At 40.3% G+C, this 72,089-nt stretch overlaps 1 protein-coding gene across 1 annotated transcript; it reads left to right on the top strand.

Annotated features, from left to right (window-relative positions):
- Nucleotides 1–34,895: 34,895 nt before the first annotated feature.
- On the top strand, nucleotides 34,896–61,873 carry NRL (neural retina leucine zipper; the record flags this gene model as incomplete). Its single annotated transcript, XM_082274224.1, has 2 exons — nucleotides 34,896–35,327; nucleotides 60,930–61,873. 2 exons carry the CDS (start codon nucleotides 34,896–34,898, stop codon nucleotides 61,305–61,307), a joined length of 810 nt encoding a protein of 269 aa, XP_082130350.1. The 3' UTR covers nucleotides 61,308–61,873.
- Between the last annotated feature and the right edge of the window lie 10,216 nt (nucleotides 61,874–72,089).

The following is a 72,089-nucleotide window of genomic DNA, read 5'->3' as shown; positions in this document are numbered from 1 at the left end:
TAGTCAGCAAATCCTGGCTGTCATTTTAAAAGCTGGGAACTGCTAGTAAAAGCAGCAGGAGGAGCGGCAGCAGGGGGAAAAGGACAGGGCATGCTACATATGAACTTTATTTGGATGTATGTAGCAAACTTTAAAGGGTAACTCCACTTTCGTGGGTAAAAAAATTTAGCAAATAAAGAAAAAATAATATAGCATATAAAATTGCGACACAAATCATATTGTAATTGAATGTTATTAAAAATTACCTTTCCTTTTCAATCTTCAACCATTGCAATGTTCTGAAAATGCAATGCAATATGGCTTCCTGGAGTTGTTCTGTACACAGTATGTGGTACTGGCCAATTTTCCCAGAAGTCTGCCTAAGATACAAGTCAGATTTCAGGCATCCCCTGCAACAAAAATGTCATTTTTGGTGAGATACTCCTAATAGAAATATGACTAAAGGGATGCAGGCCCAGCAGCTTTTCTCATTAGAGTCCTGCAGCTGCCACAGCTGATAGATAATTATGAAACCACTCCCATTTGACCCACTCAGCATAGAGGAACAAACAATGATTTCTTTAGAATAACAAAAGGTAGGAATCTGCAACAACGTTCGTTAAAATCCTTGTGAATTAAATAGATCACCCAGAGGGGAATGTTTTTTCTCAACAAAAGTGGAGTTACGCTTTAAGTATTGGTGAAAATCCCCACAAGTAACCCCAGATTTGGAGACCTGGTATGCAAATTTTCATGTAACAATCATTCCACATACATTGAAGAGCTCTGGTGATAGACATCACTCCTTACTCTGAAATAAGGTGCCAGAATGCTTGCTTGTATGTGTGGCTGAGTTGGCATTCTGGTGACCAGAAATACAGGATGGGGGATTGCTATGGATATGTCAAAACACACTGGACTACCAGAATCAAGTTCATTGTTTTCCCAACCTCCTGAACTTGAGCTAATGGTGGCTTACTTGGGGCTAGAAATGGTTCTAGGTTTGTTGGATCCACAGAGAGAGTTAACTACTTAAGCCCCGGAAGATTTTACCCCCTTCCTGACCAGGCCCTATTTTGCGATTCTGCACTGCGTGACTTTAACGGACAATTGCGCGGTTGTGCGACGCTGTACCTAAAAGAATTTGATGTCCTTTTTTTCCCACAAACAGAGCTTTTTTTTGGTGGTATTTGATCACCTGTGCGATTTTTTTGATCATGCGCTATAAACAAAAAAAGAGTGACAATTTTGCGAAAATAACAATATTTTTTACATTTTTTATATGAAATTCCCCCCCAAAAAAACGTAAAAATCAAAATTTGTTAACATTTTTGGCCAATTTGTATTCTGCTACATATGTTTGGTAAAAAAAATTGCAATAAGCATATTTTGATTGGTTTGCGCAAAAGTTATTGTATTTACTAACTAAGGAAAAGATTTTTGTAATTTTTGTTGTTTTTTTTTTAACAAGTAATGGCGGCGATCTGCAATTTGTTTTGCGGGACTGCGACATTGCGGCGGACAGATCGGACCCCTTACTGAAGTTTTCGACACTTTTGGCGGTACCATTGACATTACTACAGTAATCAGTGCTATACATATGCACTGTTACTGTAAAAATGACACTGGCAGGGAAGGGGTTAACTTTATTGGAGAAGGAGGGGTTAAGTGTGTCCCTAGGGGCGTGCTTCTAACTGTGAAGGGATGTGGCTGTTTGTGTAACTACAGAGATATACGATCCTACATAGCAGGACCGTATGATCTCTGCACTTACACCAGGGAGAATGACAGGCGGCTTTGTTCACATTAGCCGCCTGCCTTTCTCCCTCTGTAACGGAAGATCGCGAGTGGCCGGCGGACATCGGGTCCTCCGGGCACACGCGTGGGGGGGGGGCGCTAAAGAGCGGGGGCGGGAGTGCGCCTCTGGCGGCGCACGCTCGCCCCCTATTGGCTCGCAGGCAAGTGACGTACCCATACGTCACTTTGCCTGCACGGGGCTGACCGCCGCAGCATATGTACTTGCGGTGGTTGGCAAGCGGTTAACTTAGCACCTTACTGCACCTGGAACCCAGGCTACCACATCTGCAGCTGATGCCTTGCTATTATGTGACTTTCAATCTTCACAAAGCGTTCTAGGGACGGAACCAAAGAACTTGAAGCAGATGGGAACATTTTTAAAGAAGGCTAGCTAGATGTACAAAACAGATCCCCTATTCAGTCATAGATCACATTGAGTCATCCAGATCTAAAAAGACTGGAATGAATAGGAGTTCAAACTATCAGGTTGTTGATCTGCTGTATCAACAGTCTATCAAAATCAAGAATACTTTGCTTGACATCGTCAGATTAAATCAGAAAAGTGGAAAAAAAATATATTCTATGATTTATATCATTTAATTCAAAAGATAACCGTGTACATTTTTTGTTCACTTGAACTAGCCTACTGTAGGTGCAAATTCCATACCTGCCTCACATAATCCTGTTTGTGCACGCTTCTCATGTATACAGTGCAGTAAATATTCCACCTTTGTTTATGAACCTCACTTTATATCAGTTTACGACCTACTAAACTTGTATGAAGGTATGCACATATAATCACCCATGCCCATTGTACAAAGTGGAATTACATGAACATGAACATCTATGTCTAGTAAATTCTCATGTGATCAGCCCACATGTCTTTTGTCTCCCATTTTCCTGTAAAAAGTTCAGAATCAAATCATATTTGAACACTATTCAGGGTCGATTTAGGAGAACACTCTAAAACAGGTAAAACGAAAAAGTATATGTCACAGTGCTAAACTTGAAAAGAAGCCCCCTTAAACTGTGTTGCCTCAACAACCATTGTGTTATTGGTGGGTCATGTGGTTTAAAATCATGGCTCATAAATGTTACAGCCTCATCAGCTGGATGAGTCATGGTTTTATTAGATGCTACATTTCCTTCAAGACAACTGTAAGGCCCCTTTCACACGAACGATCCGATCAAATCCGCCTGTCAGTTTTTTAGACGGACCTGATCGGATCCTCCATGCATCCCTATGGGGCAGCAGATGTCAGCGGTGACATGTCCGCTGACACCTGCTGTCATCCGCATCCGATCCTGTCCGTGAAATCCGGATGGATGGAAACCCAATTTTCCATCCGTCCAGCAGATCAGATCGGATGGGATCGGATGAGAACAGACAGGCCGTCCGCTCTCATCGGATTCCCCCATAGAGAGCAGCGGGGCTCTGACAGCTCCGTCTCAGCACACAGAGCGGAGAGGGAGCTGTTACCTGCCTGCTCAGCGGGGATCGGCTGATCAATCCCCCGCTGAGCAGCAGAGAGTCCGCCAACGGAGGCGGACCGTGTGAAAGAGCCCTAAGGACCATGCTTAAATCTGGAGTGTCCATAACTAAATGTAGTGCTTGCAGCAAGGCTGTAGCCAGATTGTTTATGTTCTCTGAGTACATTTGGGTTTTCTCCTAAGTCAAGGACATTGATTGCTTCTGTCTGCTGCTGTTGCATGTCCTCCAGTAGTTAGGAGTGAGAAGAGACAATGTGTTGGGTTATTAATATTTATTATACCTTGGCCAGTCACTGAGAGGTATATTCCAGTGATGTGGGCTGGAGAAATAAATAAATATTTGAGGGGAGCTTCTAGAAGGGTCCTTTCAGGCTTTTCCCGGGGAGGATATGTAGAGAGGTCAAGTCTTTGAGTTAGTAAGGTTGTGAGTATGGAGATCTTTGCCTCCCAGGCCCTTTGCCTGGGGAGGAAGCTAAAGGAAAAAGGGTATTGCTCTTTTAGATGCCTGCTGGGCCTGAATATACCAAACTTGCCTCTGGCAGAGACCTAAAGTGTGTGAAACTGACCTCTGGCAGAAGTCTAAAGCTGGATACACACTATACAACTTTTGTTGTTAGATTTCCTTTAGATTTACCCCCAAATATGTAGTTCTGGGGCCTTCCTGATTGCATACAAATTGAAAGTGTTTAGATTTGACCTTATATTATATGGTTTTGGTAAATCTAAAGGAAAAAATCTAAAGACAATTGTATAGTGTGTATGGCCCATAAGAAACAGGATGTTAGCTTTCCATCTAGGTATAAAGAATCTAAGCTTGCCTGTGGTAGAACCTAAAGTTTACCTAGGGGCCCAGGAAGCTGCAAGATAGCTGCCTGTCTAGACGTAAAGAATTCTTGGAGAAGTCTGGTGAGCTAATTAATTTTTTGTTGCTGTTTTCTGTTATCATGTACCTCTGACCTTCTATCCCTAAGATATTTGAGTCAATAAAATTGCCATAGAAGACTGAAGGACTGAAGCCTGTGTGTCGCCTTCAATGGGTAAGTGAGTTCTATAGGGTGGGTCAGTCTCTACTGCCTATTTTTTTATTAGATCAATTATTTCTATGGAATAACACATATAATGATAAATGCTCATGTCCACTTTTAATGCAGTCATATTTCCAAAGTGAAATTGGTGAAATCAATATTTATGAAACAGCTTGATTCAGTGTTGGGAGTTTTTCCAGGACTGTTATCATTCAGTACTGATACTTTCAGTGCCCAGCAGTGTTAATTTCGTCAACTAAAACCGACTAAAACGTTTTCGTCGGCTAAATTAACACAATTTTAGTCGACTAAAATATGACTAAAACTAAAACAATTCAGATGACTAAAATACGACTAAAACTTAAATGGCATTTTAGTCTTAAGACTAAAATACAACTAAAACTAAAATGGCATTTTAGTCAAAAGACTATAACTAAAACGAAATTGAAATTTGCTGCCAAAATTAACACTGGTGCATGCTCAAAGCTTAATACTATAAATAATAACATATTCGATTTTTCACTCCGGGACCAGCAGTAGTATATAATGAGTTTGGAAATTGTAGAGAAATGCTTAAATAATGCAATACAAATTACAATTGAACTACCCCCATTCGATTATAGATAACTAAAAAGAGTTTTAGTCGACTAAAATGTAGGACGTTTTTGTCGACTAAAATGAATAAACTAAAATACGACTAAAACTAAAACACTTGCAGAAGACTAAAATGGGACTAAAATTAAATGCCATTTTAGTCCTAAGACTAAGACTAAAACTAAATTGAAATTTGCTGCCAAAATTAACACTGGTGCCCAGTAAGGTAACTGTTCTTAAAGCAGAAGTAAAGGCTACATTTATATCTCCTAAAATCACTACTTCCCCCCTATACTGCTGGGTAAAAAAAAGATGTGTGTAAATACCTTTTTTAATGTGCTCCGGTGCAGTAATGTGTTGCAGACACTCTGGCTCCCCTGTGTCATGGAGCGGCCGGTGCAGTAATGTGTTGCAGAAGCTCTGGCTCCCCTGTGTCATGGAGCGGCCGGTGCAGTAATGTGTTGCAGAAGCTCTGGCTCCCTTGTGTCATGGAGTGGCCAGTGCAGTAATGTGTTGCAGAAGCTCTGGCTCCCCTGTGTCATGGAGCGGCCGGTGCAGTAATGTGTTGCAGAAGCTCTGGCTCCCCTGTGTCATGGAGCGGCCGGTGCAGTAATGTGTTGCAGAAGCTCTGGCTCCCTTGTGTCATGGAGCGGCCGGTGCAGTAATGTGTTGCAGAAGCTCTGGCTCCCCTGTGTCATGGAGCGGCCGGTGCAGTAATGTGTTGCAGAAGCTCTGGCTCCCCTGTGTCATGGAGCGGCCGGTGCAGTAATGTGTTGCAGAAGCTCTGGCTCCCCTGTGTCATGGAGCGGCCGGTGCAGTAATGTGTTGCAGAAGCTCTGGCTCCCCTGTGTCATGGAGCGGCCGGTGCAGTAATGTGTTGCAGAAGCTCTGGCTCCCCTGTGTCATGGAGTGGCCGGTGCAGTAATGTGTTGCAGAAGCTCTGGCTCCCCTGTGTCATGGAGCGGCCGGTGCAGTTATGTGTTGCAGAAGCTCTGGCTCCCCTGTGTCATGGAGCGGCCGGTGCAGTAATGTGTTGCAGAAGCTCTGGCTCCCCTGTGTCATGGAGCGGCCAGTGCAGTAATGTGTTGCAGAAGCTCTGGCTCCCCTGTGTCATGGAGCGGCCGGTGCAGTAATGTGTTGCAGAAGCTCTGGCTCCCCTGTGTCATGGAGCGGCCGGTGCAGTAATGTGTTGCAGAAGCTCTGGCTCCCCTGTGTCATGGAGTGGCCGGTGCGTCAGTGTGTTGCAGAAGCTCTGGCTCCCCTGTGTCATGGAGTGGCCAGTGCAGTAATGTGTTGCAGAAGCTCTGGCTCCCCTGTGTCATGGAGTGGCCAGTGCAGTAATGTGTTGCAGAAGCTCTGGCTCCCCTGTGTCATGGAGCGGCCGGTGCAGTAATGTGTTGCAGAAGCTCTGGCTCCCCTGTGTCATGGAGCGGCCGGTGCAGTAATGTGTTGCAGAAGCTCTGGCTCCCCTGTGTCATGGAGTGGCCAGTGCAGTAATGAGCAGGGAATTCTGACAACTGATGGTCATTGGAAGTCAGCAGGTGATGTCACAGCTCCCAGAATTCAGCCCCATTATGGAGTGTTTAATGACACAGGGGAGCCCAAAGCTTTTGTATCACGTGACTGCATTGGGGCAAATTGAAAAATGGTATTTACACAGATCTTTTTTACCAGCAATATACAGCATAGGTAGGAGGAGTGTTTTCAAGCAGACTTACTGTAAATGTAGACTTGATAGAAAGTATATCTAAATCCCAATTTTACACTCCTATCTGTATTTGAAGAAAGGACTAAATCAGGGGTGTCCAAACTATGGCCCTCCATCTGTTAAGGAACTACAATTCCCATGAGGCATTGTGAATCTCTGGCATTCACAGACATACAGTAACTAGGCATGATGGGAATTGTAGTTCATGATCAGCTGAAGGGCCATTGTTGGACATAGCTGGACTAAAGCTCTGTGTGTCAAAGATTTAGTCTATGGGCAATCTGCATCTTCCGCAGCCACCATCCTAATGACCCGTCATCCACAATGGATCATAATAACTACCTAAGAAGAACTATACAGATTTTTGATACGTCTCCCAAGATTAGTCTGCCCAGGGGTTTCTGCATAGGCTTAAAGTGACCCAAAGACATTCAATTCCCATTCTATCCAAAAAGACTAGACCAGGTGACCATTAACTTATGTCTGTGAATATGTGTATCATCTGAATATTTGCTGGAAACCTTTGAGAAAGGTGTGATCCCTTCACTGGCTTCTGATTGCCCAACTAATAAAGTTAATAATACTAGCAATATACAAAGCCATTCACAACTCTACTCTGAGCTTCATCGCCAACCTTGTCTCACAATATCAAGGAAACTGCCTTCTTGGCTCCTTCCAAGACCTCCTTCTCTCTAGCTCACTTGTCTCCTCATCCTATGCTGACATCCAGGACTTCTCCAGAGCCTCTCCTATCCTGTGGAACTCCCAACTCCAATCTGTCCAGCTATCTCCTACTCTATCCACCTTTAGGGGATCCCTGAAAGCTCATCTCTTCAGGGAAGCCTATCCCACGAGTCTGCTTAACAACTGAACTTTTATTTTCTCCGCTAAATCATCCATCATAGTTTTTACCTTTTGTATTGCTTGCCCTCCCTATTAGATTGTAAGCTCTCTGGAGCAGGGCCTTCCTAACCCTCTTGTATTGTATTGTACCTGTTCAGTCCCCCTTTGTTTTGTAAAGCACTTCACAAGCTGTTGATGCTATACAGTATATACTGTATATCCTGTATAATAATAATAACAATTTGGAAGGTGAAGTTGTTTCAGATCCAGAGAGGCCATAATTGAGTCAGGGACAGTCAGGATTACAGTTCTTACTTTGAAAGTGATGAAAAATCTGCATGCATGTACTTAGACTTAGTATATCGTAACAGTATACAGTATAATGATCATAATGACTAATGGAAATACTTAAAAGTCAACAAGTTGTAGCTTCTAAGGCTTTGCACATGGCTATTTTTATTTGTAACAATTTCCCTTTAAATGTTTTGATGGAACCAAAGATTGAAGTGCTTCTCTGCTTTTCAAATGACAAACCCAAAATCTAGGGTGACCAATCAAAATGTGAATTGCATTTGTCCACCTTCATATCTTCTAAATGGCCCACATTTCGTATACCCACCACTTTCTACTTTTTTTAGTTGTCTGTCTGTCTCTGTCCCCCAGGCCTTCCCTTGTGCCTCTGTCTTTCTCTGGCTCTGTGTGTGTCTCTCTCTACCCCCTCTTGCTGTATATACACGCTGTCTGTGTGTCACTGCGTGTGTTTAATCCCATCTCTCTTTAAAGGATTGTTTTGTGTAATCCCTTTAACACTTCATTCTGCTAATTATCCGGAGAACGAGGTGCAGCATGGGGAGGGGAGAGGACAGGCACCATTACATCATGGTGGTGCTGGGGGGGTAGTACGTTTGACCCGAGTATAACCACACTAACACAACAATAGACGCAAAGCTTGTCACTAACACACTGTGACAAGGGGATTAGTGATGGATTCACACACAGTGACAAACCGACAACTATTACACACTGACAGACTAACATCTATAACACTAGGTGACAGGCAACCACCTGTAATGCATGGTGAGCCCACAGGTACAACACCCGGCTCCAAGTCCTTTTCTCCCTTTTCTCTGCGCTGTACATCTTATGATGTCTTTTCCATGTTATTGCTTATATCTGTATCTTTATTATCTATCTAGGATATCTATGTAGTGTATCTGTCAGTCTTTCACTTTGGTTTATCTAATGTTATATTCATTTTTATATTACCCTATCATCTGTCTGCCATTGTCTTTTATCTATCTTATCTATCTATCTATCTATCTATCTATCTATCTATCTGTCTGTCTGTCTGTCTGTCTGTCTGTCTGTCTGTCTGTCTGTCTATCTATCTATCTATCTATCTATCTATCTATCTATCTATCTATCTATCTATCTATCTGTCTGTCTATCTATCTATTGCCTTTTATCTATCTATCTATCTATCTATCTATCTATCTATCTATCTATCTATCTATCTATCTATCTATCTATCTATCTATCTATCTGTCTGTCTATCTATCTATTGCCTTTTATCTATCTATCTATCTATCTATCTATCTATCTATCTATCTATCTATCTATCTATCTATCTATCTATCTATCTATCTATCTATCTATCTATCTGTCTGTCTATCTATCTATTGCCTTTTATCTATCTATCTATCTATCTATCTATCTATCTATCTATCTATCTATCTATCTGTCTGTCTATCTATTGCCTTTTATCTATCTATCTATCTATCTATCTATCTATCTATCTATCTATCTATCTATCTATCTATCTATCTATCTATCTATCTATCTATCTATCTCAGTCTTCGCATAATCAATTATCTATCTATCTATCTATCTATCTATCTATCTATCTATCTATCTATCTATCTATCTATCTATCTATCTATCTATCTATCTATCTATCTATTTATCTATCTATCTATCTATCTATCTATCTATCTATCTATCTATCTATCTATCTATCTATCTATCTGTCTGTCTGTCTGTCTGTCTGTCTGTCTGTCTGTCTATCTATCTATCTATCTATCTATCTATCTATCTATCTATCTATCTCAGTCTTCGCATAATCAATTATCTATCTATCTATCTATCTATCTATCTATCTATCTATCTATCTATCTATCTATCTATCTATCTATGTCTATTTGGCATTGTCTTTTATCTATCTATCTATCTATCTATCTATCTATCTATCTATCTATCTATCTATCTATCTGTCTGTCTGTCTATCTATCTATTGCCTTTTATCTATCTATCTATCTATCTATCTATCTATCTATCTATCTATCTATCTATCTATCTATCTATCTATCTATCTATCTATCTGTCTGTCTGTCTGTCTATCTATCTATTGCCTTTTATCTATCTATCTATCTATCTATCTATCTATCTATCTATCTATCTATCTATCTATCTGTCTATCTATTGCCTTTTATCTATCTATCTATCTATCTATCTATCTATCTATCTATCTATCTATCTATCTATCTATCTATCTATCTATCTATCTATCTATCTGTCTATCTATCTATCACCTTCTATCTATCTATCTATCTATCTATCTATCTATCTATCTATCTATCTATCTGTCTGTCTGTCTGTCTATCTATCTATTGCCTTCTATCTATCTATCTATCTATCTATCTATCTATCTATCTATCTATCTATCTATCTATCTATCTATCTATCTATCTATCTATCTATCTATCTATCTATCTATCTATCTGTCTATGTATCTATCTGTCTATCTATCTATCTATCTATCTATCTATCTATCTATCTATCTATCTATCTATCTATCTATCTATCTATCTATCTATCTATCTATCTATCTATCTATCTATCTATCTATCTATCTATATGTCTGTCTATCTATCTATCTATCTATCTATCTATCTATCTATCTATCTATCTATCTATCTATCTATCTATCGCCTTTTATCTATCTATCTATCTATCTATCTATCTATCTATCTATCTATCTGTCTGTCTGTCTGTCTGTCTGTCTGTCTGTCTGTCTGTCTGTCTGTCTGTCTGTCTATCTATCTATCTATCTATCTATCTCTTCTCTTAATCAATTATCTATCTATCTATCTATCTATCTATCTATCTATCTATCTATCTATCTATCTATCTATCTATCTATCTATCTATCTGTCTGTCTGTCTGTCTGTCTGTCTGTCTGTCTGTCTATCTATCTATCTATCTATCTATCTATCTATCTATCTATCTCTTCTCTTAATCAATTATCTATCTATCTATCTATCTATCTATCTATCTATCTATCTATCTATCTATCTATCTATCTATCTATCTATCTATCTATCTATCTGTCTGTCTGTCTGTCTGTCTGTCTGTCTGTCTGTCTGTCTGTCTGTCTATCTATCTATCTATCTATCTATCTCTTCTCTTAATCAATTATCTATCTATCTATCTATCTATCTATCTATCTATCTATCTATCTATCTATCTATCTATCTATCTATCTATCTATCTATCTATCTATCTATCTATCTATCTATCTATCTATCTATCTATCTATCTATCTATGACTAGAACTGTCAATCTATATATCTATCATAGTTTTTTTTCTATCTATCTTGTTACTGGGCAGAACTTGTTGAATGGGTAAGGACGGACGGTGCCAGACTCTCCCACACCCCCTTACCTCCTGCCCCTCCACCCCTCTCCTGCTACCTTAGTGGAGAGATTTAGCCCTGGATCTGACAGATCCAACACTCTGTGAATAATTTTCCAGCACCCCCTCCCTTTCCATTGCCCTCTGCCCTCTCCCTCCCTATCTTTCCCCGGCTGCAGCTATTGGAGAGCCCATAATGAGATAAGTGTGAGCTCACAGGCCCGCTATTTAACCCCTGCACCCAGGGCACAGGCAGCAGACAGGGGCAGTTGGGAGACACAAGGGCAGGCAGATTGGCACGTAGGGGCAGAGCAGGCTTTGCCCAGGATTTGCATGGGGATTTGTGAAAAGAGAGAACACAGGAAGAGCTGACCACAGTGTTACAGAGTAAGTTAGACTCCTGTCTGTCTTGTGTGCTCTGGACTTTGTCACTTTGTGTCATTCGTTTACTGTCACCCTTCTGTGGCACAACCTGTTTCAGTCTGTATCTCCCACTCACCTGCTGTCCCACAATACTGCAGCTAATTAAAGATCATTATAGCATTAGATAAGTGTGCTTCCATGTGGTGATTGTGCTGTGTCAAGGAATTCACTATTGCAGACCGCAATCTCAAATGTCAAATTCATGAAAGCAATAAAGGTCACAAATAACTCCTTATTCACCTTACCTAATATATCTAGGTGTGAATGATCACAGACTAAATGTTTGATCTGCTTGGCTATACAGGTTATTCAAACCAGATTTGTGTTTTCTGTTTCCTAATTTCCAGCCTGATGAAGGGTAACTAAAATGCTAAAAGTAGTAAGATAAATAAGCCTAATGACCAGCTTCACCGCTGCTGTATCTGTATACTGTGATAAGAAAGGTGAAAGTGTGATGAATAATATTATACAGTAGTACTGCTATGAAAACTCTGGGTTTCTAGTTATACGTTGTGGAATAATGTGTGTTGTAAAGGTAGTCTTCGGGAAAGGGCTTTCTACATTTATGAAATGCCAATAGACTTGCACTTGTTTCATTCTGGCACACGGGAAGAATTCTAGGCTTATCTTTATATGGGTAATGTTACATCAGTTTGTTTAATTGTTGTCCCAAGATTTTTTTTTTTTTGTCGATATTCATACCGGTACTAGGGTCTTAATTGTACCATACTGCTATTGAGGTTGTTTCCCTAATTTTAACTTGGGCCTGGAGCGATGGCTCGTTAGGGAGTGGTGAGAAAGACAGCTAGCTCTGAAAACGTTTGTATGTACTCTGTACATGTCAAAATGTCTGTGATAAAATGGAAAAATGTAGTCTTCGTTTGTGTTTTCTATTAAAATTAGGATAGTTAAAGTAATTGGTTTGATCTAGAACATCATATAAATGTTTAAATAGATAAAAGCTTACTTATATTGTCCGGAACTTACTGCTGTGTAGGAAGTACAAGTCTTATAACTTTTAACCATTCATTCAAGGATGCATTGTAGACCACAATTCCTGTATAACATGTACGGGCAACCTTTGGTCCTACGGGTGCTGGGAGGACTACAAGCCCAGCAGAAGCTACCAGCTACCATCATGCTATGGTTGAAACCAAAGAAGCTTCTCTATCACAGGACATGATGGGGGCTTGTAGTTGCTGCAACATGAAAGGGAAGAACAAGTTACAAATCAATATTTTTCTATAAAGTGATTGGGGCCTACCGGTAATTGTGCCAGATAAAAAAGAAATATAGAAAAAGCTCCTGAAAAGACAACATAAACTGGAAAATGCAATTTGCAAAGTGTTACTGGTAGAATACAGGCATGCCTTTGGAACAAACTTCATAACTGATTTAGAGAAAGTATCAAACTTTCTTTTCCACATAGACATAATCATTGTTACATAATATAACTGGATACTAACATTTTAATAAGTAAAGTTGATCAAGGGAATTTCTGATTGCCCCTCGGGGATCCGAAATAATTTTTTTTCCCTGCTAGAGCAAATTGGATCATGTTTTGTTGGGGTTTTTTTTTGCCTTCCTCTGGCTCAACTATGAGTATAGGATTGTGTATATAGGATTATAGGATTGTATATATATATATATATATATATATATATATATATATATATATTTTTATACTTTCTATTGGTTGAACTAGATGGACTTGTGCCTTTTTTAACCAGACTAACCAGATTAACCAGATGTAACTATGTAATTGTTGCATACTTAACAATTAAAATTTATATTATTTAAATTAATATTTTTAGTTACATAGTTAGCCAGGCTGAAAAAGACACCAGTCCAACTAGTTCATCCAATAAAAAAAAAATAAAATAAAATAGAAAACCTCCATATACACTATCCTATACCCAAAGTTGATCCAGAGGAAGGCAATCCCAATAAAGCACAGGCATGCTGATTTATATTTTTTATTTTGTCTCATAAATCCCTCTTCTCTTCCGTATAGTTTAAACTTTCTATGTAAAAGTTTTGAAGAACAGAACATTAGATAGTAAACCTGCTGCAGTATGTGCCGCATAACAAAATTATTTTATTTAATAACCTATGAATGAACATATACCATTTATTAAATATACAAGTGGTAAAAAAGAAAAAAAAAATGAGTGCGAATAAAATAAAAATGCAAACCCTTCTCCGTTTCATGGTTTTTATAAAAAAAAAAAAAAACTTGGTAATTGTAAAATTGTAGCTAGATGCTATCTAATTTGAAAGATAATGAATTTATTTAAAATATTTGACCGTTTTTTTTTTTCTGTATCATATCCCCTTACTTTTCTCTGATCTATTTATTTGATTATCCCCTTTAACTTTTTCATCCCTTTACACCAGTGTCTACATGATGTGGGCGGTATTATATAAAAAACGTGGTAATTGTAAAATTGTAGCTAGATGCTATCTAATTAGAAAGCTAATGAATTTATTTAAAATATTTCACCATTTTTTTTCTGTATCACATCCCCTTACTTTTCTCTGATCTATTTATTTGATTATCCCCTTTAACTTTTTTATCCCTTTACACCAGTGTCTACATGATGTGGGCTGTATTATATTGTAAGGCGCGGTGTGGGATAAATGCAGGAACTGTCAGACAGTATCACTCAAATCTGAACACTAAATCCGGGATAAGATGGAGCTCAGAGACGGAATTATCTGCACGTTATAGGACAAGTGAGGTCTTGAAATATATATCCTAGTAGATAACCTGATCCTGTGGAGAAATTGAAGTTCTAGGAATTATATAATAATAAAAAGCCAGTGAACAAGGCAAATATTATAACTTTAGAACATAAATTATTCTCCTAGACTGACGATCATGCCAATATTGGTAATCTAATGGCTCTGATATTTTATGGTCTGATAGCATTTGTGTGCTGCTGTGAACTTCTGCAGGCTACTGACTTTCAAACAAGCCAGTTTTAATAAAACTGCACATTTCTTAATATGCCTACAGTTATTAGAAAAGTTTGCCCAGTCAAGCTTATTTATGGATATGCCTATAGACTTCCTGATGCCTGATGAATGAGTTAGTTCTGCTGAGGGAGAATGAATCAGATTGGATGGAAATGCTGTTGTGTTCCTTTTCCCTTCATTATAGGTATCAACATGCAAGTTTGCCTAATGCATACTTGCATACTTGAATAAAGATTGTTTATAGCAAGGATCATTGAATGTAGACCACCATAGACCACCATCAGTGGTATAGTGTCTGTAGGCACCTTTCATTTACATAGCAGTAGCCTGTATTACATGTGGCAAAATGGCTATTTGCATGAATTTAGCTCATTAAATAAATTAATTTTGCATCCAGCATGGCCAACAAGTTCCCTTTTAATAGAGTACCCTTAGTAAGAACTAGATATGCCAAGTACATTTAGGTTAGGGAAAAACTATCCTAATCTGTCCAAATGTAACAACATCTGAGATGTGTGGGGAGTGATAAAGGCAGTAATTGATAGCCACATACATGAACACGTCTTTGTATGAAAAACATTTACCATCCTATGTCATTATTCCATTTGTTAGTGTATCTTGATGAAATTGGATTGACAAGCTTTGTTATACTGTATAGACAGGCAATTAACAGATTAAGGTTTTACACAGCCTAATTAAGTAGATATGTAGGCTGTATATGGACATTTTAAGAAACATATAGTTGAATAAACACAGGGTAAAGGCCCGTACACACGATAAGAAAATCTGAAGGGAAATTTAGTCCGACGACCGATCTGCCGATTTTCGGATTGTTAGTATGTTGCTTTCGACACCCGACTCCAACTTTTCGGCTGGCAAAATCCTGATGTGCAGGCTATAAAATTTTTGTTGTCCGTAATACAACGTCCGATTTTCATCTCATTAGTACAGATTTCGACGGAAAAAAATCTTAAGAGCAAGACTAGGCATGCTCAGAGACAAAAGAACATATACAAAGCAATCCAACACATGACATCACTTCTGAAGTAGAATTCTGTCGTACGGGAAAATTCGTATTAAAATAACCTCTTCACTTTCCACATCAGACCAGCATGCCACAAAAAACGGACGACAGATCATTCGATAATCTGATCGTGTGTACGGGGCTTAAGACTTCTTTTCCACCATATCAGAGCACGTGGAACAATCTAGGCTCAGTACGCCAGGTGATCTGCTAACCACCCTTCCTAAACCCAGGGCTTTGCTTAATCTGCCTTCTTACACCCCTGACACTTATTAACAAAATCTCATGTCCCTCTGTAACAGAAAGTAAAGTACATTTAAGTACTATTTGGTTTGGTGCAAAAGACACTTTGAAGCGTCTTAACTTTTGGTGTGAGGGCCCAAACTAAAGGTTGATGCTCCAATCAGTTATAATTGTAAGACTGCACACTTAGCACTTCAAAGTCTATTTTGCCTTAGCAGTAATAAGTCTTGTTGTCTATTACCTACTATTACTAGACATTAATCTATGTTACATGTCTGCATATTTGACCAATATACATGTTTTTTGAAAACTATAATCCTAGGAACATACATTTTTAGAGCAACAAAGTGTCTTCCAAACTGATTGTTTGACTGACGTTTTTTTGTATAAGGCTACCAAGTTCTGGTTATTAGCAGCACAGTCATTTATGTTTAGCCTATGCTGACTGGAAGGTAAAGCGACTTGCAGCAGCGTCTATAGCACTGGCTGATCAGAGGAAAAATAATGGTGATTGGACAAGGTTTTCTATCGTGTAGATCAATATTCTCCCAGGAAGCCTCGACCAGTGTTGTCTTTGGTTGCATCATGGGCATTACATCATCATCTAAGCGCAGGGGTCTTCAAACTATGGCCCTCAAGTTGTTCAGGAACTACAATTCCCATCATGCTTAGTCATGTCTGTGAATGTCAGAGTTTTACAATGCCTCATGGGATGTGTAGTTCCACAACAGCTGGAGGACCATAGTTTGAGGATCCCTAATCTAAGGTCTATGAGCCCCTTCATATAACTTCATAGAGTTATGTTTCCTCTGATTTATCCAGTCAATTATATCTAATAACAGCATGCTTTAGTATAATAAAATAACATATGAGGCAAATGTAATACCTCAACATGGAATTCTGAATCCAGTTGGCTATGCTCAGGCCAGCTATACACATCCTAATATTTTCAATTACAGGCAGCTTACAAGCAAAAAAGCATACTTGCAAGTTGTGGAAGAACTGAGATATCTTAGTGTGTTATCATTGACTGCCGACATTTTTTCTAAAAAATCTTGTTCTAGGTGAGAAGTAAAGTAACCATGGACCTTAGCTGGACAGGCCCGATCTTCCACCTTTTTCTTGGAAATTATGTAGTCAAAATAGTAGTCAAAAAATAGCGAGTCAAAATATTGCCTAAGGCTAATAATCACCCAAAAAAGAAAACTGACATCATTCAGACAATAAATATTCAGAAACGCAACATACCTTGCTCCAATATTTTTCCTGACCTTATAGGTCTTGTTTTAATATGCAGTCATTTTCCGGCATAATATAATTAGTTATAGTTGATTAGGGTAAAATAAGACCCAGGGAATCCCACCACCTCTTCAAATATCACCTTTTAGTTAGGTCCAAATAAGAATAGATACTTTGGACCAGAGTTGGAGAGTATAACCCAGGGATCTCCGAACTACGGCCCTCCAGCTGTTGGGAAACTACACGTCCCATGAGGCATTGGGAAACTCTGACATTCATAGACATGACTAGGCATGATGGAAATTGTAGTTCCTGAACAACTGGAGGGCCATAGTTTGAAGACCCCTAGTATAACCTAACTTTAACTAGTCTTTTATTAACATCTACTAGCCATATATGTTTTTCCATTCACAGGAAAGAGGAAATTTTGTTTTGATTATTGCACTCTGATGCTGGCCATACACTAGCCGAAAAATTGTTTGAAAATCTGTCGATTGGTCCATTCCTTCGTTTTTCATCCAGTTAATGGGCACAAATAGAAAATCAGTTTCAACTCTTCAGAGCTGAAAGATCGAAGGAGTGGTTTGGAAAATTCTGCCGAACGAACAATGAATTGAAAGGTTAATGTGTTTCTCGCCCGAACTGTGTGCACTAAGCATATGTGAAAAAATTAACGAAAAACTGATTCATTTACTGTATGTCCATTGATTGATTTATCTATCAAAATTCAGTCATTACATGATGGCATGATTGTCTGCTCTCATGGCCGAGTTTGAACGATTTTTCATATAGTGTATGGCCAGCATTACACTGTGTACAGACAGGCCTAATGGAAGGGAGAGGACCCTAGGAAGGCCATAGACAGAGCAATTTGAAACTTGAAAGAAAATCGCTTAATTACCAAATCAAGACAGACAGTGTTGATGGAGGAATCCCTGCCGCAAAGCCATTGTGTTCTCCTGGCGGTGGGTGCGGGCGAAGCCGTCCCCGCTGGGAGAACACAGTGATTATTGCTAGCGGCATAATCACATGTAAAATCCGACAGGTTGGTTGTCAATCAACTTGGGTACATTGGGTACATTCAGCCTGCCCATATAAGGTTATTTCCATTTTTTTTTTCTATTATTTAATCACTCCAATAACACTGACAGGATCATCTATGGTCAGTTTAAGGCCTATGGTCTCAGAAAGGACTCGCTCCACTTTAGGCCACAAACAGTGTCCACACTATTTACTTTATTTTAATGATCTTCGATATTGTTGGCTGCCATCTTGAACTGTTGTGTTGACGGTATGATTTGTAGTGCTGATAGCCTGGTGGTGCTATCATTTACTGCTCAGTCTTTCCATCTTCCTCGCTGTGCCCTTACTTTGGTATGAAAGGAAGAAGTTAAAGGTCTGTCAAGACTATAGCTGGAACAACAAGAGGAAGTACACTTTACAGGAAAGAGACTCAGGAGCTAAAAGAAGTGAAAGAATTCAGTGAAACTATAATTGAGATTGTTTTAACCTGATTATCTCATGCATGCTTAGATTACTATCTCTGAGTTTATTACTAGTGTACCTGTAATTCTGAGAGTGCATTCAAGGTTGTTAGTGTTGTAATCTTCAATTGCTTGCCTATATTACAACACATTGGATATTATTAGCAAAGTCTTGGCACTTTCAAACAAGAGAGTTTTATGGTTGGCATACAGAAGTGATGAAATCAATTTCTAAGGCCTGTTTTACACAGGTTTTAGCTTGTATAAGAGCAGTGTGAACAGTAATCATTGACAAAGCATTTGCAGAGCTTTTAGCAAGCGTTGTTGAAGCTTTTACAGTACCATTCAGCTCCAGTTTGTAAATGTTGAACACAGATTCTTATAGGAGTGCTGATTGACACTTTAAAGAAGCTGCTAGCAGGCTTCAGCACATCTTGAAGCATGTTAAAAGCTTGCTGAAGCCTGCTTAAAGTGGTAGTAAACTCCTTTTTTAAACTTGTATCTTTAGGTAAGCCTATAATAGGGCTTACTTGTAGGTACAGTGAATGCCTCCTAAACTTAGGAGATACAGTGGGTATAGAAAAGTGTCTCCCCCCCTGACCAGCTGCCGTAGTTTTACTGTGGCAGGTTGGCTCTATTACGTGAAACAACGTACCTGTACGTCGCTTCATGTAATAGACAGTAGGGGTGCCGAAGGCGCGTGCGCCAATTGGCCAGAGGGGGGAACCAATCAGCAGGTCCGGAGGACGCGATGTTCCCTGGCCACCCGCGATCGCTCCCCACGGAGACAGAATGAACACAGGAATCCTGTGTTCCTACTATTTAGGAACACAGGTCTCTGTGTTCATTTATTGAGTCCATCCCCCACACAGTTAGAAAGCACTCCCTAGGAGCACATGTAAGCCTTTTATTGCCCCTGGTGTTAACCCCTTCCCTGCCAGTGTCATTAGTAAAGTAACAGTGTATATTTTTAGCACTGATTACTGTAGTAATGTCACTGGTCCCCTCAAAAGTGTCAGCTAGGTGTCCGATCTGTCTGCCGCAATTTCGCCGCCATTACTAGTAAAAAAAAATGAAATAATAAAAATGGCATAAATCTATCTCCTAGTTTGTAGACGATAACTTTTGTGCAAATCAATCAATATACATTTATTGGGATTTTGTTTTACCAAAAATTTGTGTCAGAATACATATCGGCCTAAATTGATGAAAAAGTTAATTTTTTTTTTATTGGATATGTTTTGAAGCAGAGTAAAAAATATTTCATTTTTTTTTTTTCCAGGATTGTCGCTCTTTTTTTGTTTATAACGCAAAAAATAAGAACCCCAGAGGTGATCAAATACCATCAATAGAAGGCTCTATTTGTGGGGAAAAAAAGGACATCAGTTTTATTTAGGTACAGCAGCGCAATTGTCAGTTAAAGCAACGCAGTGCCGTATTGCAAAAAATGGGCTGGTCATTAACCACTTGCTGCGGCAATATTACTGCGGCAGTGCGGCTCCCCTGGGTCCAGTCACGTAGTACTATGTGACTGGAGGGGAAGGGGTTTTGGCGGCGAGCTCCCGCTGTGTTTAGACAAAGCGGGAGTGGGGCCTGTGGAGGAGAGGCGGCGATTGCCGCCTTCCTCCCCCGATTGTCCGGGAAACGGTGAGAAGACCCACCTGCTTATGTAAACAAAGCAGGCGGATCTTCTCGCTGACAGGCAGGGACAGATCAGCGATCTCTGTGCCTGTCACAGAACCCCCCCCCCCCCACACACACACACACACAAGTCAGTAAGCATTAGACATACATTTAACCCTTTGATCACCCGCAGTGTTAACCCCTTCCCTGCCAGTGTCATTATTACAGTAACGGTGCATATTTTTAGCACTGATTACTGTAGTAATGTCACTGGTCCCCCCAAAAGTGTCAAAAAATGTCAGTTAGGGGTCAGATCTGTCCGCCGCAATGTCGCATTCCTGCAAAAAATCGCAGACCGCCGCCATTACTAGTAAAAATAAAAAAACAATAAAAAGGACATAAATCTTTCCTGTAGTTAGTAGACGCAATAACATTTGCACAAACCAATCAAAATACGCTTATTGCAATTTTCTTTACCAAAAATATGTAGCAGAAAACAAATTGGCCTAAAAAGTAAAAAATTTAGATTTTTTTTGAGAATGTCATATAGCAGAATGTGAAAAATATTGTTTTTTTTTTTTTTTTCAAAATTGTTGCTATTTTTTTTGTTTATAACGCAAAAAATAAAAATCGTACAGGTGCTCAAATACCACCAAAAGAAAGCTCTATTTGTGGGAAAAAAAGGACGTAAATTTTGTTTTGGTACAGCGTCATACGACCGCGCAATTGTTTGTTAAAATAATGCAGTGCAGAATCGCAAAATAGGGCCTGGTCAGGAAGGGGGCAAATCCTTCCGGGGCTAAAGTGGTTAAGGGGGTAAAACCTTCCAGTCCTTAAGTGGGTAAAATAAGCACATTTTGTTGGTTTGCAGCCTGAAATAAAGACAGACACGTTTTTGTTTTATCCAGCGGTATTTACTAATGCAACATCCAAGTGAAAGATATACTGTAACATCAACATGTCAGAAAAATTAAAAAACAAATCAAAAACAGAATCACTGAGTTAAAAAAAGGATCACCCCCTTGTGTCAGTATTTTGTTGGACCACCTTCTGCTTTAATTACAGCCTTTAGTCTGTTGGGATTTGTCTCTACTAACTTTGCACAACTAGACTTTGCAATTTTTGCCCACTCTTCGTTGCAGAACTGCTCAAGTTCAGTTAAATTTGGTGGTGACTGTTTGTGGACTGCAGTCTTCAAGTCATTCCACAGATTTTCAATGGGGTTTTAGGCCTGGTTAACACCTATGCATTTTCAGAAACACACTACAGTCCATTTAACATGGTTTACTATGGGTCAAGTTCACATCTGTGCATTTTTTGGAAAGGACCAAGAACCGGCAGATTTGTTTTTGGTTCCATAGACTTGAATGGATCAAAACTGTGTATTGAAAAATGCAAAAGGCATCCGGACTATGTATCAGCTACAACCTGCAAAGGTGTGAACCAGGCTTTGGTCTGGGCTCTGACTAAGCCATGCAAGGACATTCACCTTTTTCCCCTTCAACCACTGTGTGGTAATTTTTGCTGTGTGCTTTGGGTCATTGTCATGTTGGAAGTTAAAGCGGAGTTACGGCCACAAAAAAAATTTTCAATGAAAATACCCCGGGACAGTCAGGGCTAGTACATTCCACAATGGATAGCCTCTGATCTGTCCCAGTTCGCACTTACCTTTTAGAAGAAATACTTACCTTGAAAATTTCTTCTCCAGCGCTGCCATCTCGAATGTGGGCAGCTGAAGCCAGCGCGTCCTCTTCTGCGTCCTCTTCTCCCAGAATGCCCTGCACCGGCCCCGCTCGTCACTTCCGGTGCGCGCGCGTCATCCCTCCACAGCTTCTGGGCATGCCCAGAAGCTGTTTAGCAGGGAATAAGGCGCCGCACCGGAAGTGACGAGCGGGGCCGGTGCAGGCGCATTGATTCCTGGGAGCGATGACGTTCAGCTCCCAGGAATCAATGCAAAGAGGAAGCGACGACGCGGGCCGCTGCCGCAGAGGGAGGAAGTGGAAGAAAGGTGAGTATATTTTTCTGCAATAACAAGGTAAGTAAAAAAAAATCTTAATTATCCATTTCTTTTTCATAGTCACACTTTTTGCCAAAAGATTAAATAAAAAAAAAAAAAAAAAAATACATTGCTGTAAGTGCTTAAAGCAGACCTTTCTCCCCTTTCACTAAAAATCACATCTGCATGCAGCTCTGGCTCTGCATGCTGATATGAGATCATCTTTCATTTATTAGTTATACAAATAATTTTAGCTTTTTACAATATTTTTTAATTACAATGACTGTTTCTCCACTTCCTGGTTGATTGAGGCACTGGTGATGCCACCCTGGACTCACAACTGCATCCTAGTAAGTTCCTGTCACATGTGCCAGAAGGTAGACCAAGTGTTCTAGGCAAATTTCCGGGACGTATAGGGAGATAGAATCATCCGCCCTTATTGAAAATGGCCACTGTGAGAAGAATGGGGAGAAAAAGAAAAAAGGTATAAAAAGAAAGTATCTGTTTTTGATTGGCATGGCTAAACATTTATAAATGTGACTTATGGACAAAACAGTTTTTTTCATTTTGGATAAGTAAGGGAGGCTTATAACCCTGACATGACAGATTTTTTGTTCACCATCTGTGTGCTATTGCAGAAATTTGGCTTCACTTCCCGTCCCATAGCCAAACAGGAAAGACAGGAAATCCCTGCAAATTAACTACTTCTTGACCGAAAGATTTTGCTGCTTAACGACCAGGCCCTATTTTGTGATTCAGCACTGCATTAATTTAACTGACAATTTTGCGGTCATGCAAACCTGTACCCAAACTAAATTGGTGTTTCTTTTTTCCCCACAAATAGAGCTTTCTTTTGGTGGTATTTGATCACCTGTGGGATTTTTATTTTTTGCGCTATAAACAAAAAAAAAGAGCGACAATTTTGAAAAAATAAAAAAAATATTTTTCACTTTCTGCTATATAACATTCCCAAAAATAAAATTTAAAAATCAAAATTTTTTAACATTTTAGGCCAATTTGTTTTCTGCTACATATTTTTGGTAAACAAAATCGCCATAAGCGTATTTTGATTTGTTTGCGCAAAATTTATTGCGATTATTAACTATGGGAACGATTTATGTCATTTTTTTTTTTTTTTACTAGTAATGGCGGCGATCTGCGATTTTTTGCGGGACTGCGACATTGCGGCGGATAGATTGGACCCCTGACTGACATTTTTGACAATTTTGGGGGTACCAGTGACATTACTACAGTAATCAGTGCTAAAAATATGCACTATACTATAATAATGCCATTGGCAGGGAAGGGGTTAATGCTATTGGTGATCAAGGGGTTAAATGTGACCCTAGGGGAGTGATTCTAACTGTGGGTGGGTTGGGCTTTTGAAATGATCATAGAGACATGTGATCCTATATAGCAGGATCACATAGCCCCTGTGATCACTTCAGGGAGAATGACAGACGGCTGTGCTTAAATCAGCCGTCTGTCCTTCTCTGTCAGCGGGGGTCGGGGGGGGGACAGATCGCTGGTGTCAGACGGCAATCGGAGTCGCCTGACACCCGCACTGGCTTCCCCACTGACGATCGGGGGCGGGAGCACGCCTCCGGAGGCGCACACGTGCCCCCTAGTGGCCTTCCAAGCAAAGACGTTTATTAACGTGATTTTGCCTAGGAGAGCCACACTGCCGACGTAAAAAGGCAGTGCCACGACGGGAAGTGGTTAAAGGAATTCCCTGGGGGTCTCCTGGTCACCAGAACTAGTATCCCTATTGTAAGATTTCCCCTCTATTATTTTTCTAGGGACAACCCAATATTTAGGGATTTTCTTCAATGATAATGGTAAACAGGACAAATAGAGAGGGTAAATCTCCCTAACAGGGGCACAGACAGTAATAAAAACCTGTTCTAATCCTTCTCCACTCCATCCAAAACATATACAAACGTTTTGCCTTTTGTTGATTCAGCTTTGTTGTGTTAATGATTACAGCAATATTATTAATGTGGATAGAATTAGCTTGAAAGAAAGCTAGCTACAGCGGTTGATGGTGAATAGTATAGGAATGATACCAAGTGTATATTCCAATGATTCAGGTAGTGGTAAAAATAAATAAATATCATTAAGGATATAGCAATATTAAAAATAACCAAATATAAATAAATAAATCGTGACTGTTGGTAAATAAAAGTCCAATATATATAAAGTGACTTGGTGCTCAAGAAGATCAAAAATAAGTCCTTAAAATGGTTCAAATGCAATTCAAGGTGCAGGTGCTTTAAACGTGATTGTCCTTAATATTCTGTGACATCAATCCGTTTCGCCGTGATTTGTGGATAGATAAAATCACTTACCAGAACTAGTGGGTCCTATGTGCGTTCCAGCTGACCCAACATGATGATGCTATGCGTTCCAAACTGACGCGTTTCGTCACTTCCGGTGATGGAATCCATCCCAGCCCAGGGGGCACCTAAGCGCGAATGGTCCTAGTGCTGTAAATTTGTACTGGTTCTGGTAAGTGATTTTTTCTAGCCACAAATCACGGCGAAACGGATTGATGTCACAGAATATTAAGGACAATCACGTTTAAAGCACCTGCACCTTGAATTGCATTTGAACCACTTTAAGGACTTATTTTTGATCTTCTTGAGCACCAAGTCACTTTATATATATTGGACTTTTATTTACCAACAGTCACAATTTATTTATTTATATTTGGTTATTTTTAATATTGCTATATCCTTAAGGCTGCATTCACATGTCAGCTTATAATCGCGGGCAGAACCGCCGCGGTTCTGCCCGCGATTCGGAGATTTATTGCAAATCGCGGGACGCCTAGCGTTGCCCGTTGATTTGCAATAGCCCCCCAAACGCCGAGCGATGTTGCCGCGATTTACGCCCGCCGAATCGCGGCAACATCGCGCAAACAAAATCGCGGGACGCAATACGCTCCAAAGAAGCTCTTGTACTTTTTTGGAGCGTATTGCGTCCCGCGATTTTGTTTGCGCGATGTTGCCGCGATTCGGCGGGCGTAAATCGCGGCAACATCGCTCGGCGTTTGGGGGGCTATTGCAAATCAACGGGCAACGCTAGGCATCCCGCGATTTGCAATAAATCTCCGAATCGCGGGCGGAACCGCGGCGGTTCTGCCCGCGATTATAAGCTGACATGTGAATGCAGCCTAATACTGTATGATATTTATTTATTTTTACCACTACCTGAATCATTGAAATATACACTTGGTATCATTCCTATACTATTCACCAGCAAGCGCTGTAGTTAGCTTTCTTTAAAGCTAATTCTATCCATCTCCTGTAGTACCTATAGCGGCTGCTGCAATTATCCATTTATTATACACATATTTATTTAATTTACTTAATTTGTTAATCTTCGATGCGAGGAATATACTTTGTATATTTTTTTACAATATTATTAATGTGACTAATCACAAATTATCCATAAGGCCTCGTTCACACTACGCATAGCAGGAACTTGTGTTCCTGCTCGCAATTTTGTTAGCTCAATTCTCACATGGAAATGTGTATCGCGCATAGGGCAATCCATATACATGAATGGGCTACCCTATGCGCAGCTGTTGCTCCAAAGACACTCAGGGACCACATTTTGGCCCTGAGCAAGAATCGATTTTGCAATTGCATTTTGCAGCTATTCTTGCAAATTTTGTTGCTTGACAACCACGGGAAAACGCTACTCTACATGTGGATGGATGTCATGCTTTAACTTTACAAATTTTTTGTATATTAATTGTATTGTGGTGCTGTCATGAGTTATATGGCTCGTGCAAGCATGACATAGTAATAAAGTTTAAAAGTTTATTAACATCTTTTCACTGGCACACACAATTACCTCCAATATTCTGCCCTATTTTGTTTAGTTTGATGTCATTTACTTGCACGTAGTCAAGAAATTCACAATCGTCCCATCAACATGGTCATTTATATTATTTTCACATTATTCGCCTTGCCAATTACAAGGCGAGTGTGGAGCTGATAGGGAACCAGTGTCACAGCTTCCCCTTGAGGCTTCTCTAACTGAAGCATCACTGGTTGCTAAGAGGTTGCTAGGAGGCTGTCGGCTATGAAACGGACAGTGTCCTTAACTACAAGTGACAGGGAGAGTGTAGTGGTGGCACATATGCTGTTCTTGGCACATATGCTGTTCTTCTTCACTGCATACAGGGACAGGTACACTGCCTCTCTGTACACCAAATTGCAGTTGGTCTTTATTACCTCCAGTTTTGTTATCTATAAACTGGAGGTAATTTTTTTACATTTTATGCATTATTAGCGCCTCTTTGTAAAAGTGGCGCTGTTTAGAACTACCTGAATTTGCAATCTGCTGCACATGTCAATAAAGTGTAACGGGTGGTGGAGATTTTTTAATTTGACACAGGCCAATTTAATGGGCCATAGCGCAAAAAAAAAAAGAGCCCTTATTTTCTATTGAATTCACCCCTTTGTCTCTGTCTGGGAGATTTTTCTGTACTTGTCCTGGTGACCATTATCACTGAGACGGAAAATGACGGGAACTGCAAAATTTTAGAAATATCACCAGAACAAAACACATTCTGGTAATTTAAATTCACCACTGAAGAATAGAACCGAGAAAGGGTCTATTTTCTCTTAGATGTGTAAATACCATTTTTGATTAAAGTTGAATTGAAGTTGAAGTTGATTAAATAAAGAATATTTGAATAGAAAAGGAACAGTTGGGGAAAATGTGCTATAATACTCTGTGGGTTTATTTTCTTTTCTTACATAAATATTACCAGTCTATTAATTTCTTATCTGTCAGCGGATCAAGCATTCTATAAAGGCAATTATTAACCTTCATGAAAAAATGATGTATTTTGAGACGTATTGGAAATTCAGCTCTTACTGAGGTCAGCAGTGAGCGTTGTATATTTAAGTGGAAACTATTAAAACTTTGAGACGTTCTTGCTTATGTTTTTTTTTTTATCTCGAAAAGAAGTTTATTGAGAAACATAATGCATAGAACAAAAGTTACAGGTTCCAGAGTTCTTGTTTATTTTTAACCCACCTACCGACCTTGGCATGTTACATTTCCTTCCTGTCCAGACCATTTTTTTTAGTGTTGATAGTTTATAGTGCTTATAGTTTGACTGACAATAACTCATGCAACACTGTACCCAGATTAATGAGACAGATAGAGCTTTTGTTTAGTGGTATTTGTTAACCTTTGTCTTCTTATTATATAAAGTTGAAAAGACTGAAAAATTTGAATCCAAAAGTCTTGATTTTACCAACTGGCTGTATCCACCACAAATCTACTTAAAGGCCCTAAGCCGCAACTGACTTGAGGACAATTTAAAGCGGAGTTTCACCCTCAAAAATAACTTTTCCCCATCCGCTTGCTCTAAATTACCTGAAAATGAATTGGATAATTAAATTTTTTCTTTAATTTACTGAAATGTTTTTTAAAGAAAATATACTTACCTTCCTTCCTCTTCCTCCCTCTGCGGACACGGCCGCCGCTATCACTTCCTGCTTGCATTGATTCCTGGGAGATGAGCGTCATCGATCCCAGGAGTCAATGCACCTGCACCGGTGTCCTTCGTCACTTCCAGGGCAGGCATGTCATTCCCTGCTAAACAGCTTCTGGGCATGCCCAGAAGCTGTGCAGGGATGATGCGCCTGCACCGGAAGTGACGAGCAGGGCCGGTGCAGGGCATTCTGGGACTCCGAAGTCACTGAAGAGGACATGGAAGAGGACGCTCCGGCTTCAGCTGCCCACACCTGAGATGGCAGCGCTGGACAAGACATTTTCAAGGTAAGTATTTCTTCTAAAATGTAAGTGAAACAGGGGACAGTTCAGAGGTTATCGTTGCTTAAATGCCCTAGCCCTGACTGTCTGGGGGGGGTATTTTTTATCTAAAAAAACATTTTCAGGCTGGAACTCCGCTTTAACTATCCATATATATCCTCAATATAGCCGCATAGCCATTAGTACCTTATTGTCTAAGCTTAAATAGGATAGGTACACCAATACCTGCGATGAGCCCAACCCATTATTGTCCAAATTTTAACAACGATCTGCTGCCTTCGTAGACCCTAAGACCCCTGCCAGCTGCTACGACAATATCAGCAAGGAAATAAAGTTCAGTCTGAACTTGTAACGTAGTGCTGATGAGCCTCCACTGTCGACAACGGGATGCCTCAAAGCATATGACTAAACAAGAAAAAAAGTCCATTCGAAAAGGGGAAGAAAGAAGGCCAAAGCGGTCAAAATGGAGGGAGGGAGCAAGAACCTTGTCTGTCGCTGTAACTGCTCCAACTGACCATGAGGCAAAGTGACCACCCCTTCTAACTCCACTATAGTTCCACCCTATCACACCCTGCCCCACCCCTGCTTTCTCCAGTTGGGTAAGACCCTGTAACTTTGAAAAAAATCAGTTTTTAACCTTACTTAAACTCCAGCCTAACTGCAAACCTAGTCATGTATGCCATCGACTTAAGGTACGTCTCCAGCTCCAGGCGTTCCTCTTTCCTGAAATTACCTTTTTTGGAAAATGTGGACAACCAAATTTTTTTAAAAATGAAGAAACATTCTGTGTTGAGTATTGAGGTGGTTGTGTGCAATGGCTATGTCATGTCATGTCATGGATAAACCCAAAACACTTTAAACCCTCCCACAGTAAATGAAGTTCACTTAAACCCCCCCCCCCCAAAAAAAAAAAAAACCCATTATCGATGGTCAGCAACAATTTAGGCACCCAAAACAATGATGCATAATTGGTGGTCAATTCACATTTTAATTCCCCCCACCACTCCCCCATCATCGGGCATGTTAATCCTTCCCAAACAATCTCAAAACATTAATGGTTAGTGCCCCCCCCCCCCCCCACCTTTGATCGCTAGATCCTCCTCACAGCCAGCAGGATTTCCACTTGAGCTCTGGAAGGTTTTATGCCCTTCATTACCAGGGCATTTTTTGCTATTCAGCACTGTTCTATTTTATCTGCCAATTGCTCGGTCATGCAACACTGTACCCAAATGAAATTTAGATAATTTGTTTCACACAAATAGAGTTTTCCTTTGGTGGTATTTAATCACCACTGGGTTTTTTTATTTTTTGCTATATAGATAAAAAAATACCAAAAAAACCCCAAACAAACAAGTTTTTCTTAGTTTCTGTTATAACAGTTTGCAAACAAATCATTTTTCTGCATAAATGTAGGCCAAAATATAGTTTGCTACATTTCTTTGGTAACAATAACCCAAATCATTGTATATTATTTAGTCTGTGTGTGTACAAACTATGGTATATACAATATCTGAAAATTTATCAATACTGATGTACAGTAAACCCCCCTCCATTGCGGGGGTTACGTTCCGGACCCAGGCGCGAAAAGTGAAAATCCGCGAAATAGAAAAACCCTATTAAAATGCATTGTAGGCATGTTTTTTTTACTGTCACTGTAGGTGTAAAAGCATTTTAAGGTCTTTAAACACACTTTTAAAACAATAGAAACTCATTTAAACACATAAAAGATACTAAGAGACAGAGCAAGAGCTATGGAAAACACAAAAATATTTCATTTTTAATGATTTATATAGTAAAATAACATTACAAAAAAAAACGCAATATACCGGGACCGCAAAAACTGAACCGCGATGGAGCGGGGGTTTACTGTACTAACTGCCTAGCTAATTTCTTGAGGCCCTAAAATGGCAGGACAGTAGAAATACCCCCCCCCCCCCCAAATGAACCCATTTGGAAATTAGACATCCCAAGATATTTAGTAAGAGGCATGATTAGTTTTTTTAAGTTGTAATTTTTTGTCACAAATTTTTGGAAAACTAGGAAATTAAATAAAATTAGTTTTTTTTTTCAATTTTTTTTTTAATACAGCATCATCATATGACTAGTGTGGCAGTGATCAGAGATACTGACTGGTTACACTATGTACAAAAAAATGTAAATCAATTTTATTCAATTTTTTTTTAAAGATTTTTTTCTTATTTTCCTTTACCTTTTTTTTTTTTTTTTACATACTCTTATCCAAGTACTTCGTGTCACCAACCATAGTTTCTTCATTGTCACACAAACATCTATGCAAAAAGTACTGCAGGAACTACTTTCGAAATCGGTGCGACTTTAACCACTTTACGACCGGCTCACAAGGATTTACTGCATCACTCTGCCGCTTACAGGCAAAGCGACATAGACCTACGTCGCTCGCCCACGAGCCTGTAGGGGGTGAGCGCGCGCTGCCGGCAGCGTTCTCCCATCCACGCTTGTTTCCTGGGGAGCCAGCGCGTGGGACCGGTGGCTCCGATGGCCGCAGGCCACTCGCAAACTGCCACAGGAGAGAGAGAAAGACAGACGGCTGATGTAAACACAGCCGTCTGTCATTCTCCCTGAAGTAAGCACAGAGGCTATGCGATCCTGTCATATAGGATTGCATGTCTCTGTGGTTACTTCACTAGCCACACCCCCTGACAGTTAGAATCCCGCCCCTAGGGACACACTTAACCCCTTGATCACAAATAAAGTTAACCCCTTCCCTGCCAGTGTCATTTTTACAGTAACAGTGCATATTTATAGCACTGATTATTGTAGTAATGTCACTGGTACCCCCAAAAGTGTCAAAAATGTCAGTCAGGGATCCGATCCGTCCGCCGCAATGTCGCAGTCCCGCAAAAAAAATCGCAGATTGCCGCCATTACTAGTTAAAAAAAAACAATAAAAATTACATAAATATTTCCCGTAGTTAGTAAACGCAATAACTTTTGCGCAAACCAATCAAAATACTCTTTTTGCGATTTTTTTACCAAAAATATGTAGCAGAAAACACATTGGCCTAAAATGTTAAAAAATTTCGATTTTTACATTTTTGTTTTGAGAATTTAATATAAAAAAATGTGAAAAATACATATTTTTTCAAAATTGTCGCTCTTTTTTTGTTTATAGCACAAAAAATAAAAATCGCACAGGTGATCAAATACCACCAAAAGAAAGCTCTTCATTCCATTGCAGACAAGAGGGTGAGACTTATCATGTGATTTTAAACTACCAAATCACATGACAAGTCGCACCGGTGTGACCGGGGGCTAAAGAACTAGTGGAAATACACTGTAATAATATTATTACAATGTATTTATCAGTGACGTGAGTAAATAATGTTTACAGCGGCTCCTGAGACATAAAGCAGGACCGCGCTGTCATTTGCCAATTATGAGACATTTTCAACATTAGAACAGCTGTGGGAAAGGGGGAATAACAAATTTATCAGTGAATCCTTAAAACACTGTTTGCAGGCATCACCCACAATAGAACCACTGCAGCGCCTAATGAGAATCAAAGTGGGACTTGGCTGTCATTTTGCTGATATTACTAACAGAAAAGCCACATTGGAGAATAAAGATTAGGGTATACAAGGTGTTTCCTAGAAATATAGATAGTTATCTTTTAGGGCTTACCTGGCATGCCCAAGTCCCATAAGTACTTACATTTGTCCCTGCAATAAACTTAACATTATTATTCATCTGGTGTACTTTTTCAAATGCTTCATTGTGTCATATGCATAATAAAACTCCAGTATGAATGGGGTTTTTCTATAAACTGTCAAGAAATCAAGTCTAAACACAATGGGGGAGATTTACTAAAACGGTTACAATCAGAATCTGGTACAACTGTGCCTATTAACCAATCAGCTTCTAACTTCTGCTTGTTCAAAAAGGGTTTGACCATGAAACCTGGAAGCTGATTGGCTTCCATGCACGGCTGCACCATATTCTGTATGCACCAGTTTAAATAAATCTTCCCCATATTGCCTAAATACAAGAGGTATGTGTATTCTCACTTGAATAATGATGGCATTATTATTAAGCAGTGAATGTGACTTTCACCAAACATTCCATGGTTGTGAATCAATTACTGCCATTTAAAATGCATGGACCCAGAAGATTCAGCTGCAGTGAATGTTTGGTGAATGTCAGATACAATGCTTTATAAATATGCCCCGTGGTGTCCTTTGTGTAGTTCTTCCAGATAGGTGCCCAATCTAGTATGAAACAACTCCTGCATTTGGCCTGTGTGCAGGAGTTTCCGGTAATACCGACCGGTCTGTGCTGCTCTCCTTCCTTGTGCAGGGCGACCGGTCTTGAATTGGCCTCCGTAGTTTTCTTCAGGCATTCTGTAGTTGGAGGACCTTCTGGGCCCCTCTCTAGGACCTCCAGAGCCTTTACCCAGTGATGATATCACCACTACTTTTGAAATTAAAGTTTTTGTGGCCGGAGTTTAGCCTTAATATTTATTTTTTCACTGTTTAGTTATCTACATTTTTTAATTTTTTAAATAACATTTTAACCAATAATGGCTACAATGTGGCTCTCATGTGTCGGGAGGACGTCTATGGATGTCCTCCCAGAAAACAACCACCAACCCCCCCCCCCCCCTGCACGGCCCCTGGGGGCGCGTATCCAGCACACTCCGTGATCGCTGTGTCCTTTGGACCCAGCTGAATATAGATCACAGTAAAGGGCCAATCACATTGGGTCCTTTACCATGTAATCAGCTGTGTCTAATCACAGCTGATCACATGTAAACCAAATTCCTTTCCTTATGCGCTGTGTCTGTGTGAGGAGAGGAGAGCCAGTAATTAGCAAGTGTGAAAGGGAACATTTACACAGATAATCAGGGCACTGATCATCAGTGCAGCCCCATCAGTGAAAATCGCTGCCTATGAGTGCCGCCTATCAGTGCCTCCTCATGAGTGCTGTCTCTCAGTGCCCAACAGTGCTGCCTACCAGTGCCTCCTCATCAGTGCCCATCAGTGCCACCTATTAGTGCACCCTCAGTAGTAGCACCTCATGAAGGCAGCCTCATCAGTGTCTCTTCATCTGTGCTTTGTCATCAGTGCCCATCAGTGTAGCCCCATCAGTGAAAATCACTGCCTATGAGCAGTGCCATCTTAAGAGGCTTAAAGGCCCCTGGGCAATGCAGTGCACTGGGGCCCCCTGCCTACACAATCACCCACGAGAATAAAAATGCAAATTATCGATAAGGCGATATTTGTTTTTATTGGTACCTGGAGGATATACCTTACTATATACATACTATAGGGACCAATATATACTACAAGAGAGTACAACTACCTGGAGGATATACCTTACTATATACATATTACAGGGACCAATATATACTATAGGGCAGGAAAAGGATGGCACAGTCTGACAGTCGATCATCGACTGTCAGACTGTGCCATCCTTTTCCTGCCCTATAGTATATATTGGCCCCTGTAGTATGTACTGTATATAGTAAGGTATATACTCCAGGTAGTTGTACTCTCTTGTAGTATATAGTGTGTTCCCTGTAATATGTATATAGTAAGGTATATCCGTCCTCCAGGTAGTTGTACTCTCTTGTGTCGATGGAGAGAGAGTGAAAAAAAAAAAAAGAAAATCAAGCAGCCTGGGCTGGCTGCCTTACCTTTCACAACGGCTGCTCGAGTCATGCTGCACATGAAGGGAGGAGGTGGGTGGAGCCAGTCTTCTAGGCACGGAGAGGACGAGCCGACGAGGAGGATCCTCCTCCGCTGTGCATGATGGGTCTGCTCTCCAACGTCACTGGTTACTAGATGCCAATCGGCTGGCCTTCCTAGCAACCAGTGTGCAGTGGAGACTCAGAGCCACCGGCGGACAACGGGGGGCCCGGCGGACAACGGGGGGGCTCTAGAGCACCAGGTAAACTAAGTAATCTGGCCTGTTGGGGGACAGTAATTGCCAGCCCTGTGTGTGGGGCCCCTTGGCAAGTGGGGCCCCCGGGCAACCGCCGGGCATGCCCAATGGAAAAGACGGCCCTGCCTATGAGTGCCGCCTATCAGTGCCTCCTCATCAGTGCTGTCTCTCAGTGCCCAACAGTGCTGCCTATCAGTGCCTCCTCATCAGTGCCCATCAGTGCCACCTATTAGTGTACCCTCAGTAGTGGCACCTCATGAAGGCAGCCTCTTCAGTGTCTCTTCATCAGTGCTGCCTCATCAGTGCCCATCAGTGCTGCCTCATCAGTGCCCATCAGTGCTGCCTCATCAGTGCCCATCAGTGCAGCCTATCAGTGCTGCCTCATCAGTGCCCCTCAGTGCAGCCTATCAGTGCTCATAAGGGCAGGGCAGCCCCATCAGCGCACATCAGTGAATAAGAAAAATGACTTATTTGCTAAAAAAAATTCCCGTTTGTTTAGCAAAAAATAAAAAACTCAGTGGTGGTTAAATACCACCAAAAGAAAGCTCTATCTGTCTCAAAAAATATATAAAAATGTAATTTGTGTACAGTGCTGCATGACCGCACAATTGTCATTCAAAGTGCAACAGCACTGAAAACTGAAAATTGGCCTGGGCAGGAAGGGGGTGAAAATGCCCCAGTATTGAAGCGGTTAAACAACAGCTTTGTAAGCTAAAAATATTGAATAACATAATACTTGCTAATTTACATGAAGGTAAGGATTCTTTTACACCGGCAGCCATGGAGTAGTAAAAATAGGCTGTTGAGCCGCGTTTCTAACTCCTCCTGATCACCCAGCTACAAATGAACATGGCTGGCGTCCATGTCAATACACATCACTGTAGTTCTGTGTCAATATACACAAATGCAATAAATGGTGCAAGAAGCATTTTGGTTAGTCCTGCTCGTACTTGCATATAACATCTTTGCATCCTATGTTAATATCTCACCTATAATACACCCTCTTCTTAATTTTTTATCCTTTTTTTTTTTTCTACAGATGGCTCTGTCAGATCTTCCCAGCACCCCTTTGGCGCTTGAATACCTTAATGACTTTGACTTAATGAAGTTTGAGGTAAAGAGGGAGCCACCTGAGCCAAGGGCTACACGCTTAGCCCCTCCTCCATCTCTCGGCTCTACTCCATGCAGCTCAGTACCACCTTCACCTACCTTCAGTGACCCCTCTGAATCAGCAGGACCACCACGTCCAAGTCTAGAAGAGCTTTATTGGATGGCAGCATTACAGCAACAGATGGGTGGGGAGGGACTACCGCTAACCCCAGAAGATGCTGTGGAGGTGTTGATGGGTGGAGCTGCACCTTCTCTACAAGGGATGGAGGGAGGATACAGGACTGGGGGGCAACATCCTCACAATACCCATCCTGCTAGTTACTTGCTAAGTCCAGAAGATATGAATTCACAGCAGCATCAGGTGAGGAATCACGAAAGTGGTACTAAGAGGTCACATTTCTACATTTCTGAAGAAAATCCATATATCTCTGTGATAGCGCTGAGCAAATTACTGCTTAGGCCAAAACTTAACTTAACATACCTTGTTAGCCTATACTGCTACTGTCAATATAAAAGTAGAAGATCACTCCAAAATTACTCTAAGAACAATAAACAGCCATAAAACACACGTACCTTAATAAATGCATTTAACCTTTGTCTTCTGTCTGCAGTCTGTAAAGTGCTGGCCATTTGTCAGCGGTACCTAGGGTTGCCACTTCATCCTTTTAATCCAGGACACTTATTAATTGCACAGGTTCTGAGGTTAATATAATGCACATAAGGCACTAATGCCTCGTTTCGACTGAGCGGTACGGTTCGGTTTGGTACAGTTCAGTATGGTTCGGAACGGTGCACCTCGATCAGGCTTGTGTTTCCACCGCCAACAGTACCTCAACTCAACAGTACCTTAACCACTTTACCACCGGAGGATTTTCCTGCTTTACGTCCAGGCCACTTTTTGTGATTTGGAACTGTGCGACTTTAACTGACAATTGCGCGGTCATGCAACGCCGTACCCAAACAAAATTTACGTCCTTTTTTTCCTAAAAACAGAACTTTCTTTTGGTGGTATTTGATCACCTTGACGCTTTTCATTTTTTGTGATATTAATAAAAAAATGCGACAATTTTGAAGAAATAACAATATTTTTCTACTTTGACAGTTAAAAAATATCCAATATATTAAATATTTGTCATATATTTAGGCCAAAATGTATTTAGCTACATGACTTTGACAAAAAAATTCTCAATGATCGTATTTTTAACCGCTTTAAGACCGGAAGATTTTACCCCATTCCTGACCAGGCCATATTTTGCGATTCGGCACTGCATTATTTTAACGGACAATTGCATGGTCATGTGACACTGTACCCAAATTAAATTGATGTCCTTTTTTTCCCCACAAATAGAGCTTTCTTTTGGTGGTATTTGATCACCTGTGCGATTTTTACTTTTTGAGCTATAAACAAAAAAATAGCAACAATTTTGAAAAAATAACAATATTTTTCAATTTTTTTTATATGAAATCCCCCCCCCCCCCCAAAATTTAAAAATCTAAATTTTTTAACATTTTAGGCCAATTTGTTTTCTGCTACATATGTTTGGTAAAAAAAAATTGCAATAAGCGTATTTTGATTGGTTTGCGCAAAAGTTATCGCAGCTACTAACTACGGGAAATGTATGTCATTTTTATTGTTTTTTTTTTTAACTAGTAATGGCGGCAATCTGGTGGCGATCTGCAATTTTTTTTTGACTGCAACATTGCGGCAGACAGATCGGACCCCTAACTGACATTTTTGACACTTTTGGGGATACCAGTGAGACATTACTACAGTAATCAGTGCTATAAATAAGCACTGTTACTGTAAAAATGACACTGGCAGGGAAGGGGTTAACTTTTATTGGTGATCAAGGGGTTAATGTATGCCTGGTGCTTACTGACGTGTGTGGGGGAAGGGGACTTTGTGACACAGGCACAGATCGCAGGTTCAGCTATGCTGAATCCTGTAATCTGTCCCTGCCTGTCACTTAGGAGTTCCGCCCGCTTTTTTTACACAAGCGGGCGGATCTCCTCACTCGATCGCCGACAATCGGGGAAGAGCGGCGGTGATCACCACCTCTCCTCCCCTGGCCCGACTCCCGCTGTGTCTGAATACAGCGGGAGCGAGCCCCCGGCGGCGCGGGAGCGAGCCCCCCGCGGCGCGGGCGCCGCCCACAAAGGGAGGAGTCCAGTGACGTAGACCTACGTCGCTGGACGATATCGAACCACTTTGCCGCAGTACGCTCCATGTGAGCGGTCGGCAAGTGGTTAACAGTGTAGCTCCACCCTGTTGGTACAGTACTAATGTGCTTGGTACCCCAACGAAAGGATCCCAAAAAAGTGGTACAGTACGGTTCGGAATTAGGGTACCATTCACAACTTTTGACAATGGAAACGGCAAAAATTGCGTACCGTACTGAACCGAACCGTACCGCTCAGTGGAATTGAGGCATAAGTGAGTTTAATTACCACATTAATCAGCCACAGAACCTGTAAATTAATGTGTGTCCTGGTTTAAAGGGATGAGGTGGCAACCCTAGCGGCACCATGTAACCCATAGTGTTGCTCAGCCCCCCTTCCCATGCTATCAACTTCTTGTGATTGCAAAACCTGAGTGTAAAACTCTTACTGTGAGCTCTGATGCTGTAAAGATGTAGAAGTATAAGGGGGACTGAGTGACACCATGGGTTGCATAGTGTCACTGGTAAATAGCTGGAACTTTCTAATGCTGATTGCTGGACAGGTGCACTGAAGTCATACCTGGTGTTATGCCTTTATTAGGTGCTTGTGTTATATGGCTGCTTAATGATCTTTGAGAGATTCTAGGGTGAAGTTCCACTTTAACCACTCTGCAACCGCTCACAGTAATACTACTGCGGCAGAGTGGTTCGTTATCGGGACTCAAGTGTTGTTTGGATTGCCTTTGATGTGTAAGACATTGCTGCTGTTTATCACTCAGGTCACGGTGTGGTTATGCCCCAAGTAAGGACATGTGACACTGCTTGTTGCCACTGTATGAGACAGGATTTGTGAGTACAGTTATATCCATAAAGACGGATATGTCACTGATCACTTAATCTGCTAATACTAGGACTGAGACGGAATAGAGACAGACAGATGACGATAAACAGAAGTGAAACAATGGCTGATACAAAGAACATTCATCTGAAAAAAGATCATTCTGATGTCACAGAAAATGTAAATATGGACCAGAAATCCTCATGTATGAAAAAAAAATGATTTTACCCCTTTATTAAAGAGGAAGTAAACTTCCATTTAAAGTTTTACCTATACAGTAGGTAAGCCTATAATAAGGCTTACCTATAGTTCAGTGATGGTGAACCTTGACACCTCAGATGTTTTGGAACTACATTTCCCATGATGCTCATGCACTCTGCAGTGTAGTTTGGCATCATGGGAAATGTAGTTCCAAAACATCTGGGGTGCCAAGGTTCACCATCACTGCTATAGTTAGTGTAAATATCTCCTAAACATGCACCGTTTAGGAGATTTTGACTGTAGATGCAGCCAGTGAAATCACTGGCACATGCGTTCTGAAGGAACGGCCACCCGTGCCACAGCCCTGGGCCGTGACCAGCGGCTCCCACTCGCATGCACGGGAGTGACGTCATTGAGGCTCTGGCCAGTCACAGAGCCGGAGTCCGCAAACTCAGAAGGAAGACCTGGTGAAGATGGACGCCATCACCAGCGATACATTGCATCGCTGTAATGCTTTGTTTTGAGGTAAGTTTCACATACCTTCTAGATTGTAAGCTCTAACGAGCAGGGCCCTCTGATTCCTCCTGTATTGAATTGTAACTCTATTGTCTGCCCTCATGTTGTAAAGTGTTGCGTAAACTGTTGGCACTATATAAATTCTGAATATTAATAATGTGCTAGTATGTGATGCATAGTAGCACATTATGCCCTTGCCTTGCAGGCAAGAAAAAAAAGAAGAAAAGTGCAGCGCTTTTCGAACGTTTTAAGGCTAACCATTCACAAGCAGTTCTCTCATGCATGTTATCAGGCCATCCACATGTGGGTTGAATTTTGGCTGCTGAATCAGACAAAATTCAAGCTGTGGGTGGCCCTGTTGGCACCACCTGGATGGACAAATTTATTTGAAAAATCGAAGGAGCTGGGTGGAAAATGTCGCCTTCACTGTTCGGGTATCCAGATAGCTGCAGGTGCGATGGCTGTCAAAATACAATAGGCAACAGGGGAGATTTATCCATCCATGCTATTTGGCGTGGATGGGGGGGGGAATTGATTGATTTAAATTGTTCATTCCACAGGGCCGAGCAAGAGAAATCCAAACATGTATGGCTGGCCTTAAAGTGGTACTAAACTCATCGACAGTTTTAGAAACGGTTACATTCACGGCATGCTGTGAATGCTAACTGTCATATTTGCATGTGCCCTCAACCAAACTGTCAAGCCATCAAATGGCTGGTGTCATAACTGATCACTCCTGCAGCACCATGTTGAGGGCATGTGAATTGACGGTTTCCGGATCACAAGCGGGATTTAGGGAAAATGTGTCTGGATATCTTCATTCGCATGCAATCTGGTTCTGGGAATAGAGCCCTTTGTCAGATGCTGAAGCGTTAACCCACCTGACAGTGTATCACATTTCTCAGGCACTATTCCTTGCACCTATATGCCCGTGCACACTATTATAGGCTAGAGGCATTTTTCAAGCTTCAGCATTTAGGAGCAGAAAAAAAAATTGTTTTTGTAGCGTTTTTGGGAGCCTTTTCCTATTAGAAAAAAAAGTTTATTTTTATTTTTTTTAATTTGCAAATACTGTAAAAATACTTATAAAATGCTAGTTCTCCTAAACACTCCTAAAAGCTATTAAAATGCAAATACAAGCCGGCAAAAAAAATGATTTTATTATCATTTTTCATCCAGCATTTTTTGAGCTTATAAAAAAACGCTAGTGTAAATGGGAGACTTAAGCCCCATACACACGGGCTGAATATTGGGTGGTTTTGGCTGATTCAATAGAAACCAACCAACATTTGGCCCCTGTGTACAGCAGCCAGTCCGACAGAAGCCAACTGAACATCCAAAAAAGGTCTACCAATCAGCATCTGATTAGCACTCGCCCCCTATCAAAACACAATAACTCGGAGATCGCTGTACTAACATTGATTTGTTAGTACAGCCGCTCCTCCCGAGCTCTTCAGTTTTTTTTTTTTGTTCTTCTGATGTGTACCAGGCTTTATTGGGAAGATTTCTCATGCTGGTGCTCAGAGGTCTGCACACCTACTATGACCAATATGAGCGGGACCCACACTCCCTGACTTACCTTATATTTTATATTATGGAGAATTCAGCAGAATGAGCTGGAACCTGCTAAGGTGGCCAAGAACATCTTAAACTCCCAGGTGGGCAGGAACAGAGTCAAGCACTATGATCATTGGATCTCATTGTTGGCCAAAGCAGTACACCAGTAATAAGCATCCAATTCATTTGGGGGCGTGTTGAAAAGAGCTTCTGAAAATAAGATGCTAGTGAACTAGCTGCTGAAGCCTGTGTTTAAAGAACATATTACATTTGCCTCTTTTGAGTCCAGAATGATCTCATTTTAAGAAGTACATTTTAAGCCCTGATGAAGGAAGCCCTTCAGAATCTCCAAAACGCATTGGTTTACTTTTCAGGATTTTTTATGATGAAATAAACACACTTGGATTCTCAACTGTTGGTGTAATCCCCTTCTCTTTCTTATTTATTGAATTTTACCCAAAGTGCCCTCTAGAGATTATTTAATGCATGAAAGGTGCCTAACCAGAGCTACTCTATTTCAGACCATTGTCCATACTTAACACTGCAAATTCAATCTGACTTTGGATCCAGCACTTCTCACCTACATCATTCTAATATAAAAATCCAGAGGCTAACTCAGCCAACTTCATCTTTTCCATTTTAGTTATTACTGTTGGTCACTTTTTGGCATATTTTTCTTTTTTTGGGCGGGGGGGGGGGGGGGGATAACTAGGGAAAAATGGCACAGATATGTAATACAGATAAGGCAAACCCATCGCCTAGTGCACACATGCGAATGTAGGTGTACACATTGGGTGTGCACATGTTATTGCGCCACACGTGAGGTTTCACTGCGAACATCAGAACGAGAACAAAAGTTCTAGGGTAATTTTTTATGGTTACCTCTAAATTGGTAACCCTAAAGGCTTTTAAAGAGGTTGTATACCCCCCTGTGGTGTTTGTACCTTTAGGTAAGCCTATAACAAGGCTTACCTATAGGTAATTGTAAATATCTCCTAAACTTGCAGCTTATAGGAGATATTTACATTGCATGCAGCCGCTGACGTCATCGGCACATGCGCTCTGAAGGAATGGCCACCCGTGCCCTTTCTTTACAGCCCAGTGCCATGACCGGCGGCTCCCACGAGCATGCGCTGGAGTGACGTCATGGGGCTTCGGCCAGTAGCACATCTGGAGTCCACAGACCAGGAAGGAAAACGGGCGATGATGGATGCGGCTTCAAGCGGGGACGACGCGGGTTAGTTTGCAGATAAGTGTCACATAATGTGCTAGTATGCGTTGCATACTAGCACGTTATGCATTTACTTTGCAGGTAACAAAAAATAATTTTTTTTTTTTAGGCTTTACTTTCTCTTTAAGGCTCCTTTCACACACTCCGTCCGTTTTTCTCAGCGGGGGATCGAGCCGCCGATCCCCCGCTGAGCAGGAGGATGACAGCTGTGTCTCCGCGCTGTGTGCGGAGACACAGCTGTCAGTTCCCCATACATCTCTATGGGGGAAATCGGATGGGAACGGACCGTTTGTCCATTCCCATCCGATGCCATCCGATCCGATCCGCTGGACGGATGGAAAATAGGGTTTCCATCCGTCCAGATTTGACGGATCGGATCGGGTCGGATGTCAGCGGACATGTCTCTGCTGACATCCAATGCCCCATAGGAATGCATGGGGGGACCGACCGTTCAGATCCGCCAAAAAAACGGACAGGCGGAACTGAACGGTCCGCCTGTGTGAAAGGGGCCTAAAGCATTGCCTATGGACATTTTTGTCTCCCATAGTTGTACACTATTTCACAGGCGCATACAATTTTAAGGTTTGACATATTTAGTATCTATTTACTCAATGAAGACCTCACTTTTAACATTTTACCAAAAAAAATTTGTAGTATATTGTGTTTATATTCACCCACATTCATTTTACTGTATTTTCCCTGAAAATAAAAATGTAATAAACAGTTGCGCAAATATCATGCAACAAAAAAATATTGCAAATGCTAATATTTTATTCCACAGGGCCTCATAAAATATATAATTTTGAGGGGGGGGGGGGGGTTGTCGTTTTCTAGCAAAAAAGGCAGATTTTACATGTGTGCAAAAAATGTAAATTTGTTTCTGGAAGTAAAGTGGTTAAATGGTGCTTAGCTTTCTATGACTGCAAAATCTCTGCAATGGATTATGAGAAGATCAGTTTACACATCCTCCTTATTGTTTAAATAGATAGCCATATCTCTGGGGATTATCTGAACATGTGTATTTGTACTAATTTAAGAATCAATCTGGGATTATTGCACAATATTGAACTTAAAAAAAGAGATAAGGTTACCAATGCAGTGGCCAATTTTTTTATGGCAAATTACAAATTTGGGCATTGCTTGTGACATCTGTGTTGTGTATAGTTTAGCCCCAATGCTAGCAGTCAGCATTTCTAAACTTTTGAATTTCACTTTGTCAAAGGCACAGGTTTACCAGCATTTTGGGAAAATCTCCTCATATCAACAGCTGTAAAACACTTCAACTTGCACAAATTTGGGAGAAAACTTTGTATGAACGCTTATGACCAGCATTGTATTATTACCTAAAGGGGGTTTGTTTAAATAGGCAAGTTTAGGCAACAAATTAAACTAAGCAATTAACGATCAAGCACTTAATTTTTTGCTAATGTCAGAAAGTGAGCAATTTGTCTTTGACTGAGTTCTGTGTAGCAAGAGTTCAAACAGCTGCCTTAAAGTGGAGTTCCACCCATTTTAACAAGTTGAGATGTACGTAATCCCCTTTAAATATGCTTTTACCAATGCGAACATTTTTTTTTTTTTGTAAGGAAATACCGTTTTTCTTCTTTCTTCATCTGCTCTTCCGGGTCCTGCTGCCTTTCGGTGATTACGTCACTCGGCGATTCACAAGGGCTCCTGGGATATCGACGTAGTGTATCCCAGCAGCCCTTGCGAATCGCCTAATGACGAAATCTCGTGTTATTTCAAGTTCTCAGGGATGTATTGCATTCAGTCCGCGCTCCGCCCCCCTCTGCCCCACCTCCACCTTGCCTCCTCTCAGTGAGCTCTATGGGATATAATGCTTTCAGTCACTGAGAGGAGGAGGGGCGGAGCTCGTACTGAATACATCCCTGAGAACTGGAAATAACATGAGATTTCCTCATTAGGCGATTCGCAAGGGCTGCTGGAATACACTACGCCGATATCCCAGGAGCTCTTGCGAATCGCAGAGTGACGTAATCACCTATAGGCAGCAGGACCCGGAAGTGAAGATGAATAAAGAAGAAAAATGGTATTTCCTTACAAAAAAACAAAAAAATTGTTTGCATTGGTAAAAGCATATTTAAAGGGGTTACGTACATCTCAACTTGTTAAAATGGGTGGAACTCCACTTTAGGAAACCTATTACTACTGACTCTTTACTATATTAGGCTTGCCGTATGTGACAAACAGCCATGAGCTTACAGTGGGAAAGATGGATAGATGGTGTTGGGACCTTACAACAGTTTTCATGTCCACATGGTAGAGTAAAAGTGATGTAGAACATTTTAACACTGGCCTAGCAGCTCTCTCAAACAAAGGGCTTTCAAAGCCCTTTGGTTGGTTATTTTGATTGAACCGTTTATAGAAATCAACCTATTTTGAAATTTACCAATCTGGTGTGGCATTACCTTCTCACCTTTTTTTAAAAAAAGATGGTCTGGACTGAAGAACTACAGCAATATCTTGGTGAAAATCTGTAGCCCTAAGCAGGTAGTCTGTGCCTTTGTATGCATACCAAGGTCTTATTTCAAATGTTAATTGAAATGGGCTTTTAAGTTGGACATATTTAGGATGATCTTTCATTGAACATGACTAATTATTTTTTTATGTATTTATTTATTATATATGCATATAACCATCATTGTTGTTTGCCGCTTCTGGTAACAGAGTAAAAAAGTAGAGAGGTCTTCAAATATAGAGTAGAGGGCCTCCAAAACTGTTGGTGGAAAAAACTGGGACCTTTGCATGTTTGCCATCTAAGCTTGGTCAGAGTTTGATGGATTCACTGTGTATGAAAGCAAAAAAGCAAAAGCAAAGTTGGGACTTTAAATGAGGTGGGACCAGACCATAATAGACATATATGTAATGAAAGGGACACAGGATAATGTAAAATCGTATGTTTAATGGCAGTCTATAGACCAGATACTAATATAGCCAAATGTTCACTGAAACCGTGTAGCCCATAGTATTGGGGTACACCTAAATGAAACAAAGGTAAGTATACAAGGTCCAAGACAGAGGTACATGGTAATACATTATTATCCTGGTACATACAAATAGGTATATAGAGCATAAAACAGGGGTCATTAATGCACAGTATAACAACAATAACTTGTAAAAGCTGACATAGCCTGTGTTGAACTCAACGCGTTTCGTGAAAAAATATATCACTTCATCAGGCGGAGGCATGTTGCAAGGTCTAAAGAGAATATACATGAATAAGTAAAATGAAATAAAATAAAAATAAAAATAATAAACAAGTAGAACTACATAACCCTGTTGGGGGGGTAAAGCTTACACTGGGGTGGCGTGGAGTCCAGGGAATTGGTCTCACCCGGGAACTGAGGGGGCAAAGCCTGCGTGCGCCGCACAGTCATATCAATAAGTGCTAAGTAAAGTGAGATCCTCCAGAAGGGGTCGTAATATAGCCTCCACTGATAGAAAAGTATACATCTGTAGGAGGAATAAGGGTAATATAGGTATATGAGAATAATAATGAAATAATAATAATAATTGTTGTACAAGGGAGCTGTTAATGAGATCCAGAGGAGCCAAGGGAACAAGGAAAGTGTAGCCAGTGATGATTATAAGGTAATGCAGAGTGCCACCAAGTAATAAGGGAATATGTAAGTAAACCACTTATGGTGTAAAGAATAGTATATATCATAGTGGACCACCAGATAATGACGGGTGTGATAAAGAAAAAGTGTGAACAACTGAAATAATGATGAAAGGGATTCACTGTGTAACCAGCTTACTAATAGGCAGGACAGATGCAGAAGTGATACAGTGAGCAAAAATTAAGTCCAACGGCTGGTTGCCTTAGCAGACAGTAGAAAACAGTAGAGTTAAGGCTGATGAACAGGACAGATACAGAAACAGACATCTACAGTCCAAAACACAGGAGTGATCTTGTGTAGTGCACACAGACAGCAATCCAACAGAAACTGTCTCCTGGAATCTCCTCCATGCTCTTGAGACTGTGCTAGGAGACACGGCAAACTTTCTGGTGATGGCACGTATTGATGTGCCATCTTGAAGGAGTTGGACTGCCTGTGCAACCTCTATAGGGTCCAGGTATCGCCTCATGCTACCAGTGCTGACACTGATCCTAGCCAAATGCAAAACTAGTGAAAAACAGTCAGAAAAGATGAGTAGGGGAAATTAATGTCAATGGCCTCAACTTGTAAAACCATTCCTGTTTTGGAGGTCATCTCATTGTTGTCCATCTAGTGAACCTGTTGTTAATTTTATTAACACCAAAGCAGCTGAAACTGATTAATAACCACCTCTGCTACTTAACTGACCAGATCAATATCCCAGGATTTTAACTGACTTGATGCTATACTCTGATTAAAAAGTGTTTCCAATTTTTTTTGAGCAGTGTATGACAAAATGTCCACATTGGTTTGAAATAATCATGCAATGTGAGTGCTCTCATGGTGAATATTAAACAAAACCAGAAATAAAGTCCAACAGTGATATTCCAAAGTATGCAAAAAAATCTCCTTTGATCCTTTAGTGACAGAAACACCCGGTGCTCCCCTTTATAGATTAAACAGGCATAGAACAAGAACAAAGAGGCACACTAGTGCAAGGAACAAGATGTATGATCAGTAATGATCAAAGGAGGGAGTTAATGTATAAGAATAATGTGATCTTTACTGATTCCTACATCATAGTGTATGATAATAATACTTTTATAAACACATTTATGATGAAACCTATATAGTGTTATTAATAAAATTTATGATAAATTATGGTGATATACTAACCCGATTCCAAAAAAGTTGGGACACTGTACAAATTGTGAATAAAAACAGAATGCAATGATGTGGAAGTTTCAAATTTCAATATTTTATTTAGAATACAGCATAGATGACATATCAAATGTTTAAACTGAGAAAATGTATAAATTTAAGGGAAAAATAAGTTGATTTTAAATTTCATGGCATCAACACATCTCAAAAAAGTTGGGACAAAGCCATGTTTACCACTGTGTGGCATCCCCTCTTTTTTTTATAACAGTCTGCAAACGTCTGGGGACTGAGGAGACAAGTTGCTCAAGTTTATGAATAGGAATGTCGTCCTATTCTTGTCTAATACAGGCTTCTAGTTGCTCAACTGTCTTAGGTCTTCTTTGTCGCATCTTCCTCTTTATGATGCGCCAAATGCTTTCTATAGGTGAAAGATCTGGACTGCAGGCTGGCCATTTCAGTACCCTGATCCTTCTACGCAGCCATGATGTTGTAATTGATGCAGTATGTGGTCTGGCATTGTCATGTTGGAAAATGCAAGGTCTTCCCTGAAAGAGACGACGTCTGGATGGGAGCATATGTTGTTCTAGAACTTGGATATACCTTTCACCATTGATGGTGCCTTTCCAGATGTGTAAGCTGCCCATGCCACACACACTCATGCAACCCCATACCATCAGAGATGCAGGCATCTGAACTGAGCGCTGAGAACAACTTGGGTTGTCCTTGTCCTCTTTAGTCCGGATGACATGGCGTCCCAGTTTTCCAAAAAGAACTTAAAATTTTGATTAGTCTGACCACAGAACAGTTTTCCACTTTGCCACAATCCATTTTAAATGATCCTTGGTCCTGTAAGAATATTTAATAATAAATATCTCGCGCTCGTACTTAATTATATCAGAATATTTATACTGCTCTGAATATAGCAGTGTATTTATGGTTAATAAGCAAAGATCTGTGAAAAAGGAGAGTCTTCACCTATTGCCATAAATCAATGTCTTGAATTATTTTTAATTGATTAATTTCTTTTTAAAAGCATATACCAATCTTAGTGAGTACAGTCTACAGTATGGAATATATATAAAAATATTTATTCGCCAGACATGTAAACACAATATATGATCAAACAAGAAATGACACAAAAAGATAACTTCTACAGAAAAATACTAACTTCAAATAATCCATGCAATGTGATGTTTAGCTCAATAATGAAAGTGAAACAAAATGAAAGTGAAAGCAAAACGAAAGCAAGATTACCATTTCTGCCCAGGTATAGTATAAGCCATAAATTAATGTTCTATATAAACAGACTACAATGGTCTGCGAATCACAGGGCCCAAAGTCATTCCACTGCAGAAGGAATGAGAATAAGCCATGCAAAACGGAAGACTTAAAATTGCAAATAATGCACTTATTCTGATATTAATAAAAATGTATAAAAACAAAAATCAGCTTTTTAGAGAAAAATATACTATGGCTTATACGGCTGGGATTGTAATCGTATTACCCTTAAATATGCAATATAAAACATATAAGGAAAGAATAAACAATTGTTGAATAAAATCAAATAATACAGCAAGGCATAATTACCACACTTATGGCTGCTAGCTTCAAATCGTTACCAGAGTCCTAAGATGGATGCCTTTCTTAAGATGGTGGCTTCCCTTCAAGTTTCAGATGAATGATGGACCAGGAAGTATGTCTGGATGAGTCTATTGAAAAATGTAATAGCGTGTGTGGTGTAAGTGTGAGGTGTGCTGTCAGTAGTGTAATGTGTGTGTCTATCTCATATCTGGGTTGGTCTTTTATATGGTAAGAACAAAGAGCTATAAAAATTACCATAAGTAAAACCCAGAGGGATGAAACATTATCCCAATTGGTCGGAATATTCTATACCTAAACTAGTGAGGTCAGAGACACACCCCTTTTGATAATTAACCCCATACTTGGATAATAAAGTTAAATGATGATTTCTCTATATGCAAGATTAATCATATAACACATATAAAACTTTGTCTAGACTCCCAGCACATACATAAATGTCCACCTGTATCTCCATAATTCACCTGGGCAAGTAATGCCATTCCAATAATTATATTATTTAACACAATATAATATTTTTATATTGGAATATCTCAAATTATCTCAAGACTGCACCTGGTATTTCGCCTCCAGAGGGCAGTATCGTACCGTTCATTAGATTTTGTATTTAACATAATAATTACCACCATGTTATCTGATGACCTACTGACCTCCTAGCTAGTGAATAGCCATTACTTCTTTGACCATGTCTTACACTGTCAATTAGGATGTCTGGCCTGTAGGATTTACAACACCTTGAGCACTTAGACTAGACTTCTCTGAAATGAGGCAACTAGTGACGAGATACATATGTCCTTACACTTATTAGAAAAAGAATTCTAAGTAAGATTATTACTGAGAATATAAACCCAAAATGTGATACAATATTCCTAAATATATATGTATATGCCTTACATAATATAATAACATAATTATAGCTAATATCTTCTCACATATAATAATGTATCTATGAAAACGTATATGGTTCATCTTTAAATGTCTGCTAGAATATACTGGGGTATTGTCCATTGTTATATACTTATAGACAGACAGAGATATCCCCCCTTAACTTAGCGTCAGACTGACTAAGTTTTATCTGATCGAGATGTCAAAAGAAATCTTATTTACGATTACATAGAAATACAAAGATCTCTGTTGAAACCATAGACCCTTTGTAAGCCTGTGAGAGACATTTTGTTTAACAAGTATATATGAACTTTGTTTCACCCTGAAAACAAGATGGACGCCAGGCAGCACCATTCAGAATCTCTTATGCATAATATGAAATACATGGCTTTTAAAATCATTTTTCTTTTTACCTATTATTATTTGAATCAACCCCCCAATAGTCCCGACATATCCCCCCCTTTCTTCCCAGTAGACAAGTGAGCAACTTAGGCCTATCTGGAAAGAAAGCCTTTTAAGGAGTAGTAAAAAAAAAAATGTCTTGTTCTCTTTTTGTAAGAGAATAGTTCATATTGGGAATTGTTCATAACTCTTAAGTACAGCGGTAAAAAAAAAAAAAATTTGAAAAAAAAAATCAGTTCAAAATGTCAGTTCGTAGCGACTTTGCTTAGCGTTAGCTATGTCACAAACTGTTCCTTGTTAGTCTCTTTGAATTCTGATCTCCTGGTAAAGAAACACAAATGTTCCTTGAAATCTGCAACATCAGCTTGTACAGTCTTGATGGAGACAGAAATTAACTGCTGCAATGGCATTGGCAACTACCATTCAAAGCGCAGTAAAACAATGTTGGCAATCAGGAATCAGAGAAATCTGTTTGGACATTCAACCTTGGATGTTGGTTGGATAATGAATGGTTTCAGCATGGTCTAGAGTGTCATACACCCAGACTGAGGTTTGCTCACATGTGCAATGCACCATTCTCACATCTCCTTCAACTGAAAACAGGAGGTAGTGCGATTTCTCTCAATGGATTTCCTCGGATCAAATGCACAAAGATCTGTTGAAACAAATCTTCCTCTCCGTCAACAAGAATCTGGGGCGTCTCGCAGCTTGATTCTTGAAGAGGGATCCGATTCAATGAGGGGTTCCATCCAGAACTGGACTCTAAGGAGAGATGACCCATCCAATCGCTGTGTCTTTGGCAAACATCATCGTCTGTACCAATCAACGACCTGGCATGGAAGGTTAATCTCTTCCTATTGGATGAAACATATAGTATGAATATACATTCTTATCAATTGACATTTCAATGCGATGTTGGTACCCTAAGCTTTCTCAGAGTTCTCCTTTAATCCACCGTGTGATCAGTCCTTTATATGAGCACCACGGAAGGTGAGACTATATATGCAACCTTTCCTAGGGCGACTGACTTCTGGGGCTTATTAACATGGGGATGTATTTATCACCATGGAAACTACACATTGGACAATGATAAAATAATACAATATTTGGTTTAACATTTACCTACTACTTAGGGAAAAAAAAATATATCTCCCCCTATGGGGCATCAATGCAATTTATTGGAGGCAATAAAACTACCTGGCATTGAGGATTCCTTCTTGGTTACCGTATACAACCTTTAACCTCTTGACTGCATTACGTCATTAGGGTTTGATCCTCCTTGGTATCACCGTCATTGGCGATTTTTGAAAATGTGTCCGCTTTAAGCGACCTGTTTGAGTCAGAGGGATGAAGTGACCACTGAAAAATAGGAGGGTAGTTAGTATCTCACAACCAAGATCCCCTCTGGCAGGGATTTCAGGATCCTCAATGCTGTGACCTGGAATAAAATGGTGTTAGAACCTCTGTATCCTATACAGCTATTCAGTGTATCCCTTTGATTCCTGCCACTTGGGCATTTAAGGATTTTATGGCCCTTGGCTGGCCACAGGATTTGTTTCCTAAAAATGGCTTATTTTAGTTCTGGGCTGCAGTACCCAGAGTGAACCAAGTGATCAACTGATCAATTTGGCTTCTACTCTGCTGAAAACTTTTTTTAGAATTGGATTATTGGCTCCGCCTCCTGCGGTGCCTATGTCTCTCGGGATCAGACATATGGGAAAGATCCCCATCAGAACCAGTTACGCGGTTCTGGCATAAGGTCTGGGCCTTAATGTCACTTAATCTTCCCGAGGATTTTGGGGAACCTTAGGATGGGGCAAATCACTATTTATTTGTGGGTGTCCCCCCCCCCCTTGTTAATGGGATGTCCGGTGTCCTCCTTAAGGTATCCGGTGTCCCCTTGGGGCCTAGGTGGCATATCTTCTTTGCTAAACTTATTATTATTATGTACATGGGCAATGCATCAAAGCACAGGGATTTAAATCCCAGGTGGTTGTACTCAGCTCCTTCATTGAAGGGTATTAGGCACTTTTGAGTACAGACAAACAAAAAAAAATTAAATGGGGCTTTGGTGCTGTGTACATTTTAAATTGTAGATAACAGCTCTAGCAGCAGTAAGGTTTTTATGTGGGCTGCATTTTAATTGACATCCTGCAGGCACAACACAGACAGTTGTTTTCATAGGCCTCAAGATGATCAATAATGTTTAAGGACCACTTTCATAACAAAATCAGGACAGTACTCTTTTTAAAACTTTGTTAAAAAAAAAAACTGGAGGTGCATGGTGTCTTTTTAGGGGTGCTAGTCTTTTTGCAGTGACCTGATATGACTCATACCTATTTATGCATGGCTGCCCAATTTCTGCCCTCCTATATTAGGAATATGGCTGGGGTAGGACATGGACTCTTTGCCTGATTCCCCCCCTTGTCTGGGTCATAACCAACAGACTGGGAGTCATATCTGGGTCTATGAATAATTATTTAATATTTAAAAAGCAGGACTAATTAAGCATTACCCTTTTACATGGACACGATGACCTTATGGAACTCTGCTATGTATTTACTTATGAGTTCCTGTCATTATTTGAACAGTTACATTTTTATTATTTTTATTTAAATTTTTTTCAAAATTTTCCACCGCGGATTACTCGGCAACTTTTTGCTAGAAAAACATTTTTCCTTGCTCAAAACTTCCTAATTATTGCATTAATCATTTACATTTCACTTTCAAATGGTTACTTTCATTACAGTTTACTTGATAATACTTCTGCCACAGTTCTACTTTATTTTGCAGTTTCACGCTACAATCTCTTAACTGATGTGTCCCAATAGAGGTTACTTTCACCTGCCCAAGGAGGTTCCTAATCTCATTCTCTCATTTATTTGGAGTTGAGATTGAAACTTTACTAAACTCCTTTTTGCTGAGCCTTCTGGTGCAGTTCCTCATAAAGATACAGTAAGATTGGCCATGACCAAAAAGTATGTGATCACACTTCCCGATGTCTTTTGGTGTTAGATAAGCTTATTGGTGAGTTCATACATACAGGTTGTCCTCTACCCATGTCAGATGCCCTTTATTTGGCCCGACTTCTGAGGATTTTGATATATGACTCTAACCAGCATTTACATATTCCACCATTTCAGACTCAGAGAGGTGTTTCCACACATTTTTGATCCTTGCCAAATCCACTGGGGTTGTGGCATTACCACTAGGGACTCACACCTTGCCAGAGTTGGCAGCGTGAACATTACCTGCTGTAGACATTTGTAAGGCATTTCTATCACATTCACAATTAAAAAAAAAAATTCCCAAAAAAAAAAAATTTTTTTTTTTTTTTTTTTTAAGTTATTGATTATGTCACCTGATCAATATTTATGATTGGCATATGTAAGAAATCAATAATTATCTCAGCAGTGCCTCCAATTATATGTAAGAATATTTAATAATAAATATCTCGCGCTCGTACTTAATTATATCAGAATATTTATACTGCTCTGAATATAGCAGTGTATTTATGGTTAATAAGCAAAGATCTGTGAAAAAGGAGAGTCTTCACCTATTGCCATAAATCAATGTCTTGAATTCTTTTTAATTGATTAATTTCTTTTTAAAAGCATATACCAATCTTAGTGAGTACAGTCTACAGTATGGAATATATATAAAAATATTTATTCGCCAGACATGTAAACACAATATATGATCAAACAAGAAATGACACAAAAAGATAACTTCTACAGAAAAATACTAACTTCAAATAATCCATGCAATGTGATGTTTAGCTCAATAATGAAAGTGAAACAAAATGAAAGTGAAAGCAAAACGAAAGCAAGATTACCATTTCTGCCCAGGTATAGTATAAGCCATAAATTAATGTTCTATATAAACAGACTACAATGGTCTGCGAATCACAGGGCCCAAAGTCATTCCACTGCAGAAGGAATGAGAATAAGCCATGCAAAACGGAAGACTTAAAATTGCAAATAATGCACTTATTCTGATATTAATAAAAATGTATAAAAACAAAAATCAGCTTTTTAGAGAAAAATATACTATGGCTTATACGGCTGGGATTGTAATCGTATTACCCTTAAATATGCAATATAAAACATATAAGGAAAGAATAAACAATTGTTGAATAAAATCAAATAATACAGCAAGGCATAATTACCACACTTATGGCTGCTAGCTTCAAATCGTTACCAGAGTCCTAAGATGGATGCCTTTCTTAAGATGGTGGCTTCCCTTCAAGTTTCAGATGAATGATGGACCAGGAAGTATGTCTGGATGAGTCTATTGAAAAATGTAATAGCGTGTGTGGTGTAAGTGTGAGGTGTGCTGTCAGTAGTGTAATGTGTGTGTCTATCTCATATCTGGGTTGGTCTTTTATATGGTAAGAACAAAGAGCTATAAAAATTACCATAAGTAAAACCCAGAGGGATGAAACATTATCCCAATTGGTCGGGATATTCTATACCTAAACTAGTGAGGTCAGAGACACACCCCTTTTGATAATTAACCCCATACTTGGATAATAAAGTTAAATGATGATTTCTCTATATGCAAGATTAATCATATAACACATATAAAACTTTGTCTAGACTCCCAGCACATACATAAATGTCCACCTGTATCTCCATAATTCACCTGGGCAAGTAATGCCATTCCAATAATTATATTATTTAACACAATATAATATTTTTATATTGGAATATCTCAAATTATCTCAAGACTGCACCTGGTATTTCGCCTCCAGAGGGCAGTATCGTACCGTTCATTAGATTTTGTATTTAACATAATAATTACCACCATGTTATCTGATGACCTACTGACCTCCTAGCTAGTGAATAGCCATTACTTCTTTGACCATGTCTTACACTGTCAATTAGGATGTCTGGCCTGTAGGATTTACAACACCTTGAGCACTTAGACTAGACTTCTCTGAAATGAGGCAACTAGTGACGAGATACATATGTCCTTACACTTATTAGAAAAAGAATTCTAAGTAAGATTATTACTGAGAATATAAACCCAAAATGTGATACAATATTCCTAAATATATATGTATATGCCTTACATAATATAATAACATAATTATAGCTAATATCTTCTCACATATAATAATGTATCTATGAAAACGTATATGGTTCATCTTTAAATGTCTGCTAGAATATACTGGGGTATTGTCCATTGTTATATACTTATAGACAGACAGAGATATCCCCCCTTAACTTAGCGTCAGACTGACTAAGTTTTATCTGATCGAGATGTCAAAAGAAATCTTATTTACGATTACATAGAAATACAAAGATCTCTGTTGAAACCATAGACCCTTTGTAAGCCTGTGAGAGACATTTTGTTTAACAAGTATATATGAACTTTGTTTCACCCTGAAAACAAGATGGACGCCAGGCAGCACCATTCAGAATCTCTTATGCATAATATGAAATACATGGCTTTTAAAATCATTTTTCTTTTTACCTATTATTATTTGAATCAACCCCCCAATAGTCCCAACAGTCCAGAGAAAACGCCTGAGCTTCTGGATCATGTTTAGATATGACTTCTTTTTTGGCCTATAGAGTTTTAGCCGGCAACGGCGAATGGCACGGTGGATTGTGTTCACCGACAATGTTTTCTGAAAGTATTCCTGAGCCCATGTTGTGATTTCCATTACAGTAGCATTCCTTTATGTAATGCAGTGCCGTCTAAGGGCCCGAAGATCACCGACATCCAGTATGGTTTTCCGGCTTTGACCCTTAAGCACAGAGATTTTTCCAGATTCTCTGAATCTTTGTATGATATTATGCACTGTAGATGATGATAACTTCAAACTCTTTGCAATTTTTCTCTGAGAAAATCCTTTCTGATATTGCTCCACCATTTTTCGCCGCAGCATTGGGGGAATTGGTGATCCTCTGCCCATCTTGACATCTGAGAGACACTGCCACTCTGAGAGGCTTTTTTTATACCCAATCATGTTGCCAATTGACCTAATAAGTTGCAAATTGGTCCTCCAGCTATTCCTTATAAGTACATTTAACTTTTCCGGCCTCTTATTGCTACCTGTCCCAACATTTTTGGAATGTGTAGCTCTCATGAAATCCAAAATGAGCCAATATTTGGCATGACATTTCAAAATGTCTCACTTTCAACATCTGATATGTTATCTATATTATATTGTGAATAAAATATAAGTTTATGAGATTTGTAAATTAGTCCATTCCTTTTTTACTCACAATTTGTACAGTGCCCCAACTTTTTTGGAATTGGGTTTGTATATACATATCCTAATGTATTTTCTATAATAATAAGTGAAGCTAAAATGGCGCTTGTGAGTTTATTAAAAACATGTATTCAACCAAGATGTTATCAGGAGAATTCCACCATGGGCAAGTTGCCATGTACCTATGTGCCATTCCTTAAATGTGTGCTGTGTGATAAGATGGCTTATAAAAGAAAGATCTGAGATCCATAAGATCAGAGCATACTGGGTGGCTTCATATAGGTGTGCTCTCAGGTAGCTACATAATAAACCTTTTCTTTGGAACTCTCTCAGTCTGGAGGTTGAATTAATTTCAAGTATCCCAAGGTTTGAGGAATTCGAGTTAAATTCAAAATTCACCTATTACCAGAGCAATAGACCTAGCAAGGTCGGAAATCGCCTTAGTGAGCTTCACCTCTCACTATAGTTTTGGGCTACCTCAGCTTTTCAAGCCACCTCTCAGATGACAGATGACTTCAGGAGTTTCAGACCAGATGTTTCAAAATACCAATGAGAAGAAGGGTAACTCAATGCGAACATCTAGTTACATATATATAAGGGTTTATTAAAATTCTATTTACAGCAACAAAGATAAAAACAAGCATTGGAAACAAACGATCTGTCTTAAACCCTCCACAGGCGTATTGACGTCACCGCTTTTTTATTGCCTTGCCTGATGTATGTTTCGTTGTAACAGACTTCTTCTGTGAGGCAGTGGGACTTTCACTGTATATAGCAGGGATCCTAAAAACTACGGCCCTCCAGCTGTTGCGGAACTACACATCCCATGAGGCATTGTAAAACTCTGACATTCACAGACAGGACTAGGCATGATGGGAATTGTAGTTCTAGAACAACTGGAGTGCCATAGTTTGAAGACCCCTGGTATATAGTGTAGGCCAATACAGTGGCATTCTGCATCCTCAGTGGCCCTTCACATTTTACCAAGCTGGACAGATGTAAGTTGGCAATAAAGATAAACCATGGAACACTTTCAAGGGCAATTATAGCAGTCACCTTTAATTCATATGGTTTAAAGTAAAATAAACAAATATGTTATATTACCTACTCCGTACAATGGTATAGCACAAAGCAGTATCTTAAATTCTCTTCTGGAGTCCCCCGACGATGCTCTCTGCTCCTTTTCTTCTCTGGGTGCCTCCTTAGGAAGCCTGGCGCTGAGGGGGCACCGGTACAGGGGCGCTCCTGAGCCGGGCTGTGTGCATTCATAGCTCCCTCCTCACAGTATTTGACTGACAACAGCAATGGGTCAATGGCTCTCACTGCCCTCAGAGACTCCTGGGAATCCAGGAAAAGAGAAGCAGCACAGCTATATACGGGAGAGAGCTGGATCGAGAGAGATAAGTGTTTAGAGAGAGCTGGGGGGGTGAGGGGGGCTGGCACAGGCATTGGAAGGTTTTTTTTACCTTAATGCAAAGGCTGCCTTAAGGTAAAACTCTCTTTTTAAAAAACTGCTTAAGCACCCATTGAAGTGTTATAGTTTGTCCAGCCCCGGGACAGTCATTTTTGCTGGACAGCTTGGTTTGCATGTAAATGTGGTGGAAAAAAAAAAATATAGGGGTGGCAAAGAAATGGGAATTTATATATTGAAGTCTATCATTACTTGTGGAAGCTGAATTCATTTACCAGAGTACAATATTTTTGTGATAGTGGTCCTAAATCATGCACACAGTAGCTTGAAAACCAAAAACAACAAATCACACTGGTAATTCCTCATTCCTGTCATTGATGATAAAACTGTGACAATTCCACAAAGAAACCAAACTGCTGGGTATGAATCATCATGTTATTCTGCCAAACCTCAGGCTTTCTAAATAGTGCAATATCATGGCAATACTAAAAATATTTATAGAACACTTTATAGCCAAACATGAATTGAAAGCTATATTAAAAGATATGTTGACATTTTATAAAATCTGAGACACAAAAATGACATTTTGGTCTGTGAATCTGTATAAAATACCTTATCATATACACGGCAAACATTGGTTTAAAATAGGCCAGCTTACCTGTGCTATGGTTTACAGGTCTGTCTCTGGAAAATAAAAGGTGATCTTTACTTTAGGCTAGTATCCAGCCCAACATTGAGACCATTTGGTAGGTGCAGTTAGCTTCCTTGCAACTAGATGGCTATGTTGCCATTATAGGATGGCAAGGGGAAAGTTGTAATTAGTTGTTAGCTCCTCCTTTAGCGATGTCATGGGTGTAGTTAGTGCCCATAATAATGCCAGTCTGGGAGGGCCCCAGGTACACAGGGCATGGGAGTCAGATACCCCAGAGCTGATGTAGTCTCCTACGGTGTTGAACTAAAAGGACCTTTGCAGAGATGAAGACCCCAGGCTAAGTAAAACAGAACATGAGCGGAATTGCTGTAGTCACCTTGTCTCCCCTGACCATTTTCTGCAGGTCCTGCAGTGGGGTGTATAATGTCCTGGAGGCCTGGATGAAAACCTCTGATGTGAGTAACTGTGGAGCTTGGGAATGAATATGCCATCTGAGAGCATACCTGGCTAGGCAAAGCAATGGAAAGGACATTGGGAAGAGACTGGTATAATAAAGTAACCATCTTGATTCCTTGACCCTCAGCTGCGGGTACTGTGACTTGGTGATGGAAGCCTAATGCTGGGGACTCAGTATACAATAGGTAGGATGGAAATGAAGGTGTGAAGGAAAGATGGCTTAAAGATGTGTACCCATGCTCTACACTGAAATGACTACTACAGAATGTCGAACTTTGCATGTGGAGTTCCGCGCCAAAGATTCTGCTAATATGTCATATATAATATGTCGTGGGAAAGTTATAGTAAAGTGTTAAAAATGCATTTGTGTGTGGACATTCTTTATTTTCAAATATTAAGTCCTCTAGCTGGGGATGTCGTGAATGAGCCTCAGACCAGGAGTATGACACAATATGCACAATATGGTGAAGTGTTTCTCAACAGCAGGTGGGTGGTTGTCCTATGTGAGAAGAAGCGGGGTGGGGACTTGCACAGTTTGGCACCAACACTTGCACAACCATTACATCCGTGTCCTTGTAACTAATTTGGAGAAAGAGGGCAGTTGCAAGAAAGAATTATATAGGTTATTAATGTAAAGTATACAGTAGCACTCTGTAGGCTAGCCTTTTAAGAAGTATCAATTTTTAATAGTATGCAGTTCCCAATAAGACAAAGTACATGTAGTACTCTGTCTTATCTTCCTGGGTGCCCTGTAACAAAAGCTACGGTGCCAGAAAGGGTGCCCTCCTCAGGGCATGGCTGCCTCACATCACAGCTTACATAGAGATGACAGCTTTGCTAGTAAGCACCTGTCTCTAGCTCCCAGCACTTGCCCAAAGCAAGCACCAGCAAGAGAAATGCAAAGGGAGAGGAGGTTGACACACTTCATGTTCCTCTACATTCCTCTTTTGAGGCTTGCCTCAGCAAAGTGCTGGGAGCTAGAGACAGGTGTTCATTAGCAAATCACCAATATCCTTGCTTGCTGTGGTGTCAGGAGGCTGTGCACCAAGGGGTGGCACCCCTTCCGACATAAGAGATAGCGTTGCAGGGTACCTAGGATGATGGGGCAAAGTACTACATGTACTTTGCCCCATTTTAAACTGAATACTGTAAGAAAAGTAATACTTATTTAAAGCTGAATAGTAAGAGCTGTGAAAACGTGAAACTCGCTCAATAATTAGTTCTGGCCAGCTCAGTAGACTGTTTTAGGAAAGAGCTGGATGCATTCTTAAATGCACAAAATGAAACTGGATAAAAATATTTAGAGGTAATAACACCAGGGGCAATTGATCCCGGGAATATCTGATTACCTCCTGGGGAATCAGAAAGGAATTTTTTTTCCCCCACTGGAGCTAATTGGACCATGCTTTATTGTTTGTTTGTTTTTTGCCTTCCTCTGAATCAACTATGGGTTTAGGAAAGTATACTGTATATGGAGGTTTTCTATTTGTGTTTTTTTTTCAATAGGTTGAACTAGATGGACTTGTTTCTTTTTTTCAACCTGACAAACTATGTAACCATGTAACTAACTATATTTTCTACTACTTTTTTTTTTTTTTTTAATCAGAAAAAACCTTATTGAGAATGGCACAAATCAGAAGTACATTGTACAAAAGGTATAAGAATCACTTCAAATAAATATACAGCCATAAAGGATCTCAGAATACAATGCTTTCCAGTACAAAATGAACATAATAGAAAAAGAAAAAAACAAAGAGCAACAATGCCATTCCATATCCAACTTGAATAAAATACAGAAAAATAATAAAATTAAACCAAACACAGTTGCTGCTATCATCCCAGCTGCCATAAACTCACCACTACCTACATAAGCAAGCGATTTAAGACAAGTTGAGGGGGAGCCACTGCAGGGTAAGCCTACCAGGAACCCCATATGCTTTCAAATTTCAAGGGTGTTTTCCTGTTATAATAAGTGTGTTTTTCACGCACCAAGATAGAACAGAGTGGATCCACTGCGCACCAGTGGGGGGGCTGGAAGACATCCATAATCTAGCAATAAGCTTTTTAGCCAAATACAACAGTCTGAGCAAAGCTAAAAAAATATGTGGATGATAAAGAGTCTCATCCAAGCCACCCAGCATACACACCAATGGATCCAACTGAAGCTGAACCTGATGTACTCTATTTGTAGTGGATACTACAAAGCGCCAATATCGTACCAATTTGGGGCATTTCCATAGCATATGAATGAAATCACCAGTATGCAATTTGCATTTGGGACACAGGGGCGAAGAACGTCTGCCCCATGCGTGAAGTTGTCTCGGGGTTCTATATGTACGATGTAGCACAAACAGATGGGATAGTTTATTACTAGCTGATACAGAGACCAGGGGGCCTGCCTCAAGGATTTGTTCCCATCGATCACCGTGTATTTTCTACTACTTTATGAATATTACATAAACCTACAATATTGTGGCTTGACAAACTGATGTGTACGAATGGTCAAATGATTAAAGAGCATATAATGTCTTGTAACACATTTTTCAAAAGTGATACTACATAAGTAATTTTTCAGTCAGATCAGCTAATTTACATAAAGTACAGATAAAATGTAGCATTCATATATATTATCTATTGTGTATGTTCAATAAGCATTAAAGCTGGCCTATGCTTTAGATCCATGAATTGATTTGTGTGGAGTAAGACATTCCTCTCTCATTAGGTTTGTACACATATGTGTGTGACCTCATCTGATAGATCCAAGCAACTGTCTCTTGAACCCTTCTTCTCAACCATGTACCTGGCAATCGACATGGTTCTTTGAATATTGAAGAAATAAAAGCTAATCATAACACACATGGATTTTCTAGCCTAACCGTTCGATAGATAAGTAGACACTAATCAGGCATGTCAGCAATTTATGCCATTTTAGACCTACCCTAGGCCATATTTAGCCTTATATGGAGCCATACATGTTTAAGGTAACCCATGAAGCTTCAAAGAAGTATGTTATTTTCTAGGAGCTAAACACCTCTCTTGTCTTATATTACAGCTGTCTCCCCTATCTGAACGTTTCTCTGATGAACAACTGGTTGGAATGTCAGTGCGGGAGTTAAATCGCCAGCTCCGTGGTTTCAGTAAAGAAGAAGCTTTGCGGCTAAAACAACGCAGACGCACTTTGAAAAACAGAGGGTATGCCCAGTCCTGTCGGTACAAGCGGGTACAGCAGCGCCATGTCCTGGAGACCGAGAAGTGTCAGCTGTCTCGCCAGCTACAGCAACTTCAACAGGAAGTGGTTCGGGTGACCAGAGAGAGGGATGGCTGGAGAGCTCGATATGAGAAACTGCTGAATGCTACAGGAGGGGGCACTGGGGCGGATGTGCTGGGTACCGGGGGAGACACGGGGTCTGGAGCTGAGCTCTTCCTGTGATTCTCCAATGAAAAGACTAAAAACCCAACTCTGAAGGTGTTACTATCTTTCAGGAGACTGGCCTATCCCTGAAAATCTGATTCCTATTATGAAAAGCCCCTAATGTGCATCATGGAGGCCCTGAAAAGATTCACTGCCCCTCCATTTTTTTTTTCAGAACAGAATAAACACGTCATTGTTTTGAATTCAACTTGATATACATGTACCTTTCAATAGTTTAATATCCCCCTAATATTTCATTAAACCAATATGATAATGACATTTCCTATGCTATGCTCTGTGTGTTCTCTGTACCAGAGCAGGAATTTATGAAGACCTTAACCTTCAAAAAGCATTTTATTCAATCTCTAGAGAACATACCTCTTCAAAACTCAACTCTTTATCTAAGGCTGTACGTGGTATTTATTGCCTTCCTTGATCCTTACTGCATGTAAAAGCTCTTGAAGCATCTGCTGTACCCAAAACATTTTCAAATTTTGCTTGTCGGCATATTGGAAAACCAAAAAAGCTGAGAGATGTAAAAGGAAAAATTGTCTTGCTGATGATCAATGGGAAGCATTCCTTAGACAAAGCGTCTTTGTCTGAACACATCTACAGTTCAGCTCTCTATGGGCAATAAGCAAAACAGGAACATATCCCATTGGCAAAGTGGATTCTTCAAAAGTCTGTATAGACATAAGGGGCAAAGAATGTAATACTTACCTACTATTTACAAAGTTGAATTTACTGCCATGCAACCCAGATTGCCAAACCATAACTTTAATTACTGAGACAATTGAGTACTGTCCGTGATACTTTTTTTATTTGCACTAATATACAATTTTTCAGGACAAGCTTTCGGGGTATGTCCCCTTCATCAAGATCCAAGCAGTACTGATTCACAAATTGTTTAGCAGAATGGTAAAAAAACACAAAATCTCTAAGCCAAAGGAAAAAAAAAAGAGAAAACCAAACAAACATAAACAAATTTAACTGGCAACCATATATGTTTGTTTATGTTTGTTTGGTTTTCTCTTTTTTTTTTCCTTTGGCTTAGAGATTTTGTGTTTTTTTTTACCATTCTGCTAAACATTTTTTGAATCAGTACTGCTTGGATCTTGATGAAGGGGACATACCCGAAAGCTTGTCCTGAAAAATTGTATGTTAGTGCAAATAAAAAAAGTATCACGGACAGTACTCAATTGTATCTGTCGCAAGTGCACTAATACGGCTACAATCACCTCAAGCTTTAATTACTGACAAATCTAAGCTACAAGAGGTTCTGTGTTTAATTAGCTTCAGTTAAAGTGACATTAAATCCAAAAACTAAAATGTATTATATTGTACCATATCAATTCTAAGTAAATAAATTCCTTTATTTTTACTTGGTGATCCAGCCAGTAAGTCTGTTATTTTACAGCTTCCTTTAAAGAGGAAGTAAACCCTCCCTAAAAAAAATGAAAAAAAAAAAAAAAACCCTGTAAGGCAAAGGCATAATGAGCTAGTATGCATCTCATTATGAAATACTTACCTTAGACCGAAGCCCCCGCAGTGCCGCCCACTCAGCGACAGGATGGCCGACATGTTCGGCCGTCCTGCTTCCTGTTTCGCGTCCTCAAGCCATCTGATTGGCCAGAGGCGCGATTACATCACACCAGCCATTCACTGCACAGGGCTCTGAAGGAACGGCACGGGTGGCCGTTCCTTCAGAGCGCATGTGCTGATGATGTCATTGGCTGCATTAAAAGTAAATATCTCCTAAATGGTGCAAGTTTAGGAGATATTTACAGCACCTATAGGTAAGCCTTATTATAGCCTTACCTCTATAGGTACAAGTTCCAAGAGAGGGTTTACAACCACTTTAACAGCTCAAGCTGTCCAACAAAAGTAGCAGTTAGAGAGTTAAAACCAACCATATACCACTGGCAGGGGGGCTTACAATGATCAGCCTTTATGCACTTATGGAAAACTTTTATTCCAATAGAAAAAAAAAACAATTGTTGTAACTGCTTATAAACTGTTAGCTGGAGTTCAGATTTAATTTGCTAGTCAACTCCATCTAAATCTTCTAGGGCATCTAACACTACCATCTCCCCAGACTGACAAGGCAGCTGCCCTGTTTCTCCTCTATTCATACTTTAGATAGGAAGTGTGTTACTGGCCAGGTCTCCAGGTGAAAATAAAGGGGGAAAAGCCTTAAAAAAGAAAACTAATGTAGCCATCACATTAGGGATTGGTACGCTGCAATATATTCCATTTTGTTTTTGCGTTCAATGTCTTAACATTTACCTAGTTCATGTTTTAGGACCCTTTCACACTGATGTGGTGCTTTTGGACCGCACTGTGAGTGAAGTGTATCTGTGGGTTTGGTGGGGGTTAGCTGCGCTTTCCCATAGAGTTCTATTATTACCTGCAGTTTTTGTGCATTTTCTAAAAGGCACCAAAACTTCTGCATTCAGGACTTTTGGTGCGCTTTCAGAAAGCGTACAAAAACCACGAGACATAATAGAACTCTATGGGAAACCGTAGCTAACCCATGGGTACACTGCGCTACACCGCATCATTGTAAGAGGCTTAAGTTTTATATCCAAGCATTTAAAGGGATGACTTGGCAATCCTCTATGCAATATTGACATTTTTAAGAATGTAGATTATTCTTTACGTTGCCTACTTATGCCCACGCTGACAAATAAACCATATTTAGTTATCTAGGACTGGCTGAGCCTGTCCAATTTAGGGGTGCTCTTCTTTCCACTTTCTATAGACTATGCACCCCATCTAATGAAGCTGAAGACATATTCTGGTCTTTTTTGAGGGAAACATTAAGTTATTGCATTTTTATGTGTGTGATTGTGAGTTTAAATAAAATGCAACACTTTACAGGCTGCACTCCCTGCACATAAGGGGCAAAATTAGCGTGTTACTAGGCAGACTTGGCTGTGTGTTGTGAAAAGTTTTAACAATTGTTTTTTTTTTTTCTTCTTCCTCAATATTATTATTATTATTATTATTTTGTATTCGGAAAAAAAATCTATAACAGAAAAAAAAATATCTATTTAAACATAGAAAAATAAACTATGCAGAGTTTTTACAGCAGAATTCCTTGCAAATTCATTCATTGATGTTATGTACCTGTCTGCACTTACAGTTGTTGAAGATGTCAAAAGGGTTAGTTCAATTAAAATATGCAGTATTTTTATGTCTCCGGTTCACGAATGGTTTTATGTCACCAATTGGCTGAATTTAGCATGTTTCTAATACATTTGAGTTTGGCCCTGTTATGTATGTCAGTTCATAAAAATGATCATACGGGTTATTTAGTGCTCTTTATAATAGCTTTTCATTGGTGTTATCTGTGAGGTTCTATGAGGTGTCTACTGAGAAGAACAGAAAATGGGGTAATTTGAGATGTCCGTAAAGTAACATTTTATAGTTACATAATTACATAGTAGTTGAGGCTGAATAAAGACAATAGTCCATCCAGTTAAAACTGTGTAGGTGTGTGTGACTGTAATCATCTCACATAGCCCTTAATGTCCTGATCCTTGAGATGTACGTCTAAGAGTCTTTTGAAAGCCACCATACTTCCCGCAGAAACCACCTCTTGTGGTAGAGAATTCCACAATCGTGTAGCCCTAACAGTAAAGAACCCAATTGAATATTTAAATGAAATAACTAGGTGAGATAAAATAAAGAAAACATTTTAAAATATACATCTTATTGAAATGACCCTATAGTATGGTTGGTAAAATGTCAAGTGACATGACAACACTATTGTGCGTATACACCGATCAGTAATAGCATTATGCAGTGGCGGCTAGGGCTCCATGGGCCGGGGGGGGGGGGGGGCGCAAGACGGACCACACCATTCCCCCCCCCCGAACCACACCATACCCCCCCAATCACCGGCTCACTCAACCTCTCGCCCTGGACATGTGGAGGGCAGTCAGCAGCAGCGGCGGCGATGGCAGCTTCCCCATCCGTTTCCTGCGTCTCCTCCCTCCTCCTCCTCGGCCAGTGGCATGGCTTCTCCTTTCGGCCAATCAGGAAATGGGTCTCAGGACCCGCTTCCTGATTGTCCAGGAGGAGAATCTGTGTGACAATAGCGAATATTCATTCACTATTGTCACACAACTGGGTGGGCTCAGGGCGCAGTGCTCTGCGCCCCAAGCCCACCCTTTTTTAAAGCCTATTAGAGCCTCTGGCTCTAATCACGTGTTTAAAAAAAAAAATTGGAATCCATGCGTCTGGCGCCCTGCATGTCGATTAGGGGGCCGGATGCATGGATGGGGGGGGGGGGGGGGGCGGCGCCCCTGCACCCCCAATGAACGGGCTGCCCCTGGCATTATGACCAGCCACCATAATCCATAAGGGGAAAGGACTCTACTAGACCTCTGAAGGTATGCTGTGGTATCTGAATGGAGATGCTGTAGTATCTGGCACCAAGCCATCAGTTGCAGATCCTTTAAGTCCTATAAGTTGCAAGGTTGGACCTCTATAGATCGAACCTATTTTTTACAGCACATCCAACAGATGCTCGACTAAACTGAGCTACAGAGAATTCGGATGCCAAGTCAACACCTCAAACTCATTTTTGTGTTCCCTAAACCATTCTTGAATTCATTAGACTAGGCCACCTCCTTCCATTGCTCCTTTTGTCCAGTTCTGATGCTCACATACCCATTATAGGCCCTTCTGGCTGTGGACACAGGTCAGCATGGGCACCTTGACCGGTCTGCAGCTATGTAGCCTCATTCACAACAAACTGCAATGTACTGTGTGTTCTGACACTACCATTCTAGCTTTAACTTCTTCAGCAAACTGAGCTACAGTAGGTCTTCTATTGGATCGGACTACACTGGCCAGCCTTAGCTCCCTACGTCCATCAATGCACCGTGGCTGCACATGACCTTGTCACTGGTTTTCCATCCTTAGACCACTTTTGGTAGGTCCTAATCACTCTAGACCAGGAACATCCTACAACAGCTGCAGTTTTGGAGTTGCTCTGACCCAGTCATCCAGCCATTACAATTTGGTCCTTGTCAAAGTCGCCCAAATCCTTACACCTGCCCATTCTTTATGCTTTCAAAACATCAACTTAAGGGACAACATGTTCATCTGCTGCCTTTAATATCCTACCCACTTTCAGATGTCATTGTAAGAAAATAATCAATGTATTCACCTTACCTGTCAGTGGTCATAAAGTTGTGGCTGATCGACATACATACATATATGGGCTGTCCGGCATAAATGTTAAGCTGGCCATACACCAGTAGAATTTAATTTGAACATTTCTACAGAAATTCTGAAAAATCCTTTGTCAAAACATTTAATCTTTCAGTCAACTAATTTCCAGAGCCTTTATATTTTTTACAGATCTGCTTCTTGAATGGAATTCTAAATGTTTTAAACAGGTTTCTTTTGTAGCTAGATCATGTGCATCACAATAAGAACATTCAAGCAAAAAAGTTGGAATTTCATTAATTTCAGACAAAAATTCCATCATGCCTTTTTGAATTTTCTCTTCACTACATATGACATTGATTGTCAATTTGACCCTACCAAATCATTAGAAAATCAAATGAAAGTTACAAAAAAAAAAAAAATATTTTTGAACAAAATTATACTAGTAGTACGGTGGTATAGAAAAGAATCACCTCCTTAATGATAATCACATTTGTTGCTTTGCAGCCTGAACTCACTCCAACTCAGTGATTCTGTTTTTTATTTTATTTTTTTCTGACATGTTGGTGTTATATCTTTTACTTGGATGTTATACGTTGCACTAGTAAATACAGCTGGATAAGACAAAAACTGTGTCTGTCTTCATTTAGGGCTGAAAAGCAACAAAATGTGAATATTTAAAAGGGGTAATTCTTTTCTATACCCACTGTATATAGCCAGCCTTAAGCTGGTCTCAATTGAACGGAAATTTGTCCAGTTCAGCAGGGAATGGGTGAATTTCGATCCATGCATGGACAGGGGGGTTGTACAGAAGTCGATCTACTGATCGCCATTTGTACAACTGGCCTGATAGATTTTCCCCGCTTGCTCAACACTGCAGGCTTTAACCTGCAAAGCTGATCTGTGTATTCTGATGGCGGGGAAGCCTCCCCACTGTCAAAATACAATAGCTCAGTGGGGAGTGTGCCAGTGCGGGAATCGGGTCACTTTTTTCTATTCAACCTGCTAGATGAACTAAAACAACGGATCCATCTATGGATTGCTTTAGTATCTGCAGACATTTCTGAGGGAGTTTAAAACACTCAGCTCATTCACTTGTACTGCCTATCCATGGCTTTGTCCATTCAATGATATGTCTACTGATGGAAGATAAGGGTGAAGGTAGGTCTGAGCATGTGTATTGAACAGAATTTGAAAGAAGAAAAATACAGAGCATCTGCTTTAGGGCTCTTTCACACTGTCCGCCTCCGTAGGCGGATCCGTGCTGCTCAGCGGGGATCGATCCGCCGATCCCCGCTGAGGCGGCGGATGACAGCTCCGTCTCCACTTGCAGTGCTGAGAGGGAGGTGTCACAGCCCCCGCTGCTCTCTATGGGGGATCGGATGAGAGCGGACCGTCTGTCCGCTCTCATCCGATCCGATCCGATCCCTGAACGGATGGAAAAATAGGGTTTCCATCCGTCCAGATTTCACGGACAGGATTGGATATGGATGGCAGCGGGTGTCAGCGGAGGTGTCTCCGCTGACACCCGCTGCCCCATAGAGCTGCATGGAGGATCCGATCAGATCCGCCTAAAAAACTGACAGGCGGATCTGATCGGATCGCCCGTGTGAAAAGGCCCTTACTCGATTGGATGTTTAAAGAGAAAACACAGTTCATACTGTATGAAATTAGAGTCAGGTTCACTCCAGCTCACATCACCAGAGTGGATTCTGGAAACTTCACACTGGACCTCTAATAACTTGGATTCTGTGCCTTTCCACTCGTCTTTCAGACACTGGGGCCTTGATTTACAAATTAAATGTAAAAGTTTCCACAGTCAGTGATGATTTGGGGAGCCATGTCATCTGCTGGTGTTGGTCCACTGTGTTTTACCAAGTCCAAAGTCAGCACAGCTCTACCAGGAAATTCTAGAGCACTTCATGCTTCCCTCTGCTGACCAGCTTCATGGAGATGCTGATTTCATTTTCCAGCAGGACTTGGCACCTGCCCACCCTGCCAAAAGTACCAATACCTGGTTGATCATGGTATCACTGTGGTTGATTGGCCAGAAAACTTGCCTGACCTAAACCCCATAGAAAATATGTGGGGTATTGTCAAGAGTTACACCAGACCCAACAATGCAGATGAGCTGAAGGCTGTTATTAAAGCAACCTGGGCTTCCATAACACCTCAGCAGTGCCACAGCCTGGTCGCCTCCATGCCATGCCGCATTAATACAGTAATTCATGCAAAAGGAGCCCCGACCAAAAATTTAGTGCAGATTATACTGTACATAAATATATACTTTTCAGTAAGCCAACATTTATGTATTAAAAATCCTTTTTTTTATTGGTCTTATGTAATATTCTAATTTTCTGAGATACTGAATTTTGGATTTTCACTAGCTGTAAACCATAATCATCAAAATTAAAAGAAATAAAAGCTTGAAATACAGTGGGTACGGAAAGTATTCAGACCCCCTTAAATTTTTCACTCTTTGTTATATTGCAGCCATTTGCTAAAATCATTTAAGTTCATTCTTCTTCCTCATGAATGTACACATAGCACCCCATACTGACAGAAACACACAGAATTGTTGACATTGTTGCAGATTTATTAAAAAAGAAAAACTGAAATATCACATGGTCCTAAGTATTCAGACCCTTTGCTGTGACACTCATATATTTAACTCAGGTGCTTTCAATTTCTTCTGATCATCCTTGAGATGGTTCTACACCTTCATTTGAGTCCAGCTGTGTTTGATTATACTGATTGGACTTGATTAGGAAAGCCACACACCTGTCTATATAAGACCTTCCAGATCACAATGCATGTCAGAGCAAATGAGAATCATGAGGTCAAAGGAACTGCCTGAAGAGCTCAGAGACAGAATTGTGGCAAGGCACAGATCTGGCCAAGGTTACAAAAAGATTTCTGCTGCACTTAAGGTTCCTAAGAGCACAGTGGCCTCCATAATCCTCAAATGGAAGACGTTTGGGACGACCAGATCCCTTCCTAGAGCTGGCCGTCCGGCCAAACTGAGCTATCGGGGGAGAAGAGCCTTGGTGAGAGAGGTAAAGAAGAACCCAAAGATCACTGTGGCTGAGCTCCAGAGATGCAGTCAGGAGATGGGAGAAAGTTGTAGAAAGTCAACCATCACTGCAGCCCTCCACCAGTCGGGGCTTTATAGCAGAGTGGCCCGACGGAAGCCTCTCCTCAGTGTAAGACACATGAAAGCCCGCATGGAGTTTGCTAAAAAACACCTGAAGGACTCCAAGATGGTGAGAAATAAGATTCTCTGGTCTGATGAGACCAAAATAGAACTTTTTGGCCTTAATTCTAAGCGGTATGTGTGGAGAAAACCAGGCACTGCTCATAAACCTGTCCAATACAGTCCCAACAGTGGTGGCAGCATCATGCTGTGGGGGTGTTTTTCAGCTGCAGGGACAGGACGACTGGTTGCAATCGAGGGAAAGATGAATGCGGCCAAGTACAGGGATATCCTGGACAAAAACCTTCTCCAGAGTGCTGTGGACCTCAGACTGGGCCGAAGGTTTACCTTCCAACAAGACAATGACCCTAAGCACACAGCTAAAATAACGAAGGAGTGGCTTCACAACAACTCCGTGACTGTTCTTGAATGGCCCAGCCAGAGCCCTGACTTAAACCCAATTGAGCATCTCTGGAGAGACCTAAAAATGGCTGTCCACCAACGTTTACCATCCAACCTGACAGAACTGGAGAGGATCTGCAAGGAGGAATGGCAGAGGATCCCCAAATCCAGGTGTGAAAGACTTGTTGCATCTTTCCCAAAAAGACTCCTGGCTGTATTAGATCAAAAGGGGGCTTCTACTAAATACTGAGCAAAGGGTCTGAATACTTAGGACCATGTGATATTTCAGTTTTTCTTTTTTAATAAATCTGCAACAATGTCAACAATTCTGTGTTTTTCTGTCAGTATGGGGTGCTATGTGTACATTCATGAGGAAGAAGAATGAACTTAAATGATTTTAGCAAATGGCTGCAATATAACAAAGAGTGAAAAATTTAAGGGGGTCTGAATACTTTCCGTACCCACTGTATATCACCGTGTGTAATACATCTATATAAAATTAAATGAGTTTCACTTTTTCAATTGAGTTACTGAAATAAATTACCTTTTGGATGATATTCTAATTTTATGATGTCGCGGCCACCCAGGTAGGAACACGGGTCTCGCTGCCAGAGATGTTCTTTTCCCCCTAGTAGCGAGTTATGCTGTAGTAACTCTGGTCTCTGTAGCAATAGCAAGTAGACTTTCCCAATAGTGATATTCCAAAGCAGGTATAGTAGTGATATAGCAGGTATAGCTTTCCCCCCACAGACATTAGTTGAAACTGAATGCTGGGGGTGAACTGTTTTTTTGGAGGCCACAGCTGGCCTTTTATGCAACAGCCCCTGCAAGGGGTTTCCGACTCAACATTACAGAGTAATCCCCCCCCCCCCCCATGTTTTTCTCTGTATCTGAGAGAGAACTATTTGAAAGTAAACATCCAGGGCTTTTTTTCAGCAGGAACGTGGGGGAACGTGGGGGAATGTGGGGGAACGCAGTTCCCGCACCTCCAGAACTGAATTTCAAGGGGTGCTGGGGTGTGCTGGAGGGTCTATTGATGCTGGCTGCTGGGGAATCTTCTGTTGCTGTAGGGGATCTATTTCTGCCGAGGAATGGGGTCTATTGTTGCTGGGGAGGTCTTCTGTTGCTTGTAGGGGATCTATTGTTGCTGGGGTTGAGCCCTATGTCGCTGGGGGTCAATCGTCTACTGTACTGTTGAAGGGGGGATCTTTGTTGCTGGCTGCTGGAGGGACTATTAATGATGGCCGCTGGCGAATCTATTGTTGCTGGATGGGATCTATTTTTGCAGTAAGGTCTATAGTTGCTGAGGAGGTCTATTGTTGCTGGTGAAGGATCTATTGTTGCTGGGGTGGATCCTATGTTGCAGGGGGTAATCGTTCCTGGGAGAGATCTACTGTTGAGGGAGGGGTCAATTGTTTTTGGCTGCCAAAGGGTCTATTAATGCTGGCTGTTGGCAATCCATTATTGCTGGGGTGGATTTATTGTCGCTGAGGTGTCTATTGTTGCTAGATCTATTTTACTGCCTTTCTTGTTATCATTAACAAATTCTATAAAAAATACTTAGCACCACAAAATGATACTTGATTCTGTATTCTCTAAAGGAGGTGGTGCTGAGAGGTGGGTAAGAGGTGGACCCAAGGAATGGTGCTCGGAGGTTGGTAGGGGGCAGAGTCAAGGGGTGACTTGGAAAGGAGGAGTTCCTGCACCTATTCTCTGAGAAAAAAAGGCCTGTAAACATCTAAATTAAATTATCTCTCAGGTACAGAACATGTACATTAGTTATACACCCCAAAATACACACAACACAATCAGGTACCCCCTCAAGTACTATATCCCCGGATAGCTTGGATCCTGCCCAGAATAGTTCCATGAAATTGAGATGAGCGGTCGGTTTCTTTTGGGGGTACAAAACCACACAAAATACCGAACCTGGATATTAGCCTGTATACTGATTATGTGCCCCTCTGCACAGTGTTCCTTTCAAATGAATATAAGTGAACGCAGGTGGAGATGGAAGTTAACAA

Source organism: Pelophylax lessonae, assembly GCF_965119305.1.
Source record: "Pelophylax lessonae genome assembly, chromosome: 1".
NCBI classification, from domain to species: domain Eukaryota; kingdom Metazoa; phylum Chordata; class Amphibia; order Anura; family Ranidae; genus Pelophylax; species Pelophylax lessonae.
The sequence above is the reverse complement of the archived record's forward strand: the minus strand, read 5'-3'. Positions and strand labels throughout refer to the sequence as shown.